Source organism: Ammodytes marinus (genome assembly GCF_949987685.1).
Source record: "Ammodytes marinus genome assembly, chromosome: 20".
Classification (NCBI taxonomy): Eukaryota; Metazoa; Chordata; class Actinopteri; order Uranoscopiformes; family Ammodytidae; genus Ammodytes; species Ammodytes marinus.
The window spans coordinates 5,859,036-5,915,122 of NC_137224.1; the positions used below are offsets into that span (position 1 = coordinate 5,859,036).

General features: G+C 41.2%; 6 protein-coding genes across 6 annotated transcripts; 4 read left to right on the forward strand and 2 right to left on the reverse strand.

The window, feature by feature from the left end:
• Positions 1–2,264: 2,264 nt before the first annotated feature.
• LOC307266844 (regulator of G-protein signaling 9-like) lies at positions 2,265–13,845 on the reverse strand (the record flags this gene model as incomplete). The annotated part of the gene is made up of 19 exons (XM_080048956.1): positions 13,733–13,845; positions 11,576–11,672; positions 10,751–10,801; positions 10,390–10,496; positions 9,975–10,026; positions 9,825–9,883; positions 9,672–9,748; positions 9,474–9,555; positions 8,465–8,527; positions 7,684–7,713; positions 7,436–7,497; positions 6,786–6,899; positions 6,534–6,649; positions 6,284–6,371; positions 5,616–5,754; positions 5,423–5,505; positions 4,597–4,720; positions 2,838–3,250; positions 2,265–2,427 (listed from the first exon to the last, which is right to left on the reverse strand). The coding sequence occupies exons 1-19, from the start codon at positions 13,799–13,801 to the stop codon at positions 2,265–2,267; spliced, it is 1,989 nt and encodes a 662-aa protein (XP_079905082.1). The 5' UTR covers positions 13,802–13,845.
• A 919-nt stretch (positions 13,846–14,764) lies between these two features.
• On the forward strand, positions 14,765–26,091 carry LOC307266899 (guanine nucleotide-binding protein subunit alpha-13-like). The gene is made up of 5 exons (XM_080049017.1): positions 14,765–15,109; positions 16,512–16,738; positions 20,482–20,532; positions 21,528–21,728; positions 23,538–26,091. Exons 1-5 carry the CDS (start codon positions 14,827–14,829, stop codon positions 23,907–23,909), a joined length of 1,134 nt encoding a protein of 377 aa, XP_079905143.1. The 5' UTR covers positions 14,765–14,826; the 3' UTR covers positions 23,910–26,091.
• A 754-nt stretch (positions 26,092–26,845) lies between these two features.
• LOC307266712 (uncharacterized protein) lies at positions 26,846–30,231 on the forward strand. Its single transcript, XM_080048804.1, has 5 exons — positions 26,846–27,023; positions 27,758–29,011; positions 29,288–29,398; positions 29,891–30,007; positions 30,097–30,231. Exons 1-5 carry the CDS (start codon positions 27,014–27,016, stop codon positions 30,123–30,125), a joined length of 1,521 nt encoding a protein of 506 aa, XP_079904930.1. The 5' UTR covers positions 26,846–27,013; the 3' UTR covers positions 30,126–30,231.
• Positions 30,232–33,494: 3,263 nt separating this feature from the next.
• Positions 33,495–40,565, reverse strand: bicral (BICRA like chromatin remodeling complex associated protein). Its single transcript, XM_080048803.1, has 13 exons — positions 40,524–40,565; positions 38,210–38,284; positions 37,924–37,969; positions 37,591–37,639; positions 37,391–37,456; positions 35,821–37,080; positions 35,656–35,713; positions 35,524–35,564; positions 35,352–35,401; positions 35,058–35,203; positions 34,301–34,395; positions 34,100–34,202; positions 33,495–33,996 (listed from the first exon to the last, which is right to left on the reverse strand). The coding sequence occupies exons 3-13, from the start codon at positions 37,962–37,964 to the stop codon at positions 33,503–33,505; spliced, it is 2,403 nt and encodes an 800-aa protein (XP_079904929.1). The 5' UTR covers positions 37,965–37,969; positions 38,210–38,284; positions 40,524–40,565; the 3' UTR covers positions 33,495–33,502.
• Positions 40,566–41,869: 1,304 nt separating this feature from the next.
• tbcc (tubulin folding cofactor C) lies at positions 41,870–44,179 on the forward strand. The gene has a single exon (XM_080049396.1). It carries the CDS (start codon positions 41,893–41,895, stop codon positions 42,937–42,939), a length of 1,047 nt encoding a protein of 348 aa, XP_079905522.1. The 5' UTR covers positions 41,870–41,892; the 3' UTR covers positions 42,940–44,179.
• Positions 44,180–46,103: 1,924 nt separating this feature from the next.
• On the forward strand, positions 46,104–50,362 carry prph2a (peripherin 2a (retinal degeneration, slow); the record flags this gene model as incomplete). The annotated part of the gene is made up of 3 exons (XM_080048808.1): positions 46,104–46,684; positions 48,038–48,284; positions 50,159–50,362. 3 exons carry the CDS (start codon positions 46,104–46,106, stop codon positions 50,360–50,362), a joined length of 1,032 nt encoding a protein of 343 aa, XP_079904934.1.
• Between the last annotated feature and the right edge of the window lie 5,725 nt (positions 50,363–56,087).

The window sequence follows — 56,087 nt, forward strand, 5'->3', positions numbered from 1 at the left end:
TATGAGTAGAATAACAGATCATTTAATAGACCAATCCACCCACATTGCACAATTAGTATTTAGTGACCAATGCAATATGAAAAAACAAATATAAAACGATTTTGGTACAGAACTAGTACAGCCTATGCACTGTAGCGAGAGTAGACCGACATTAAAGGGTTTGTTCGCCCCAAATTAAACAAAAACTGAATTCCTGTGTAGCCGTTTGGATAGTTTGGGGATTTTGAGATGTCAGAGATGTGAGCCTCCACCCAAAGGAGGGGAAAGGAATGCATTTTTTGTGGTCCCCAAAGCATTGAAAAATTACAGTAGAAAAATTCCACAGCAATGTCGAACCATTTTCGTTGGAACTACTTCCTATCAAATAAATAGTCCCTATGGATAAACTGCTGTGGGTTACTCAGAGTGACCAGGACAGTGTTTCTGCACCACAACCTAAATAATGCTCCATTGTTTTAAGTGGAGGCAGGAATCTCAAAGACACGCAAATCAAGTAAGTGAGTATTTTTTTTCATAATGTGAAGAGAGCATTTATGTTAACACATATCCGACAGCATCTAATTAAGAAGTTGAACCTTTTTGTTAAGACATTCATTTATTGAGGCACTTGACACAAGCCATGGAATGGGTATTTTTATAAGGATTTTTTTCACATTCTTGCATTTGTAAACATGGTAAAGGTAATAATACATTCTGACAGTTAATTCACATTGTTCTGACCCCTCCCCCCCTTGCATCCTCAAGCTGGAGGGACACGTGAGAAATATACAAACACCTCGCTTAGGGTAGTACGAGCGCTACACACACTACAAGTGTACAAAAACAGCAGTGGCGCAAAATACAAAACTATTACCTGACCCTCAATACAGCTACGGTCCATTCATCTGTCATGCACCGATCAGCGACATGTCGACAAGTGCGAACTGCATCTTTTAAGTCACTTCACATAAAATGTATAAGAGGTAAGTAAACTTGGGACAAGGCATCTAAGTCTATTTAGCAGCACAATAACACTTCTGTACTTCAAAAAACAGGTCATAATTCAATAAATATATAAATACATGATCTATATTGTATATGTTAACAGGCATGTGCACCAGGCAGAGTCCAAATATGTCTGTCTGCTTTGGTTCACCACTCTGTAGGATGTAAACATTAATCTAGTTTTTTTTTTAATTTATCTCCTCGGCAATCACAAAAATAATTAAATATGTGTATTTATTTTAATGTGTTATTTTGTTTAGTGGCCCTGGTTGCTTTTTCAGAAACTTCTTTGGACCTCCAAAAAAAAATGTCAAGAGTGTGAAGGTGCATAAGGCTGCCACTAGGCTACTGGTCATTAAAAGATACAGATTGAGGTTTGAATGTGAACGCTACAGCTCAAGTGTTTGGTAAGCTTTTGGATGTTTTCGAACATCCCGTTGTTCTCCAGTGGAGCTCGGCCTGACAAAACTACACACCCAACAGAAAACAGCTGCTTCAGCTGGTGCTCTCATCAGTAAGGGGTTGTGTCAATAAGGAATACTCCACCAAAAACATGTCTCTTTGAGTATCAAACACTTTTGTAGGCCAAAATATGGTTAAATACAGCAAACACAGCTGCTTCTGTCTGCAGTCATTTTCCTGATGAATAAGATTACATGCGAAGAAGAAGAAGAAGACATTCAAAAACAAACAAATTAAATCTTCGAACAGTTAAACAAATAAATAACGACAGCCTTTTTGGTGGCTACTCAAACATTTCTATGAGGGGAGTGGTTGCACTAGAAGAATTCATGACTCATGACCTGGTAAACGCCCAGTGTAGTAACACAACTATGAAAAACACTGTGTTTGGACCAGACTTTAGAGAAACCGATAAGATGATGCTGCAGCACACATAAAAACTGGGTCCTTTCAGCACGTTTGGCATGTGACACTTAAAGCACAAGTTTCCTTTAAGGAGTTAAAACTTGGACACAGTAAGTTGACACGCACACAACCAGTCATCTCTTAACCCAGACTCCTGACTGTTTAGTGACAGTCCTCATGCTGTTTGGTATTTGTGTTGTAGTTTGCAGCCTGGTGGTGAAAATATGGCCACATTTGCACAATAGAAACACTGATTTTTACCTCCTCTTCACACGCTCTGTGTGAGATATCTCACCTCTGTCAGAACATGGGAGAAATCTGCCCATCTGTGCAACGCAGATTTTGAAAAAAACCCATCTCTCAACTGTATACCTGTGTGTGACTGCAGTGTGTTAGCCATAGAGTCCATGGTGTTATCCCGTGCCGTTGTGTGGACTGAGGCTCTCCCAGGGGCAGATGATCTCTTTGGCTCCCACTCCTCCCCGGGACGCGGGCCTGTGCTCCTCCTCCTCGTCCTCTGACTCTATGGGGTAGATACGGCACTCTGGAGGAATGTCCACTTTGATCTGGAAAAAACTGGGAGGGTTGCAGAGAGAGACTTGGTGAGACATGTGTACGATATATCTATACTTAATTATAGTGCAGTCAAGAAAGCATTAGGGCAGTGACACATTTATGTAGTTTTATCAATGTTGGATTTGAAATTTAAAAAGCAGTATGAGGTTAAAACCCTGTTGGTCTGTCTTCGGGTGCTGAGCAGGTAGTGTCAGTTTTGCAAAACACAGCTGGTTGATGAGAAAATGATTGGTAAGAGTGGTGGACTTAAAATTCAAACTTTAAGTAGTGTGCTGTAAAACCAAAACAATGTGCTTAAAGGCGCTAAAACGCTAGAACTGAGTGGACTAGCAGAGTCAGGTGATTGAGTTGAGGATCATGTTTATTTTTGTGTTCAGTTTTCGTGCAAAGGGTTCTTGTCTCACACTCACTTGCCAATCCGTCTGTGTGGAGCCTGATGATGAGTGGGTTGATCTGGGCTGATGGGCTGAATGCGGCCGCTTGCCCCGGCAGCCGAGTGGCACTTGGGCGACCAGCTGGCGAACATGTTGGAGGGGGTGCAGCCGCGCTTCAGCAGACGACGCAGGGACAGGGCCATGCGAGACCGAGACACGTGTCCACCCGCGGCGCCGCTAGCACCGGGCGTCCCCTCACCGTCAGCATCACAGGGCTCCGCGCGGCGCTCAGAGACGGAGGTGCTGTCCAGGGCCACGCTGATGGGAGACGGACAGGCCGGGCTGTGGGCCAGGAAGGGCAGGGAGGGAGAGGCGTGGTGGGCAGGGGGAGAGTCCATGATGCCAGAGTAGATGGTGAGGTGGGGGACCGGAGTGGTGAAGCGGCACAGCTGTGAGGGCAACAGACACAAGTCAGAGAGCATCAAAGAGACAGTTTTACTTATAAATAGGCTACATGGATTTTGGAAAGGTTTTAGCATCTGTAGCCTACATAACTGATTTTTAATCAAACTTAACAAAAGACATCTTCCACATAAGACATCTCAAGAGTGTCCTTATTTGGAGTGTTTTAGTAGAGAGTGACAGATCAGAGGAAAACATTCATACTTATTAACAAATATTGAATTACTTTAGGTAGCCTACTATATCAAGAATTGCATGGCAGAAAAACAAACTAGTTATAAGCAACGATATTTGAATCATACTTACATGGTATAAGATGAGAAATGAAGATGTATGGTATGAAGGAAGAACGAGCGGGGTGACAACCAAACTCCATGAAAACAGTGAATGAATGACAACAACCCAATACAAACAGATAAACATGAGGTGGTTTGTGGATGTTTTATTGACATCGGATGACAAAGAAACAGAAACAAAATGGTACAGTATAGAGCGCTATATGACATGGACAGTAGGCTACAACACAAGTATAATGGAAAAACAACACGGACAACAGCTTCAGCTCGAAAGGAAAGAAATATAACAGATGGTCACAGGTGTTCAAATATGGCCATTTATCTGATGCCTGATAAGTGTGTGTAATGTTTTAACTGACTCTTTAAAATAGACTCATATCGGTTCACGATTTTCAGTCCTGCACATTCCCACTTCCATTCATTTCACTTTATATTTTTCTCCTGGCCTCTTGGGGGCAGAGGAAAGAAGCTGAACATGAATTGGGACATCATTACGTTAACCGTTGATATATTGTTAATGTAATGCAAATATTCACTGTCCTTCTAGCTCTGGTTTTGGTCTCCACCAACTCCTGAGAGAAATATCTAGCTCATTGGCTGCTAAGTGCTCCACTATGTTCCCCAGCGAGTGTCTTAACTTGTGTCTTTCTAACTATCGGAGCTGAGCAGGCAGTGTACGGTGGATTTTTATAGCTTTTCCACTGGAAAAAGACTGCCACCAGATGTTATAGAGCTCTGTAGAGTTGATGGGAACTGCAGTGAGATCATAATTCTTCCTGTAGACTCATCACTACGAGCAAGCCTTCTGCATTAAATAATGTCATTCGAAATTATAAAAAATATCGATTAAATCAAAATCTATTTAAATGGTTCCACTAAATAATTCGAGAAAATTAAACGAATAAATCTTAATCCTGATTTATTAGTAGTTAGTTAACCCTACGTCCCTGAACCTGACTTGTTTGTGTTTGGTTCTTAGTAGGGTGAGGAGGAGGAGGAGGAGGAGGAGCCGCGGCCTTGCTGAGTTTGCTCATGACCTGTGTGATGTCCACGGGGGCGTTGGCGGCCATCTTGGCTCTCTGCTCCAGCTCCTGCTGCCGGAGGATGATGGGGCTGACACTGGGACGCTTGTTCTTTGCATTCTGCTCCAACTGGGATTCACTGGGAGAGAGAGAGAAATAAGAGAGAGAGAGAGATGAAAAGGAGAGAAAAGAGCTCTGTTGACAAAGTTAATAGCACTAAGCAACCCTTTATTGATTATGCAAGGGAGTTATAAACCCTCTGACTCTCTGCTGCTGTAACCAGGTTGAGGTGTTGATAAATACTATACAATGCAACCCTGTGTTTGAATTAACATTTGCATATTGCATATTGTTCCATCTTCTGTGTTGTTTTTTTGTCCACGGATTATTTTACATTTTACATTTATATTTTTATATTTATTTAAAATTTTTATATCTTTTATATCTTTTATAAAGACAGGGTGAATATTAAGTGTTGAAGTTTGATGGATGTGGTAGTTTCAAGAGGCTACGGAGACTAATATCAGCCACAGAGATGAGATGACAAGCAAAAACTTTGGTTTTCCAGGACAATGTTCCTCCTGAGTCATCCTTTGCAGTGAGTCATCATCAGGGATCTCATTTTCTCATTTCATGCACTTTAAGTTCTGCATTTTTTTCCCCAATTAAAGCTGTAGAAAAAAAGCTCGGGAAGATGCTCAAAAAGTGCCACGAATTAAAAAAGGAGTCAGGGACTCTGGAGTTGTCAAAATCACTTTTTGTCAATATCACAACAAGCGTTCTCCAGAATCGCTGACTGCACCTTTAAATGCAAAAATCTGAAATAAAAGCATTCATTCACCTGAACCTGTGCTCGTCAGGACAGAGGGCCTTCTTCAACGTCTCCTTAAACACCGGAGATTTCATGTACCGACCGTATGAGTCCTGCAAAACATACACGGACTCGTCATGAATCAGTAGTGAGCGGGTAAGTATTGCATCATATCACACCATCATCATGTGTTTAAAGCAGCTTGGCAGATGTGTTCACTGACCTTCTTCATGAGCATGTAGATGTGAGTCTGGGCCGCGTCCAGCACGTATCTGTGCGGGTGCTTCAGACTCTTCACGGTGATTTCCATCGTCTTTCCGTCGATGTTGATCCACCGGGGGGCGCCGCGAGCCAGGAATGTCCTGGGGTCAGGAGGGAGGGAGAAACGCTGTCAATCAATCAATCAATCAATCAACCAATCAACCTGTATTTTTACTCTTAGGACACTGTGGTTTCACTAATGTCTATTGACGACAAGTTTAAAGGCATATACCGTAAAAGAAGCCATTACATACAATAAACTATACAGAATCAGACACACTGGATGAAATAAAATCATTTACAAACATAAACATAAACAATTACAAATCTAAGATCAGTGGTGAAATGTAACTAAGTACCTTTATACAAGTATTGTATTTCAAATCTGACATACTTGTTGTACTGGATCATGCCACACAAACACAAATATATTAGTTCACTTTTTGCATTTTTTTCACTATTTTAGCTAAAAAATTCCCTAAACCGATGAATAGAATGTTAAAATAGATGGTAATAATTCCTTATGCCGTTCGACAACTAATTCTTTCTGCCCTATCGCTGAACTTTACTGTTATTAACATTCAACAGAGAACACTGATATATTATATAAAGAATAAATGAAGACATTACTTATAGATCTGCTCTGCTTTCTCTCTCATTGTCATGGCAGCGCCCCACTTCAGGTCTTCGCAAGCTTCCCAGAATGCCAAGTTCTCTCCTAACAGTTCAGAGTAAGAAAGAACATATTTAGCAAAGGGAACACAGTTACCACATTATTAATCCTTAGTGCAGCAACTTTGCCACAATAACAATTGAAAACCACTGCTTTTCCACCTACTGTTTGTGTATGTGGTCTAACTAAATGAACTGAACATCGTACCGCTGAATTCTTTCTTTAAGAAGAGTCTGAAATCATTTCTTCCTCGAGTGTCGGAGAGCAGCTCTCCAAAGCTGAACGTCCACCTCTCCACACGCATTTTGGTCGGCACCTCCACACTGTTAAATAAAGGAATAAACACAGAGAAAATCATCCAATTTGAAAAAAAAATTATATTTCAAATAACATTATTGCGACATTCAGCTGTGGGTCAAAGAAAAAAAAACAATTATGTATTATCCTCCTCTGACGCACTTGGGCATGTTCGAGGTCCAGTAGGTGACATCATCAGTGCGCCAGGGGTTGCTGGGTAGACACTTGGAGAGGAAAGGGTCGTGGCTGTTAAAGGTGGCACAGTACTTCACCAATCTGCAAGAACATAGGGGAAAATAAACTTGAAGATTGAAGAGAAAAAAAGAGTAAAGAATTCAGCCATAGGGACATCTGTTCTCCATATTATTATTGACTGATTTCTATTATCACTATTTATTTATTTATTAATTTATCATTCACTATTTATTCCCTTTAAATGCTGCTATTTTGAGTGGCGCTGCAAACGTTTTATATGTGATGACAATAAAACGATTTATCCATCAATCTATTTATCCTTGACCTTCTAACAATCAATCTATCTATCTATCTATCTATCTATCTATCTAGCTATCTATCTATCTATCTATCTATCTATCTATCTATCTATCTATCTAAAATACAGAAACTGCCTGTCACACGCTAGCAGCCAAAACATGATAACAAGTCTCTAAGCCTACAGTTACTGTATATTTCACATTTACTCATCGATGCATGATTGTCACATGTCACCAGTAAGTGGAGATACGGTGGGTCTAACAGGAATGATTTGTCACATGTTTAATGGAACGGGGGACCGTGATGGATCAGCTTACGCGCCAATGGACACGGATGACTTCACCCTGGGCCTCATGATGGACTGCCGGGTAAAGATCATCTACAGGACGGGAGAGAGATGGAGAGAGATGGAGAGAGATGGAAAGGCTATTCATCAGAATGTCAGCATGTGTCTCTGTTGATTACTTAGCGGTTAACAACACAACTGTTTGGTTTCAAATGAAAAAAGGATTAGAGAAATGTTGTAAAAGTCAGAGAAAGGCGGGACTGTAGAAAGCTCACTCACGATTCTCTCGTAGTAGTCGGGTGTTTTAGGCTGGGGAAGAAAAAATGTAATGTCACATTAAGGATTGTATGTCATACTACCACATACAAACTAATATAAGAAAAATATACACATGCATCTACACAGACAAAGAAGGATATTTTGCTGTGAGTGTTTGTGTGTAGGTGTAGGGGATATTTCTAAGGACCATTGTGCGAGTGGGGCCTTGACAGTGAGGCCATTTAGGAGATTTTTTTCTTCTTCAAAGGGCTTGTTAGAGACCGAATTGTAACAACAACCCGAAATGTATTAAAAAAATCTTTAATAAAACTCAAAATGGAATAACTGGTCGATAATGTAACAAAATGCTGAGCCCAAAACGTAACAACTCATTACATTTTCGGTCACGTATTACATTATGGAGTGAGCAAAATATTTTGAACACCTTGAGCCTTGAGTTTAAATTAGGGGTTAAGAGTTTTGGTGGTCAATATTAGGGTTGGGATGTAGAGAAAGCATTATGTCAAACGTAAGGGTTGTGTGCGTATGTGTGTGTGGTGTAAGTAACCAGTTAATACATGAAAACAAAAAGAAAGCCATGGGAAAGGCCTGCAGAAGAGAACAGAAAAGAAGAGATTCATTTTAGTAAAAGACAAGAGAAATAATTGAAACAGCAGAAACAGAGGGAAAGATTAGTAGCGTTGACAGCACCTGTGTCCATGCATTCAAGCCTCTTATTGAATATAAGACGATTAACAGGAATTATGTTCATACGGGTCACGCAGACACACTCACCTGTTACCTCGTCTGCGTTAGGATCTATTCGTCGATCCAGACCGTAGTCCATGGCGCTCACTGTCCCCGGCTAATCACACAACAACAACAACAACACAACAAAACAATGAGTGTTGTCTTTCACATGACTCATTCATTAAACAGATGGCTGTTGATAATGCTAATCTTCGAGACACTTTTCCTGACCATCCGAGAGAGAGAGACAGAGAGAGAGGATAGATAGATAGATAGATAGATAGATAGATAGATAGATAGATAGATAGATAGATAGATAGATAGATAGATAGATAGATAGATAGATAGATAGATAGATAGATAGATAGATAGATAGATAGATAGATAGATAGATAGATAGATAGATAGATAGATAGATAGATAGATAGATAGATAGATAGATAGATAGATAGATAGATAGATAGATAGATAGATAGATAGATAGATAGATAGATAGATAGATAGATAGATAGATAGATAGATAGATAGATAGATAGATAGATAGATAGATAGATAGATAGATAGATAGATAGATAGATAGATAGATAGATAGATAGATAGATAGATAGATAGATAGATACTTTAACACAATACGACCTGAGTTAATACATATGTGCGCCTCTAGGTTATGTAATAAAGCAGGACCTTATCATGTCATTGGCTTTAGTGGAGTGTTTTCCCAAACACAGCTGCACTTGAGAAACCAAATGAGACACGATGGTGACCCTGGGCCGTTCAGGGGCCCTTCTGGAAGTCTGGGGAGCAGCTGCCCAATTCTAACCCAGGAATTAGTTATCAAACCTCATAAAATAAAAAGGGTGAGACAGCAAACGCAAGACGCAGACCACTGTACCACATCCTCCAATGCAGAGTGAAATATTAATCAGCCGTGCCCTTTCCTTCTGACTGGACTTGTAATGGTAATGAGGCATCATGGGTAGAGTTAATGAGATACCCTGTGAGCTTGGGGGAGAGTGTGTGTATGTATGTGTAAGTTGGTGTGTGTGTGTGTGCGTTCTCACCGGTGGTCTGTGAACCACCCAGTAGGCTCTCTCCTGGCACTCAAACACCACACGGTCCGGTTTCTTCCTTTCCTTCGCGGCCCTAAAATCACACACACACACACACACACACACACACACACACACACACAATTGTATGTAACACCGTCTACGTCTTAGAATTGAGTGATGTCTTTGAGAGAGTCGTTTCACACCCACCTGTACTGTTCTTTAGCTTGCATCACTATGAAATCCCACTTATGATTCATCCACTTGTAAAGACGGTTATACTGCTCCTGAGGACATAAATGAACACCTACAGTAAACGCAGACAAAATGAGACGCCCGAGGGTCCCTCAGTCCTGCGCTCACCTGCTCGTGCACCTCCAGGATTCCTTTCTTGCGGATGTTTCTCTTCGCCAGGTAGATTGCTGCAAGAACAAAATGGAAAGGAGCGTTAACTGAGTGTCGGTGACTTAAACGTGAGAGAGAAAAAATGTATGCAACTCCAATCAAGCTCACCATAATCTGTGTCCTCAACTGGCCACTGCTGTGCGGGCCAGAAATACGGTGTCTGGGAAAAGGACAAAAGACACAATTAAGATATAATTGCTCACGCAACGGAAAACCAAAACCATGGATGGGGATGTTCTGCTCTTCTTCAATCAGCTTACATTGACTTGAAAAATGCACATTGCATTGAAACTACAGTTATTGTAAATGCTTCACTGCCATGGTTGGCGATTCACACAACAACATGGACCTTCTCAGAAAAACAATGCTCCATAGCGATGCTAGTTGTTAAAACTCCACAGTGCAGTTTTAGAGTCAGAAAAAAAAAGATTCTATGCGTGCTGTCCAAAAATGACATCATTTTGGCTGTGGTTTGAAAATGTGATATGTGTGTAGGTGTATGCTTGCGTGCGTGCGCGTTCACCTGGAAGCGATAGAGAGATGCATCTGGTTTGATCACTAAGCGCTTGTGGTCCTGTAGAGGGTAGATGTATCCTAACGACACCAGCATGGATCCAAAACTCCTTGCCTCTGATAACAACACACAGAGAAACAAGCAGGAATTTCACAGTCACTGTGACATTTCTACCAATTATTTAACTTAACATTTCATTCATTTTATTTAGCTGCCACTTTTATCCAAGGCAACTTACAATATGGGCATATGACAAGGTTGAAACAAGCCAAGAAAATTATTTGCGAGAATCATGCAAAAGACACTTTCGACTGACGTAATCTGTATGTCATTTGCATGTGCTGAAGGCATCAGCTGCCTCTTCTCTCACCATGTGCGTTTATTTGGAATCTGTCCACTAACCACACGATGATGTCTTCACCTGAGGACAGAGGAGGGAAGTCAGAGGAGACAAAACATGCATCAACAGTTCTGACAATGAAAACATCCATATATAAAGGTGTTTATTTGTGTGTTTGTGTCGAGAGGTATGTGGGTGTGTGCCTGTAAATGCCAGCAGACCCCTCACTGATACACCATTATTAGTGACTGTGTCGAATCCCTGTGAGCCAGCTACTGTGGGCAGACATATGGAAGGAAAGAGGAACAGAGGGGGCTGAGGAAGAAGCAAAACAAGAAACATAAGAGGAAAGGAGAAGGGAAGTAGAGGCAAGAAGAGGAAATGAGAGGAGAAGTAGTTTGAATGCAACAGTTGTCATTCAGCCGTTTTAACCTGGATTCAAAGCTCTCCAGTGACGTAGAATTGTTATTTCTCCGTTTATGGTCTTTATTATTTCCTCCCGCCAGCTCCATTCTTTTTCTCCTCTTCTTCCTCCTCCTCCTTTTTTCCCCTGACTCCGACACCACGGGGGTTGTCATGGAGATTAAATCAGTAGCTCTCGAGTTTGAGCCCAGAGCCATGGTATCCTCCAGTGAGACTCAACCAGCTGCTCAGTACTGTATAGACCTGCATTTGTGCTTGTGTGTGTGTGTGTGTGTGTGTGTGTGTGTGTGTGTGTGTGTGTGTGTGTGTGTGTGTGTGTGTGTGTGTGTGTGTGTGTGTGTGTGTGTGTGTGTGTGTGTGTGTGTGTGTGTGTGTGTGTGTGCGTATGTGTGTGTGTGTGCGTATGTGTGTGTGTGTGTGTGTGTGTGTTACCCGTGATAGCGTGTGGTATTGCTGTGATGACCAGTCTCTGAGGCAGTGACTTAAGGCCTGTTTTGGGGTCTTGCATCTCCAGCACCACCTTCTCCGCCTGCAGAGGGAAGATTGCAACGGGTGTGAGGAGAGGTTACCACGACAACTGTTAATTAGTGGGTAGGTGGGTGGGTCGGTGGTTGAGGTCACCATGCCAACAGATTGCTACGACAACTGGTTGTTTGGGGGCTGGAGGGGCCGTTATAAAAAGGAAAATTGGGGCAGCATGTACTGTCATTTAATAATAAAAAGTAATCAGTTAATTGTGGATTGAAAATACAAAAGACTTTCTAGGATGTGATGGTGATTACGACAAGTAAGTACCCTCATCCTCAACATCAGTGTTAACTTATTTTCTGTTTAATTGGAAGATTAAGGAGAGAATGGTGTCTAGTTCCCTCAAAACTTGAAGGGAAATTGTCCCCGAGGGGAAATGACGGCTCCTTATCAACGCTTGTAATTAATACTTCCTGTCAGAGAAATGCTAAGTAATTTAGGGACTGATTAGCCAACTCTCAAAATGCTACTGTTCTGCTTTTTCAGTCTGAAAATTGCATGAGTAGTAAGTCTGAATCCTCAACGGCACATTTCAAGGAGACGGTTGGTTTCATGCCCTGATCTCTTGGCTTTTGTTTGTCTTGTGTAGGAGGGTGTGAGGTGAGTCTGAGTCATTGCCCGCTTAACTGTCATTTTATTTATTTGAATGAATACATCATCTGGTCTCACAGCTCATGTGTGTACTGGAAAGCAATAAACCATGCAGGACATGAACTATTTTGTCTCAAAGTTAGTTGATTATTTCCAACATATCATTCATTTGTATAGTCATTTTTACATTTTGATTATGACTATTGTTATTGCATTTTTATATGTTATTATATGATGCTTTGGCAATGTTATTGTATTACACTTGGGCCAATAGTTGTTCAATTGAAATTGAAAAAGAGCGACAGAGAGAAAGTGAATGAGTAGTGCAGCCGCTGACTCCCTGTGCCTGTTTGAAGTGGCTTTATGCTTTGAAGTTGTCCTGGAGAGGCTATAAACTCCAGGCCCAAGCCCGGTCAAAAGTGAGCTTTCATGGACCTGACACAAGAAGATTTCCTAGAAAATGGCTTCTCTAAAAGCTTTCCCCTGTGGATGCTGCATCCGAGATCAATAGATTCTTAATAGTGTATTTAAAGGTGGAGTCTGAAATTCTGGAGAACGTTTTTTTTCCAAATCACCTTTTGTCAAAATCAGTAAATATTTCCTCAAGATCCGCTACCTGTCCGTACTGTGTGTGCACAGAAAACAAATCCAGTGATCATACATAGCCCAGGCTCTGTAAACACGCATGTTGTTAGCTACAGTGCGGAGATGGTCACTGATTTTGACAACAAGCAATGTCCAGAATCGCTGACTCCACCTTTAGGTGAATCTGAAATGAGAGACAATGGATAAAGCCCCACTCGGGCACTCTGTTGTTCTCCAATACTAAGAGCCTGGATTAACTTCTTTCCAGCGGCGGCTTGGTGTAGATGGACACACTGATAGGCTACTGATCCAGGCTTAATGCTTATTAAACGCAATGACCTTATCAATGTGAAAAGGCTGCAACACACATTTAGTTTGACAGAAAGACAGTGTGCATTGACATGGCATTTGAATTGGCAGAGTTTTTGCTTTCTTGTCACTGAGTTACATGTTTTTCTGCATTCTTGTCTCTTCTGAAATGTTTTCCACAAATCCAAATGTGTTACCAAAATTCAGATATGCATAATTAGATTAAAACATGGCTAATTTTTTTTTATGTTTTGTTGCATTTCCTCAGGATTTTCCGTAGTTCAAATTGTTTATGTCAGCTTTTGTGTTTCACAAAAACAAAAACATATAGCCTACACCAAAAGCCAAGGAAAGCAGGAGTCCCCTAAAGACCTGTAGAATATAGAGATAGTTTTAGACGCAAACGCAGTCAGCATCACAAATACCAATACGCCAATGTTTCTGAGGCTATACAGCAGACCACTACAGATCCAGTATTGCGTTTATTTTAGTGACCCATCTATAGGTGCGTTTGCAGGTATAGTCAACAAGCCTGAGCATTGCTGGGGTTATTAATATTTGAATGGTAGCCTTTACCTTCTTGAGACAAGCCATCCGTGGTCGGTACCTCTGTCCATGATCCCGGAGAGTATTTCTGATGGTCATAGTGTCCGATGCTTTTCACTCTCTCTCACAAAACACAAACACACACAATGTTTCTGTCGCCTGAGAGCCCCTGTGTCGTGTGGGGATGCTACAGGGGAAGTGCATTGATAGATACGATATATACTGATGATGCCCTCAAGGGTTCACCAAACATTCTTACTGGGAATGTCGGAAATTGCGAACATGCTGTGATAAAATATATCTATTTGTATAGTTATTGTAATTTTTCGCACTCAAGTGGGCATTATAAATAAATAACCGTTATAACACTTCGGGAAGTTGGTTAAAAAAAATAACCATGCAAATGTAAATGTGAATTGGTGACTTAAAATTGTAAAGAAAAGTCCAGAAAATAATAAAAAAACACCGTACTCACCGTATTAACTCATTTATAGTTATTTTGACCTTATAACTCTCTGTAAAACACGTAAAAAGGTCTGCACGTGCACATTTGGGGCTTTCCTGTCTCCATTTCCCGTTTTATTGATCTTTCGAAGTGCGTTTAAGTGGAAATTTTCATATTTACGACAGCCTCTGAATACAGCTACGCGTCATACGCAATGACCAAACTGGACCAGCAGGGGGCGACATGGTATCACCATTACGGTCTATTCTTTGATAAATTTAGAAATAAAAGCTTGTTTTGTGGGATTATACTATCTATGATTATAACAGTTAGGTGGCTCAATTCAGTCGCATTGTACTTGTTAAATGTAGAATTGCTTTACTGTCGTCTTTGGGTAAAACTGATATTTACCTATATCCATACTTCAAATGACGTAATTCTATGTGGACGCGGTGTAGTAATGCGTGTGTGTTAAGGCATGTGTAGCTAATGTCAAAGTTGAACATCTGTGTGAGTCAAAAAATACCTAAATAGCCAAGTATAAAGTCACTTGAGGTTGGTTGAGGGCTGACGTGAAACAGTCGGCAGCGCTACTTCCTGAGTTTAGGGAAGGGGCTTGGTCTCGTGCCTGCGCCCCGAGAACGCGCATCAAATTAGCATCGATGAAGTTTGTGCGAACATGGCGGATTTCCTGCCGTCCAGGTCCGTGTTAAAAGTTTGTTTGCCCGTCTGCCTGTTGAACGGCGGCGAGGTCGAACAACTCCGAAGGTCCAAGGCGATAGACAAAGCTCTCGCCCGGGACAAAACGCTGGTGAAACGGCTGGTGAAGATCCTGCTGCTCGGCGCGGGCGAGAGCGGCAAGTCGACTTTCCTCAAACAAATGCGGATCATCCACGGCCAGGACTTCGACCAGACAGCCCGGGAGGACTTCAGAGCCACGATCTACAGCAATGTTATCAAAGGTAAACCCCGGGGTTACACTGCAGGTCACCAAGGGAGACCCAACGAGGCGGTTTGCTTCGAGATAATGGCGTTTTAAAATGGATGGGAAAGTTTCCACATCTGTTTAGAGCACACACATAAACAGTCTACATCTGCTGTCGGCACACCCATAGCACCCAGGCACACTAGTCCCAGGCACCGGGTTTCTGCCTTTCTGCTCAAATCTCCCTTTTTTAATCTGGCACAGCCGTGTAGTAAGAATTTGAATAGAGTTTTTAAACGTGTTTCAAAGCTATCGACTACAAACCAGCAGCTTCAAATAGCCACAGGCGATTTTTTTGTTGCTCAATAACTAAAACACAGGGATGCCGCTAATGGAGGGTGAACCCACCAGTACAATGTGATGTTCCTGTTTGTCCACTCTGTGTGTGTGAGTACAGGGAGATCACTAAATAATAACTGTGTACTAATGGGCCTACAGTTGAGAGTAAACTAGGGCTTACACTAAACAAATATAAAATGCATTGTATTTCAGGCTAACCAATGTATTTATTTGCAATGTGTTGCTGTAACACGTTTATAAAGCAAGTTTTTATTACAGAAGTAGTTTCAGATTCATGTAAATCACAAGATAAAGTGTGGACACAGGCGGGGTTTTATCCTCTTATTTAATATATGTGATTTGACTGTTAATCTTAACTTTAAAATCGTATAATGTATTAGAAGGTTAACACATGTATTTATTTGCCATGTGTTGCTGAAACACGTTTATAAAGTTATTACAGAAGTAGTTGCCTGTTCTGTTCATGTAACCTAAATCCCAAGATAATGTGGACACTTATCCTCTTATATAATATAAGCACTAGGCCTAATATGGGTTTGTTTAGCTTGTGATGATAGACCTACCTATTTTAAATATGTGTCTTGTTAGATAAAAAAAAATTCTGTATAGTTTCAGATTCATGTAAATCCCAAGATCATTTTATTTTGACACATATCCTCTTATATATGTGACCAATGACCACATGGGTATGATATGATATTTGTGCAATGTGAGCATGTTTGTCTTGTTATACCCTTTTAAATATATATTTCTCTGTCATTCTTGTTGGACAAAGCAGTCCAATTCATGTAAATCACAGGATCATTTGGACACATCTTCTCATGTAACTTTCCAAATTAGAGTACGTAGAATACAGAGTATACGTTAATCTTGTGATACCATGTTAAAATCATCTCTTTCTTTACGTCACTCTAGCAGACAAAACAGGATTTTTTTTGTGGTCTCTCTCTCTTGCTCCCTCTTCCACTTTGCGTTTCGTTTACAGATTGGTAGATAGAGCTAGACATAGATAGTCTCTCTCTCTCTCTCTCTCTCTCTCTCTCTCTCTGATCTCATCTCTTGTCTCACTTCCTCTCCAGGTATCCGTGTGTTGGTGGACGCGCGGGAGAAGCTTCACATCCCGTGGGGTGACCCCGGCAACCAGAAGCACGGCGACGAGCTCATGGCCTTCGACACGCGCTCGGCCAAGATGGCCAGCGGGCTCCTGGAGACGCCCGTCTTCCGGCGCTACCTGTCCGCCATCAGGGCTCTGTGGGCGGACTCGGGAGTGCAGCACGCCTACGACCGCCGCAGGGAGTTCCAACTGGTGGGTGGACTGAACATACATACACATACACACACAAACACGTACAGACACACACACACACATATACACACACACATATACATACACACTTATATACACTCATACACACACAAGCAGATAATGGTGGCCCAGTGCAGGGAGTTCCAACTGGTGGGTGGATGTACATACCCACACTAAGGTTGTCAAAAAATAAATCGTTACTAAAATACTAATCAATACTAAACATTGGTATTGGATTAGATCCTCATCTTCACAGAACACAGCAACTAGACAGAAACCGCTCCCAACCCCACAGTATCAAAAATGGTTTTGAGTATTTTTCTGAGTATCAGCATCAATTATTTGAAATTCTAGTAGTCTATCGTGCCAACCCTAACACACACACACACACACAAGCAGATAATGGTGGCCCAGTGTTTGTACGGTCACACAACTGAACTGATTAGATCTTTCTTTCCACGAAATCCCACAAAAACTTTCTGAAGATTTTAAGCTTTTTTCTGAAAGTTAGAGAGTGGAATGGCGAGGGGAAATGGCGCTGAAAATGGAAAGTGAAACAGTTTTTTTTTATTCATCCTCCTGTTCCCCTATCCCTGTATCTCTTGCTCTAGTTCTCTCTCTCTCTCTCCACCTCTCTCTCTCCATGGAGCGGTCAGACATGTGATTGAGCCAGCTTCCTGTTTACACCTCTCCCCTCTCCTTAAGTCTTGGCTGTCAGCACGCACGTTTCAGCACGCTGACGTTTACCCCAGAATAACAGCTGTGGTCGGCTCTCTCTCTCTCTCTGCGCTCACGTGTCCCTTTACTGGGGCTTTTCTGTGCCCTTATTCTGCCTGGTCTTACTTTCACAACCTGCTGCGGCTTTTAGAGAAATCACTAATCACGACAGAGTTGGTGTATATATGCGTTTGATTTTGTGTGAGCCCTCAGGGTCATGTGATGGGGGACACACTTCTCTAAGTTGCTTTCAGTAATGAGACAGAAAGAGATTTTTTTTTTTTGATTTTCTATGAGTTGCATAATGTCAAATTCAATGGCGTTTTGTAAGCCTTTTTTGAACCGACACACAAACACACGTACGCAGCTGGTTAGTCTGAGCATGTTGTGTGAAAATGGGAATAAGAGCGATCAGAGCAGGAATGTTGATCTGTAGTTAAACAGCTTTATGCTTAAAAAGCCAGGCCTGGCTCTCCCAACCAACACACAAGGACACAAGTTACACAAGGACACACACACACACATATACTTTTTTTGTTTTGTTTTACATATTATTGATATTGATCGAAAATTGCACCATACATTTAATTTATTTTCACTTTCCTTTATTTAACCTCGAAAGATCAATTGAGGGGTGACCCTCTTTTACAATGACGTCGAGTTTGTACAGATACACAATATACAATGAGAATACATAACACGTTTACACACACACACACACACACACACACACACACACACAGACAACAACAATTTAAAACATTCAGATCAATTGAATGAAAGAGACAATAGCCTAATTAAAACAGTTACAAGTGTAGAGGGGCTGATTCAAAATAATAATTTTAAATTGGTTAACAGTTATGAGTGTATTTATTTTAATTGTATGTTGTAGGCTGTTCCAGGAGTCAGGGGCACTATGGCTAAAAGCGGTTTTACCAAGCTCAGACCGGGCATAGGGAACATATAACATGAGCATGTCAGTTGAGCGGGTTTGATAAAGCCCATCTGAAATACAAGTTGACATCTTCAAATTGCTTGTTTTGTTTTTCCAACAACACATAACCGAAATATATTCAAATCATGACTATTTAAAACAGAAAAGGCGGCAAAGCTTCACATTTATAGAGGCTTGAAGGAATAGATATTTGTTATTTTCACTTTAAAGTAACATACTATTCATTGATTATCAAATGTGTTGCTGAACAATGTTGATTAAGTTATAATAAAGCAGTAATCTATCAATGCACAAACACCAAACAACTGCTGGTTCTTAAGAATCTTGGTAGTTTGTTAAGAGTTGAGGACATTACCTTGGGCTCTGAAAATCGTCCAGGATGTCACTTTGTTGTGATGGACATTTCCAACTCTTTTGACGTTTGACAGACCAAACTATTAACCACGCAAATAGCCTGCTGATTAATGGATATTAAAAGTAATCATGCAGCCTTCTGTATAGAATCTTGATATTAAATCTTAAACCTGACGTCATCATCTCACAATACCAGGAGCTTTTCCATTCAGACATAAAATACAAAAGCAGCAACTGAAAACTTTTGTGGAGCTGTATCAAAATGTCCCTGCTATTGTTAGCGACTGTTCCTCCACCAGTAGATAGAACCCCATTGTGTTTTGACCATGCCCGGCCTTTTTATGAATTTGCATCACAAATCACACGTGCCCTCAGGCTTGCTTGTGATTGTCATCTTAAACACATTTGTAAACGCACACATGGATTCTCTGGCGTTGTGTAGTACAAAGTTCAGGCTGGTGGTTTTAAATCAACCATACATAAACACTTTCTCTACATTTTCACCTAGTAACAAGTCCCAGCACCAACCGTCATGTGGCTACAATTCAAATGACATACTGACATTATGCAATGTTCTCTTTCAGTTTTGCTTTAACAGCAATCTCAGATTAAGGCCTTGTCATACTTTAGTTACAGCCAAGAGTTATAGCTCCTCTAGATTCTCTTCTCCTTTTTTTTTTTCCATCAGCTTTTTTTGACAATGTCCAGACCCCCACTCCCTACAGATTTGAGCCTCTTTACTCATGCGAGGCCTGAATTGTGTCTTTAAGACTTCAAATCAGCCTCACAGAATGGCAGCTCTTGTCTTTCTTTCTTTTGGACTTAGTGTTAGCGCCACGCCACTCTACCCCTCCCTTGTGTAATCTTAGCCTTGCACACACTTCCCACATGCGCACACACACACACTCACACGTTTTTCAGGTCAGGTTGGTTTTTTAAAAGATCAAAAGGTGACTACAGAAGCATACAGTAGTTGTGGGGGAATGAGTGTTAAATAGTGCAAACACTCTTAAATACAATCCAAACTGCCACTACTGGTAATTACATTTTAATTTTATAACCGCTGTGTTAGTTTACTGTGTCCTTAATGCAAAATACATGCAAAACAATGTCCTGAGGATGTGTGGCCTGCTACACTGGGTCACAGGAAAGATGATATGGTAGATATGTCTCTCTTTCTGCAGTCGCTTTTTTTTGACGAGTGCAGGACATACACACACACACACACACACACACACACACACACACACACACTGATAAAGGAATGCTTCTCGGTCTTGGCAGCCTCATGTCTGGGCTTGCACTAATTGCGCATGAACAGCGCCAGAAACGGTCTAGAAGGCACCCCTACACACACACACACACACCGATCTAGCCACACTTCTGTATACATCAAAGAGACACTCTTACAAACACGTGTCTTCTGCAATACCAAATACCTTGCATCCTGCTTCAGCTACTCAGAGCAGCTCCGGGGCGGACATGCAGTTTTTTTTTAAGAGAAAACAAACAGATTACGTGTGTGTGTGTGTGTCAGATTTTGTCCTGTGGCGCCTTCATTGCCTTAACAACAGGAACAGAAGTCTTCTATTGAACACAGTAGTAGCAGATAGTAAATGTGTCCTGAATGCAAACTGTACTACAAATATGATTTCAAATGAACCAATGCAATACATGATGCAGAATTAACAGAAATTCCTCCTCTGTCCTGTCGCAGGGTGAGTCAGTGAAGTATTTCTTGGATAATCTGGATAAGCTTGGCGAGCCGGTAAGTTGTTTCTGCCTGCACTGATTGTTAGAATCAGACGTGTACATGTGTTAATTAATATTGCAACATGTCCAGACAATTTGTTAGCTGACAGGCAACTGAGATTGTGATAAATCAAATGTAATACTGATACATTGACTAATAAAGTCGTATTAGCTAATATCATTTTGCAAGAAGAAAACTACTGGGAGCACCTGTGCCTTAGTTAGATAGGTAAATATGGCAGGAATAGTAATTTAGTAGATCATTTACCAGTGTATCTACTTGGGGTTGAAAAGTCTTAAGGGTTTGAATTTATTTTCCACCACACAAAACACCTTAGAAGGTATTAAACGGTCTTCGATTTATTTTGAAGACAAGTGTTCTACATATTTGTTCTTGCCTGACCAAGGCAGTCATTTTAGTTATAAAAGTTTCTGTATGTGTTTGCAGGCTTTAGGGAAACGTTATATACTTATCATTATCAGAATTCATTTAACAGAAGAATGGAATTTACTTTGATTTGCTCAAAATGACCACCTAATATAAAATAACATTGCTCCTAAGTTTTGAGATCGTATGAATAACCCCATTTCCGAATGTTTGTATTTGACATTGAGACTTAAATATTAAGAAATATTGTATAAATATTGTGTTATATTTATTTAGAGTTCGTCCAGTTCTACTAAAGCAGCCATAACTTCATACAAATAGTTTGTGTCTGAGCCTCAACACAAAAGCTTCCCTCCAATCTTCAGCAGAAATGTCCGTCTAAACCTTCCAGTTTAGTCCTTGACTTTTCAGTGGAAGAAGTTATAAAACAGATATAAAATAATAATGTGTAACCTCTTTGTAGCATACCTCTTCCAAAGATGAAAGCCAAATGTGCCTGGCTCGAATGAAATATGTCCCCAATTAATTATCTCCCACCTTTTTAGTCTAAATTTAGTCTCTCTACTTTCAGCTGTCAACTGTTGTTTGTATGTTAATTGTGTATTTCCGTCGCCCTCCTCCAGAGTTACCTTCCCACTCAACAGGACATCCTCCTGGCCCGTAAACCCACCAAGGGCATCCACGAGTACGACTTTGAGATCAAGAACGTTCCCTTCAAGATGGTGGACGTGGGAGGGCAGCGGTCGGAGCGGAGACGCTGGTTCGAGTGTTTCGACTCGGTCACTTCCATCCTCTTCCTCGTCTCCTCGTCTGAATACGACCAGGTGAAGAAAAATAAAAAAATAAAAAAATGCGAAACAAGCGCTCCTCACACACACACACAATGATTCTTGATAGCCTGATAAATGGCTCGTTAATCAGTTTGCTCTGTCAGATTAAGTTTGGTGACTTTTTGATAAGTTAACTTCATTGCCGAGTCTATTTACACACGCTTGTTCTGGCCGTTTGTTGTGGTTTTATCTCAAAGTCAACACAAATAAAACAGTCTCTTTTTATTTTACACATGTGAAATGATCTTGGGCTATGTAGATAAAACTGATTTGGTTTTGAAATGGACTATTTGAAAAAAGGTTTTTGGAAAAAGACTGATGCCATCACAGAAATCTTGAACATTTCAATTTTAGATTTGTACTGTTTTAAACCGTTTTCAGGTTTTAATTGGGTCATGTTTCGACTTTGTTATGGAGAAAATCACACAGGATAACAGACGATTCATCATTTATTTTGAAAAATGTATGTACGTTAAAAATTTGCAAATTTATACAGGGATTGACCAATACTACATTTTTGAATACAATGCAAAACAATATTTGAGCGTTTCATTTTTAACTTGACATTTACCAACTTAATTATGGTGGGGTTCCTTGAATTATTTCAATACACAATTCTGCTCGATCTATGTACTGAGAAGGAGATATTGCAGATAAAACAACCCGGTGCTCTGTGGTTGGTAAACTATGTAACATACCTCAAACAGCATGTCTTGGGCATTTCTATACTGCTGTGTCTCTTGATTTACCGGCCAACATATACACCCATGCTGATACTTCTGTGATGATATCAACCAGGCAGTTGTATCAGTTGGTGCGCCAGCAGGAACAATATAGCACCTTGAGCGTGCCCATATAGTAGAGTAAACACTGTAGCCATAAAGACTTCTATTGTATTGTTTCCTGAATCCCCAGTCAGAGGCTGCTGGTAAAAAAAAAAAAAGCGTTGCCTCCAAGTCTGTTTGCTTTGTTCCGGTAATAGATACACTCGGGTGATAACATCACAAATAAAATTGTGTTTTTGATGTGTTTCCAGCAACTTTCTTAACTTCAGCTGAATTTTGTTTGCACTTAGTTTCCCCCCAGCCCACCACGATTTGTCCCCTGTTGCGTAATTTAACTGGAAAACAATAATACATGCTAACGGTAAATGTAATTGACACGAGAGGCCCTTTCAGCTTTGCGTTCCTTTTTTGTGTTCTCCAAACTGACCACACTCGCTCCACAGGCTATGCGTCAACAGGCTAACCCAACTAGCATGGTTCAGCTTACAGACAACAGTTGACCTACTGAAAAGCGGTTGAGTCTTTGCATGTGTTAAAACATTTACCAAATTAGACTTGGTTTACAGGAAGATTTAAAAACAACTCGATATCCTGTACCAAATGGTTTGGAACAAATAAACTCACCGTAACACCCTAGTTTATACAAAGGCCAACACCATAGAACCGTATGTATCATGCAGAATTAAAAGGCTTTCAAAGTATAGGTGACACTATTTGCTAAGGTACCATTAAAGGTGGAGTCAGTAATTCTGGGGAACACTTGTTGTCAAAATCACTTTATGTAAAAATCTGTAAATATCTCCTCACAATCCGCTAACTGTCTGTACTGTGTGCACGCTGAAAGAAAATCCCAGCCTAGGCTCTGTAAACTGGTATGTACACAAATGGTATGTCAACAAAGGTGGCCCACTGTAGCTAGCAACTCTAGCTAGAAAAATAACCACAAAAACATTCAAACAGTACTTGTCCTGGCCGTAGAAGATGCACTAACTCCCTGCGTTGTGTTTTTTTCAAACAGGTGCTGATGGAGGACCGACAGACCAACCGGCTGCGTGAGTCGCTCAACATCTTCGAGACCATCGTCAACAACCGCGTCTTCGTCAACGTGTCCATCATCCTCTTCCTCAACAAGATGGACCTGCTGGAGGAGAAGGTGCGCAGCGTGCCCCTCAAGGACTACTTTCCCGAGTACAGCGGGGAGGAGCACAGCCTGCCCGACGTGCAGGCCTTCATGGTGGAGTGCTTCAGGGCCAAGAGGCGCGACGCTACCCAGAAGCCCCTGTACCACCACTTCACCACCGCCATCAACACCGAGAACATCAGGCTGGTGTTCAGAGACGTCAAGGACACCATCCTGCACGACAACCTCAAACAGCTCATGCTCCAATGACGCCTGTCCCAACCTGTGAAAAGTATATATATATATATATATATATATATATATATATATAGAGGGCCTGAATGAAGCGGGGACAAAACCACACCCCCCCTCGCTCCTGACCCCAGGGACTTGGGACAAGAGAAGAGACACACACACCAGCCTCCTGAAGAATTCCGATAGACGTCGTCCGCGTTCTTCTCCAGACGTTTTTATGTTAGTTTTTTAAGCCTCCACTTTGAAGAGTCGGCCATCTTGTTTAGTTCAGGGGTTTGGTAGGGGGACGGAGTCAGTTAGGACAGACTGTCTGGGGGTTAGAAAGGAAAGACAAGCAGACAGGCGATTTGGATGTTAGATTAACGTCTGATCTCTGCTGCTTTCGCCTCGAGACTCTCTCCCCTGGCCTGAGACTTTCAACAAGGTGCCGGTGCCTGGCAATGGAAACTTTTTAACACACCAGTCATATGGTTTCTAAACCAGATATACACCTTTTATCTAGCAACAAATACAAGAGTTGTTAAATAAGTATGTTTAAACGACATGTATAAATCAATAACAGAGTTAGATGGTCAACAGGATCGAGTTGATTTGCCAGTCTGTCTAAGCACTGAATACATTTAGGCCAAAATCACTCCATTATTTCCCTTGCACTCTCCAGTGCTGCTTTGTGAGCGTTGTGTGGAAGCCCTCTGTAGTCTAGAGATGGGTTTGTCAACTTGCTTATGAAATGGAGACTGCAAAATTAGTCTTTTCTTGTCTCTCTCTCATAATGCAGCACCGTTCATCCCTCTTCCCGTCCCACGCAACACTTTTTTCTTGCAGGTTGAATGTCCCGGCACGGAGCCAATTTTGCCGGTGGAAGGACCAGTTTGTTGATGGTAAAACTACTCAGAACGGTTTAAAGAATTGATATAGAAACAAATGCCCTAGCACTGGCACCTTGTCTGCGGGAAAAGAGAAAAAAAAATGCTAGAAAAGGGGCCACAACCACAAGACTGAACCCACTATGCCTTTTCATATAATGTCTTAAGGAGATCTAATCACTGTTTTAATCCTGCGTTTGTGCCTGTGTCTCTATATAGAATTTAGCTCAGTCCTAACTGCCTTAAACTAATCATTTAAGATGCAAGTTTTTTTCCATGCATGTTGTCCTGTATGTTTTGGTTGTTTAGCGAGCAGAATTATAATTATTACGTTATTGGCACATGTAGGGCAGGTGTGCCAGCAAGTGAACATGCAGTCCACTGTTTTCTCAGGGTTGAACGAAAACCGGCGCAAAATGCTGAGGTCGTAGTTGGCGAACTAACTGAATAATCTAATGTTTCTCTGGGTGGCAGAGCACTGAGACTCAGCAGCAGACAGGCCTCAGTACAGTTAGCTGGGTGGTGTTTGGTACTGTATTCTCTTGGCCTTGACCCAGAATGCCCCCTCTCTCTCTCTCTCTCTCTCTCTCGCTCTCTGTATTCTACATCTCTGATTAGATGCCTTATAAAGGGACAGACCTCCCCTGTTTTCCTGAATGATGAATGTCTGTTAATAGATGTACAGAGATTTGCTCTAGATTGTCTGAATATATACTGTAACCAACATAGTTTATGGTAGGATGTAACCCGTCATCTATGTTGGCACTGAGTTGTGATTCAAGGCGTTTTTTTTCTTTGGTTCAAATGCAATAGTATACTGTTAAGGAGTTTCCCCAAAAAATAAATTTTGAATTTGTAAGAAATGTAGACAACAACAAAAAAGCCACTGGAGTTGAAAAGATTTGTCAGCAACTGTATTCTGTAGAGGGCCAATCTTTTGTTAGAGGACGACTTCCAGGCACTGTTCAAATCTGTGTTTCTCTGCCAAATCACGCCATGCTTTTCTTTTCTTAGGACTGGTCACAGCCACAGTCTAGCCGTTTTTTTCTCTCCACAAATATAGCCTGTTTGCTTTCAGTCCTGGCTTTGTACATATATATGCAATCTGTTGCCATGTAAATAATATTCAGGTTTATCTCCATATATGTAAATGGTTGTAGAAATGGCATATTTCTCCTCCCCATATGTTCCATTCTGAATGTTTCAAATCAGTGCTTTCTCTCCAATGAAGATGACCTTTTGATGTAGATGTATTTTTGTGTAATTCTTTCCATCACCTTTTTTTGAAATTCATTCCTGTGCCAAGTGACATGCCACTCTAACCCTATCAATAAAATACACTTTTCTAATGAAAGTTGGGTATTTCTTTCTTTCTTTTAATACATGTTAAGTTTAAATATCTCTAACCCATAAGAGAAATGAATATTGTTTGTGTAAGAGCAGATAAGAGAGATGTTACAAAGAGTCTTGGTATTTCTATACTTTTTTATATACATTTTCTGATTCAAGTTAAATATACAGGGTCCAAAATATGTTTCATGTTGTTTGTTTTAATACAAATGCATAAGAGGTCACTGTTGTACTATGTTTAACCGTATCTGTGTATGATAATTCTAAGAAAGTATATTCATTTGTATTTATTACAAAATAAATTCCGTGTTTGAGCCAAATAATATCGAGAATACTACTGGGGACAAATCAAGTGGCAGACTGACAGTACCATCAAAGGATTTAGTGGGAATTGTTTGTGACTAATATCGACGAAAACTTTAGCGGTAAGTTCGGGGATTTTTAGCGAAGACGGAAGTAGGCAGGAGTGAATCATCTCAAATTTACGACGAAGTTCACGTGCCACACCCACCGAGAGGATTATGATCATACAGGTCTTTGAATAACTCTTTGTGTGTATCAGAGGGCCTGATTTTAACCCATTCCCTGTTAGGGAATATACCTTAAAAAATATCCTCTGAATTAAACAGCAATAATTACAAACAATAACATTACACATTTTTAAACAGTAATTTATACTCAGGCTCCTCACGCGCCACCCCCCAAAGGGTCTTTCCTTAGTCTGTGACTGTTGTTGTGACCCTGAATGTACAAACTTGTTTTACTTAAAGTGTTTATAAGTGACACCGCTTTGTATTCATGTGCTTATTACTGTCACATTATTGTTAGCTCTACTTTAACTTCCTTGTTGTAACTTTCGGAACATGTTTCGCTCTGATTGGCTGCTCTACAGACGCGTGCAAAATGAGCTCCGGTAAGTATCAGAATATTGAAATATCATTCACGAACGAGATACCGCGTGACTTTTTCACAGACAATATGACATATGTTTGTATTGTGAAATGTATTTAGACTAGGTGCACTGCTAAATTATGCAAAACAATAGAATCTGCAGTAGAAAAGATACTGAAAGAAAGAACATGATGTTCAACATGCAATAAATAATACAAACTGTGTATTTCCCCTTTATTAAATATGGCCAGGACTTTGTTGTATTTTACACTATCATTAACCTGATCATTGGTCATAAATGAAAAATATGAATGAAATATGAATTGATATGGCCAATTGTAAGATGCATCCCTAGATCAAGAGCATGATTCTTTGTCATGTACACAAAAGTCGGAGCAGTCCTTGGCAATGACATTCTTGAGTCTCAGGCTCCTTTCAACAATGCAACTTAAAGAATAGAAAAAAATTTAGAAAGTAAGATACACAAGTGAAGAGATAAGACATAGATAATACGACAACAGTGCATTTGCAAATAACATTTAATATTTAGAGATGGAAGAATGACATATTGGGCCTGTAAAATATAATTAAATCTATTATGTACAAGTGTAAAGGATAAGTTATAAGTGGGATATAAATATTTACCAACTGTAAACCATTGTAAAGTGACCTATATATCTGTCACTATAGACATTGACCAAATCCCAACATGCACTGTTATTGTTTTAACCACATGTGCACTGCTTTGCTCCACAGAAGTTTGCCCATTCTGCGGGAAAACGTTCAAACGGTTGAAGAGTCACCTGCCACACTGCAAGGCGGCAGCAAGCTCCAAAACCCCTCAGACCAAACATGATGTCACCGCGAATCAGACGACCTCATCGGCAAAGGCATTGTCAACGGCTGCAAGTCCACAATCAAAGAAGAGTAAGAAGCCATCACCAGCATCGCCGCCGGCAACACCTTTGAATATTGCAAATACACCACCTCCGTCACAGTCATTGTCCTTGAATTCTGCATCACTTCCACCATCCACTAAGAAGAAGAAACAGAAGCTGTCCGAGCAAATCAGGACAGCCATCATGACTCCCAGTGTTTTGAAAGGAGATGCAAATTCCATAGAGGTTTCTTTAGGATCACTGGAAGGAACCAGATCTACCTCAGAGGAACATCCAATGGCAGATACTCTAAGCTCCATGCCCACTGCAGCGAACAAGACCAAAACCATTCCCGACAAAGACTTGGCAAAAAACAAAGCAGATCCTCTCTTTCTGTCCATGGACACCACACCCAAAGTTGCCTCTAAAGCTAAGGCTTCAAATAATAAGAAGAAGAAGGCGGCGGCGCAATCCCTTTCCACAACCAAAGATACCTCTAAAGCTAAAGCAAAGGAAAGCAAGAGAGACCAGTTCTGGATGGACAGCGAGGAGGAAGTTGAGGATATTTCTGTGAATAAGACATTCTTGAAATCAGGAAGTGGAAGTGATCAACACCAGGGCAGGATCACCCTCCAGGGCGTTAAAGCCACGTTGGGCCGAGTCAACGGCAACCGTCAGACCAACAGGCTGAGCATCATGAGCCACATAGAAACGACTGATGAATTAAGCAGCAAAATAAAAACCGGTACCGATTTCAGTCTGGTTTCACTCCCAACAGGAAATCAAGACACTGTTGATAAAAGTTTGGTAACAACAAGTAAAGCTCTGTCAGACCATCTGCCAAAGTCCATACAAGCATCTTTAATCCCCAAGCGACACAATGTTACTTCTCAGGTCAGCGTAGCCACGTCCACACCACGTACCATCGGTGTGAATGAGGGGCTGAAGGTGGGCAATAACATGACAGGAATCCCCAAGATATCACCGATACTCACCAAACTTCCGAATCCCAGCTCTCATCTTTTTCCTCCGTCGGCGAAGGTGGGCACAACAAGAGCCAAGGGAGGGCTGACGATGGAGAAGTCGCTGTACGAGGCCAGGAAACAAACCACTGCTGATACTGGAATCAAGGGTCAGTATTTTACAGTCAATGGACTGAGTATTAGATTTCTTTATTTAGGCAAAGTTGTATCATTATTATTATTATTATTTTATATATTAAAAAAGGATAATAAAAAAAAATGTATTCGGCCCTAAAAATGTTTGGGTATCAGTACCGATATTCAGGCATCAAATCTAGTATAGTTAATAGTATAGAGAACATACAATATCCAGCTCTAATGAAATCAAAGATGTGTATTTCTTCTGTGTTGATGCATTGATTCTTTATGGCTGTCATGACCTGTAGGTGCTCTGATACAGCGGCCTCTTGGAACAGTGAGACTGAGGGAGTTGCCTGAGTGGCTGGCCTGCAAAACTCCCAACCATCCACGAGAGGTGGCAGGAATGGTGCAAAGAGGTGAATGTTACTCACACATCTCACACTAATACAGATATACAGTAAAACATCCAGTAGGTCTACAGTTTGCCTTTAAAGAAATTGTTCAACATTTTGGGAAATCAGACTTAGATGAGGAAGTTCAATAGCACACTTTTGCCTTTTAGTTAAATATTAAGCTTACACCCAACAACCGACTGGTGTAGCTTAGCATAATGGCATAAAGAATCAGGGGGAACAGCTAGCCTGTCTCTGTCTGAAGGGAACAAAATGAACATGCCAGCACCTCTAAACTTCACATACTTTATATACATGTTATCCTTCAAATATATTCAAAATTACAATATGCAAACTGACAGTTAACCATCAAGGATACATAACACTGTAAAACCACAACCAGAAGCTTTCACACTTGGGTTTTTTACTATTGACCCTAGTCTCAAACTGTTGAATTATTCCTTTACATCTTCTGTAATGTAAAGTATGACGTTTTTAATATATGTTTTTCCTCAGGCTGGCAGTGGTATTACAGGCGGTATATTGATGTGAAGAAAGGTGGTGTAGGCGGAGTGGGCATGTTGTTAGCAGGATACTGTGTGCTCAGCTACATCTGGAGCTACCCTCATATAAGTAAGTGTGTGGATTACTATCAGTGTTGCTTTATGTGAAGGGCTATGTGGATTTGGAGATAACTGGGCTTTTTTCCCATTCTTTTTCAGAGCGTGATCGGTGGAGAAAGTACCATTAATAAAAAGAAAAAAAGTGTTGATATTTTCTATTAACTGAAGCCTTGTGATTCTGATACCAGCAGTTTCATTCTCAACTGATTTACATCAACATATGGCATTTGACAGCCGCTGGGCTATGCACTTGGTCTTGCATAAATTACTTTGTTTCACTTAAATGTATTTATTTACTCATCTATATTTATTCTAATTTAGTTTGCTTTGTGTGTTGTTTTAGTTTGGGAAGGGAAAACGTTCACAAAATCGGACTTTTTATGGACAGGTTACAGTCCCACTGTTAGTACCTGAGGCTCCACTAGGTGTCATTGTTGGGTTGTGTTACCTCAACCAGAGGGGCAGGGCAGTCGAATGTTTGCTATGCAGAGTTTTCTTTGCGCCTTTGTGCAGAGGCATTGGGTGCTGGGGCCCATGAAAAGGATTAAAGGGAGGCAACACATTTTTTAACTTGATAAAATCTTAACGTTCACAGCCCAGATCCGAGAGAAACATGAAATTCAAAATGTCCTGCAATCATTATCTGTGATAAGATCGAATTTGAGCAGCAGAGGGTAACAAATCTGTTTTTCTTTGGCAAATGCTCCTTCCCCCCGTCACATGATGTTATTGTGAATGCTTAGCCTGTCAGTGCCAGTGTGTGAACACTCACAGAATAGTAATGGAGGGACGATAGAAGGAGGTTTCTCAGCTGGACTGGACCAGTTCTGTTATTGAAAATGAATTTATTGTTGACTCTCCTCGCTGTTGTCGTGAACACAAATTAGCTACAAATGAAGAAAATGACTGTATTTTTGTAACGTTTTTTTTCCTGACACCCGTTCTTAGCCAACACAATAAAAAATCATTTCCATTTTCTCATGTTTTTTTTGACATTCTTTTTTTCCATACAAAAATTATAAATATTGTGTTTCACTTTTCATTTTTATACAAAAAACAACAAACTATTCAAATCAAGTGAGACAAAACAACAGTGAAAAATGGAGGCATAAAAAAACCCATCTCTGCACTGAAAACAGGGGAGAAAAAGCACAGTATGTTCCTACCAGGCCCTCAGACGCTGATATGCATCAAGATTATACAACACTGCTGGACACACAGGTCCCCTACTTTGTGCATGTCTACAACCATTTCTATAAGGGCAATAGAGGCACAACGTCTTGCAGCAACCGCTTGAAGGAGCAAATAACAAATCTCCTTGAATCTTGTTATGCATCATTAGGGATTTCAAAGCAGGTAGCCATGTTTTCTCATCGTGCACTGGTACATATGGAAGGTCTATGGGCAGAGACACAGGCGGGCTGCGATGGCCACTGGCACTCAAACACCAAATCTATCACCACATATAAAAGGCCTTCGTTCTGCCCCTGTAGTCTAATGGCAAGCATATATCACAGACATGTTTGTAGGAGAGAGTTGGTGCTATCCAGAATCAACCCCATTTAACACATTTAACCTAAGCTTTGGTCCAGTGGTGGGTTTAGCAGTAATCACCCATTCTTGATTAAACTATAGTGCAGTTTTCTGTAGATTTGTCAATAACAGAAATACATGTCCAATATTCAGGATGAGTTCTTTATATTAATTATTATACTGTATATCACAGTAAGTCATGTTTTGGCTCTAAAAACTAAGTAAACACCTGATAAAACCAGAACAGATTGGGAGCATTTTAGGGGTGCAAATAAAAAACAGAAACAGACTTGAAATACTGAGGTGATTCTGGACAAGACCACGCCCGTGACAATTATGAATTTTGGTTGCACTGCTGATAGTGAAATGGGAGAAGATCATGTGAGAAATGTTTGACAAGAAACACTGAAAAAGTGAGTTAAAATATCCAGGGGGGACAGAGTGAACACTTGTGAATAAAGTCAAGAGTATGGCAAATCAAACAACCAAACTACATAAAAACAGTCATAGACCAGTGTGTTAGTACGCTGAGTAACAAACATACACACTGATAGACATGTCAAAGTAGTGAAGCATATATAGATATGATCAATATATCATTATACGCCAAAGGCAAACAAACATACGTACAATCAATGACCCTCCGGGGTCATTTCTACTGATGACCATATTGTCATGTTCACAAAGCCGGGGAACACATTATAACAGAGATAAAAATTATTTTTTTAAATTTAATTTCTAAAAAAGATTATGAAATAAAAAAATCTAAATATAAAAGATAAAACATATCGTAACATATCTTCCTCAATCTGAGGACTGAGCTCCCCTGACACAGACGCACTGTGAAATGATGAACAGTGGACGAGATGGAGACTGTCCTATGTCTGTGCCGGGGCTTGCATACCTTTAAGGTACAAAAGAAAAAATGCCAAAGAAAATGTGACAAGCACAAGAAAACAAGCATTGCAGAGTACTGTAACACAACTATATATGTCTGTGGGACTAGTTTGACTGGTTTTCTAGTTTCATTTAGAGGTTTTTCTTTGTTGCAGGCAGCTGAAAGCAGGCGAATGGATTTTGGTTCAGTTCCAAATGTTCACATTCTGTTTAGCTTAGTGCACGCTGTGTATTGACGAGACCTCCTGAAATAAGCGACAGTACGTTTAGTGCAATTTGTCTATGCGGATGTGTCTCTATTGACCCCAAGGGAAATGTACAGCTGTGAGAACTATGAATCTACAGAACACATTGTACTAAAACATATGTGTGTGTGCACTGTGCATGTTTGTAATGGGAACCGAGTGAATGGATGATTTAGAAAATAACTCCTTCATGTAAACACTTCAAAATAAAAAACCTACATTTAGGCACAGAGTTGTCATTTGTCCCCCGTCATCATCCTTTTTTGTCAGCATAGTTAATGGGGGGGGGGTAATCTACTGGCAGAAAATATGAATGACCCGTGTGTGTGTGTGTGTGTGTGTGTGTGTGTGTGTGTGTGTGTGTGTGTGTGTGTGTGTGTGTGTGTGTGTGTGTGTGTGTGTGTGTGTGTGTGTGTGTGTGTGTGTGAGAGGGACACTCACTTATTCAAGCTACTGCAGTCCCAGACTTTGCCCATTTAAAATGAATGGTAAAATAAACAAAATAAGAACTTTTCCCATCCGTTAGTCCATTGCATTGCACACATTCCCGCATCGTTATTGGTCATTTTAAGTGCCTGGGTTTATCTGGCACTTCGACGGCGTCTTTTACTGCAACGTCATGCCTCAAAACCCCCCAAATTTAAAACAACTAAATACATGCTACATTGCCGGAGATGGTGTCACAAAAAATAATAGGCCTTAAAGAGGAGTTAACCTCTCTTCACACAGGGTTGTGGGGGAATACAACAAATAAAACAACGGGAGAGTTAGACAAAAAAACACAAAAGAAGATCGAACCGTACATTAGGGATGATATGGGGCATCAGTCTTTAACATTCCAAGATGCTGTTGACGGCCGCCTCTAGAGCAGAGTCTGTGTCGGAGTGAGCGGGTGCGCTGAGCGTAGGGGGCGGATACTGGGGCTGGGAGGACGGGTGGGGAGACACCTGAAAGTGCGTCTGTCCTCCTGGCGTAGCTGCAAAAGGGGATTGGGGGTTACCTTGGGGATAACTGTTGCTAGCGGGGAGGCTGTTGCCGCTGTTGCTGTTGTTGCTGCTGGGCCCGTAGTGTTGCTGCGATCTCTTCAGCTCCAGGACACTCTTGTTTTCTAAGTGCGGTGGTGGCGGGTGGAGTCTGTCGGCTTGTTTCAAAGCGCCGCCACCTCCCGGGTCTCCGTACCCGGGCTGAGAGTCTGTCTTGTGCGGCGGCTCTGTAGAGCGACTGTCCGACTGGTTCCAACTAGAGCTGGACAACGACTTAGAAGGGATGGGATCTTGGAAATGTTTGGACTTCATACCGCAACAGAATTCTTCCAAGAAGGTGTCTATGAAACGGACAGGGAAGAGAGAAAAAGTTAAACTAAAACAAAACTTTCTATAGAAAAGAGTTCCAAATAGCTTTTACCCTTCCGTTTTTATTTTGTATACCTGGATCCACTAGTACCATGCGTTTGTCTTGTGTCAAGTTGCCTCGCTCCTCTTGGTTGAAGGTCCTGTCAATCATCACCATTTCTGATGAGGGACTGGAACGCTGCGGGGAAGGGAGAGGCAACCTGTTAGCCCTGTGCATGTCATAACAGGAGAAGCATGTATGTTTGCAACCATTCCCACATGTGTGTGTGTGCTTACCTCAGCCTCCACCATTAGTAGCCGTCTGTATTTGTTTACCATGGCGTGGGTCCTTTTCAGCACCTGAGTTGCAACTACCTCAAATTCTTCTTCCACTGTAAGCAAAACGACACAAATTTGAAAAGGAGGTACTTTAACTCTGCAAACGCAACAATTATAAGCACAAAGGATCTGTATAAAGAATACGAGCCTATACACAGCCTATATATGCAGGCAGATAGGAATAAAGCCAAGAAAATAATTTCCGACTTCCAACAGTCTCTTTTCCCTCAATATGAAACCATGCCATCAGGGAGAAGACTTTGTGTGAGAAAATGCAAATCAATTTGCTTAAAACTATAATTTGTCGCAGCCTCTAATAAGCTGATGAGCAGCGTGCAATAGAATAATGTGCAAAAAATAGGTTAGCACTTTGCACTTTCTTCACAAGTTCTAGTGCAATAGGGCAATGTGCAATAAACATTAACACCTGCACTTTATCCATACACCTTACATTTCTATGCAATAGAGCACTTGCACTTAACTTACAGACTACTGAACACTGAGTTGTCGACGTTCAAATGTCATCTGTTTGTTTGGTTTTGTCTTTGGTTTTACTCTTGTGAATTATGTTTTATGAATCTATCAGGCACTGTGCCCAAGCCAAATTTCCCCACCGGGACAATAAAGTTTAACCTAACCTAACCATAATACAGCCATAAATGTGGGCAAGTTTCCCTGCAGAATTAGGGTTAAGCTGATAAATTCAACGCTGTACCCTGTGAGAACTCGTCCCGGCTGGGTGGAGTCCCCTGGAACACGTGGTAAGGGAGGAGTCTCTGGAGTGCATCGTCGATTGAAGTGAATCGACGCACATCTGGGGTGTGAACTCCAACGTGATCCTTCCTCAACTGTTGTAAAACCCTGTGCAGAATTACAGGAAAGAGACACATGCTCCTTCAAAAGCTGGATAGCGCAATACAGCGATGGACAATAAAAAAAAAATTATTAAATTAATAAACAGTACATAATCACTCAGTACATAGTCATCCATAGTCCAAAAAAAACTTACATTCCTCCTCTTGTAAGTGGCGGAAGGGCAGGTCTCTTCTGAGCACTGACCTATAACAAATAGTACATACAAATAATATAAGTTGTCATAATACTTTCAATCTCGTCAGCATGATCCACTTTCAATATAAGCCAACATGAGTACAAAAATAAGTGCTGAATGAGTTATATACCTGAGAGTTTAGCGTTGTATCTTGTGTCATGGTTGACATAACTAGAGGGATCAAGAAAAAACAACAGGTCACAGTGTGGCAGGGTACATTTATGAACATCATGGACGAAAAACCTTGTTCAGGCTTTGTTACCTTGGACGGTGCTGAGCTGCACCTGTCTCTCCTGTTTGAGGGCAGGTGATGAAGTATTCTGAAAAATGTTAATGAAAATGTTGTCAGTAGAATACAAATTTTCCGGAAGGAGACACAAATGCAGAGTGAAATGATTGAAATAGCACCAGTAACTTGTGATTGTACCTGTCTGTAGTCTTGCTGTTCCACAGTACCAGGTACAGGGGACAGAGAAGTGCAATTGTGATTCTGAGTCACTAGTAGGCGCTGGACGTGGCCGGCCGACACTTGGCCTTGACCACCCATCCCTGTCGCCGTGCCGACCAGAGTGAGACGCCCAGGAACGCATGACGTCTGCACGGTAGTGGAGTTCGCACAAGAAACTCCTGTCCATGTCTGCGTTACAGCCCCTCCAACCTGACCGCCACTCACTACTCCCTGATTCAAAATTAGCTGGCCTCCGTGTGGCCCGGTGAAGTTCTGCCCAGCAACAATCTGCACGGCGTTCTGATTGGTCATTAGTGCATTTGAGTTGGGGTCAGTGGGGCCGTTGTGGAGGTTGTTGCTCTGAGTGAGCGACAAAGAGTTGGGCAGTAAGAACTGTCCAGGTGTTAGATTAGTCTGGGCCTGCGCTTGTTGCTGCTCCATAGGCGACTGCACAACTATGGAGCCATTGGGTGTGAACTGTCCGCCAGTGTTAGCGTTAACTACATTAGCCATGGTGGTGGCACAATGCTGAAGACCCAGGCTGTACACAGTCTGAGCCCCAGCTTGAAGGGGTTTAGGCTGGATGGGTCTGACAAGAGTCTGGGTCCCTCCCGGGCCTCTCTGGATGATGATGTTCTGTAGGGGGATGTTTTTGAAAGGTAAGCCGACTTGGCCTACCTGCCCTTGGGTAGGGGCAAACACCTGCCCCCCTGTTGCGTTCCCTGGTGCACCTACAGGCGCCCCCGGCCTCAGAACAATCTGCTGAGGAGTCCTGTCCAAGCTGCTCAGAGTCATCACACCACCACCCGACCCAAAGGAGCCCAACACCTGGATGTGCTGGGCCGAGCCGTTTGGCAGCGGGGACATCCCTTGAAGGAACTGGCCTGCGGGGAACGAAGCTGTCGCCGTGGTTACCACTCCCCCTCCGTAACCCCCAGAGACCAGCTGGGAGGGGAAGGGAGCGGGAGCCTGGACCAGAGTGGGAGCAGGCTGGGATTCTAGTAAGGCCTCCTGAGCCAACGTCTGCTCTGTGATGTCGGCCTCCATGAGAGACTTCTGGAGGATGTCAAAGGGCTGGTCCTCTCCCCCGAGGTCCACCACTCCGGGGGACGGCTCCGGCCCCAATTCATCCTCGATGAACGAAAGGCTGCTTGAGAGCTGGAGGCCTGAACCTGCTGAATCCTCGCCAAATTCACCCATTGAAGAGGAGCCATCTTTGAGGCCGCTGTTGGAGCCAGCCTAAATGAAGCATTCAAGCAGAAAAACAGAGAAAATGAGCAGAAAGTGGAAATCTGTTTGCATGTGTACTGCACATGAGAAAGTAATTCCTATAGGTCTGTCGCATGCATTCGTAATGTTTTTCACCCCGTCCAAAAAAAATTTGTTTAAACTATTCATGATAAAATTTGAATCATGTAATTTACCAATGTTCGTATATACCCAAATTAGCACCAACTTGAATGGATCACCTTCATACAAAGCCAATCCTAGGAATGCCTACTTCATGCTAAATTACTAAAAGCTCAATAAAGAAGCCTGAGAAACTCACCGTGTCATTGGCAAAGAATGACCCATCCGACCCGTAAGCTGCATTGGTTACATCATCCTCCTCAATCTGCGGAAACAAAATAGACAAAGACTTCAACAGAGAAGAATTGGACTGAATTTCTTTACGCATTCATGTGAAGTAACTTTACAGACAAACTTTGAGCGGAAAGAGTGTGAATACAGTCTAAAGGAATCACTCACAGACTTGCTGTTGCTGCCATGGAGATAGTCATTCAGTGCATCCACATCTCTGAAAAGGGAATACAAAAGAGATGTTCAGGTTCCTAGAACAAACCTTTAACAAAATAAGTGTCTTAACACGTCCAGAGTAGAGGAACACCAAATGCTTTGTAATAAATCTCCCCTAAATGGGCCATTCTATTATTATAAACTTAATGTTGCCAAACTATTCAAGCAAAACTTAAGGACAAATGTAGCCAGTGGCCACACTGTGAATTGCCTGGGGGACTAATGTCAGTGCATCCATTCATAAAGTGATAACCAAAATGTAAGTGTTATACAGGGGGTTTTTACCCTAAGAAATCCAGAAGACGGCGGTCATCCTCATCATCCATGACATCTGAAAGAGTGTGGGGGGATAAAGGGATATAGTGAGGTAACGGCTGAAGTCTGATTTGAACTAAAGATTGGATCATTTATGTTAAAATGTAAAAGAACCAAGGGCTACTAAATAGCTTTATTAATCATCATAATGAGCCTAAATTGATCACTTGCTTTAATTTTTATTCTAAGGGTATAGGAGTGTATTTGCTGTAAAGGCTTACCACTTGTATTATAATAGTAAGGGCATCTCACTCACAGACTTGCAGCAGGAAGCATGGGTTCAGTCATTTAACACCCTTTGTTTGCCGGGCTGGAGGGTGAGAAACTGCATCTAGTAAGATTACAGAATCATAAGTGTGAGATACAGGGCGTGGGAGTGTTTGGAGAGAGAGGTGTGTGAGATAGAAAGAAACAGATGGGTGTGTGTGAAATGAGGGGAGGAGAGGAAGTGTTGGTTGTTGTTTTGTGCTATGGGAGACCTGTATGCAATAGGCCTATAAGGGCAGGATGGCCTTCATACCCTCCTACAGATGTTTGTCTCTGACACACTAACTCCCACCCATAACCCTCCTCTGCTGTCCCACATTGGTTGTTCTGAGTCTCCACTGAATAAAAATGGTCATTTGAGTGTAAATAACTCCACCCGGCTCCATTTATACCTTGAATGGTTGTTTGAGTTTCTACATTGAGAGGTGTTGGCTTTATGTTGTGTCAGCCAGCAAAAAGCTTGCAGCTATCTTGGTGCTACATAACACAAGGGGGGCAGAAACTTATTTGATGCAGCCGAGTAGTGAGTTATGGGTGTTTGGTAATCTATCAAGGTAATCTATTGTAATGTAATGGTTGTGTTTAAGCAATGTAGATATGGCCTACATGTCTTGGAAGATTTAAATTCCTTAGCATTTGAAAACACTGGTCTTCACATTATGTTGTTTTGTACCATGTTGTGTTAAAAGTCGTGCAGAGGTGTATGCTGTGCGTTGCTGAGTCTGTGCAAAATGTTACAACTGCAATGCTACAAAATGGCTGTTACCATGACATAGGCTGTCTTTACAGCTGAGCCACGTTCAGCCTCCATCTTTGATTCGGGGGGAACAAAGAACGACAGGGCTCCTGTACAGAAAAGGCTATTTAAACTTTTTGCATTATGACTTTTGCATAGTCCTACCAAGAAACCAGCTAAAGTCAATTGAATATTGTTTTTTGTTAACTTCCCATACTAATAAAAATGTCGATTTATCTCGTCAGAGGGGGGAGACTAGGCTACAACTGGCAGTGAAGGTCCTTTGCCCTTTAAAAGTGAACACCATATTACAAAAATGAGAGGAAGCAATGTTGACATTTTTAAACAAAAGGACGGGAACCAAACGATAAGCAGGTTGACATTTTATTTCACAGATATTTTCAAATGTATTGAAACGTATTTCTCCAACTTTTATATGCAAAATATTTGACATTAACAGTTTATTTTTGTTATCCGATACAATCGTAATCTTAAAACCACTAAAAACCGTTCATCCCTAACGTGAAAAAATTAACGTCAAAGGTCGAGCATTTCCTATACGGATAAAATCCACCAAGGTTGCTACATGTTTCAAATAAAAGGACAAGGCGAAAACGTGATTATTTTGGAGCTAAAACGCTGATTTTGTAGACGAGTCGCACATTTTTATCCGGGTTGTCGAAATAATGACACATTTTAAACACGTTGTGCAATTTAGAGCTTAAATTCAGTCTCCCAAATCCGCCCTAGCATGCCTGGGTCGACACAAATCAAGCTAGTCCCCGCTGCTGTAGTCCTGCTACGGTTGGTGTGTGCGGTGACGCCCGCTGGTTTTAGTAAGCCAGCTAATGTACAGCTTGCAAGTTTTATTTCCAAAAATAGACTGAATCGACAGAATGATAATCGCATTCAAGCAGCACAAAACGCCCGTCGTCCAGCCACAGCCACTGACGCGATCTTTCTTTCTCTGTTGGGGGAGGCTTTCATTTGTCCTCTATGTGGCTCAACTGCCAGCACGAAAAACGTCACATTTGTCTCGATATGTCGTACCGACGCGTTTCGATCAGAGAGAGGAGCGATTTTGTCCAAGGCAAGCCCGTCCAGTCTGCGTTCTGTTCGGGAAGCTCCGAAACATTTTCACGGTAAACACCGGCCTTGTTCTGGTTAGCTAGCCGCGGTGTCGACGACGCCTCTTTTTGAAAACGTCGGTTGGAATTCGTCGAAAATGCTACGGGACAACGCCGCGTGGAGCCGTACATATTTATCCCGATTAGCAAAACATAAAGACGACTCAAAAGAGGCAAACCCTTTACTCCTGTCTCACTCCTCTTGAAACCCAATATCTCCATTTGGCAACTTTTTAATTTGCTCCCCCCTCCTTCTCCTCCTCCTCCTTCTCCCTCTCCCACTCATATATTTTTCTCACTGTCCCTGTTCTGTCTCAGATAGATTTTTCTCTACGCTCAAACTCTCTTCCCTCCCTGAAGGAAGGGAGGAAGGAGGTTGTGTGTGTTTTTTCCTTGAAATTTTTATCACAAAATTATAATACACTCAAAGGGAAACTCACCGTCATGAAAAAGCAGTGCCTTGTCAACGGGGTTTCCTCGCCATCACCGCACGGGTTGTTGGGGTAGTGCACGGAACAAGGCAACCCAAATCACCAGTTCACAACGGCAGCATGCGACGGGCAACATTTGAATAGGGAATACACAAAAAATAAAAAATAATTCATAAACGCACAATTTAATATTTATATGAATTATTAAAATATGATTGATTGCCCTCATGAATAACAGATACATGTTATTATAGGCTACATACCTAATCATTACTAACGGTAGAGGGCGGGCCTCTGTGTGCCACACCTTGAAGCTGCTCTCAGGTATGACATAGGCTACATAAGTTACTGTAGGCCTGCATAATAATAACCTACATTTCAAACTTTATATATGATTTATGTAATTTCCCCCAGGGGGTTAATAAAGGAGCCTTTTTCACCTTATATTGTTATTATTTAATTTAATGCAGTGCTCAATTTGTTGGTATGATTGGAATATTTGCATTAGCCTATATTCAAGTTGCATATTATGTTTTCATAATGTAGGCTACTATTTGTTATGTAGCCTATAAACGTTTATAAATTATATTATAGAACATATCTTTGTGTCTTTATTCCTTTAATTTACCACTAACGATTTTATATCAATATAGGCCTACTAATATAGGCTAGATAGATAGATAGATAGATAGATAGATAGATAGATAGATAGATAGATAGATAGATAGATAGATAGATAGATAGATAGTAGGCAATGCAATAATATTGTGTAATTCTGTTATTTTGCAATGATGACCAATTAAAACATTAAAACACAAGCAGTAGAGTTTAAAAGGTTATTGAGTAGGCCTACATGTCAAGGCTATATATAACTCCTATGGATAAAGGGTTAGATAGCCTACTTATTTGTATACAATATGATTACCATAAACAACACATAGGCCTAATACACTTGTCTGAAAAGGGGTTATAGCACGTAACACAAAATAGGCCTAGGTGTTGTTGATAATAAAGATTTTAAATCTACATGCCCTTATCTGAAACATTTAACAATTTTAATATTTTCAATAGGATAGGCCTTGTGCTATTCTTCAATCAGTTTTTTTTTTTTATTAAAACCTGTCACCAGATACATTAAGTTGAAGTAGGTTTATTTTGGTGGGTCAAAGGTAGATTACTAAATATAGATTTAAGTTTTTCCTTTATTTTTTATTTTTATTTAGCCTATCATATTTGTCCAGATAGTTGACTTCAATGACGCCCTCCGACACAGCAGATGGCGCTGTGAAAATTTAACTGAGGCTCTCAATAAGCCCAAAGAAGAAAAAGTTCCGCTATAACTTCCGCATCAACTGGCAAAGCAACAACATTAAACAATATGGATGCAACGTTTGACGTTAGCCTGGAAACCGGGTCTCCCGGCGAAAGCGCAGCAGCCAAGATCCCAGAGGGCCTTCAGAAACGGCACCAGACAAGGATCGAGGACGTAGAGCGGAGGAGGGAGGCCAAAGAGAGCCAGTCTGTCGCTGAGGAAAAAGGCGAGTATTTCAACACCGCCTTTAACACGGAGCGGGCGGCTATCGAGGAACTGCTGTCTAGCTGCTCCGGAGCTGACCGGGCCGTGCTCACTCAAAGGCTGGAGGAGGCCATGAACAAAACGGTACAGCTGCAAAAGTTTCTCAACGACAGTGTGTTGTTTTTAACGCAGTACGAGCTCAGACAAGCCCAGGCTGCTCTCCAGAAACTCCAAACCTCCCTCGCTGAGACCAGAGAGGAGGGTCTGCCCAAGAAGAAGTTTGCCTTTCGAGCTCGCACTAAAGCATCTGATCAAGTCTCTGCACCAGTGGCAGACATGCCCTACACTAATGCCACTGCAACACCTGCAGATCCAGGTAGCACCAAGGTGGATGGAGCCCCAGCCTCTGAGCAGTGCGGCTTCTCCAACATGGAAAATGTGCGTCTGACGAAGATGGCAGAGGAGATGAAACATGGAGACGTGCTGTTGACACACCTGACTAACTGCAAGGTCCGTCTGTTCGGTTCCCCCAGCACGCTGCACTTAAAACACATAGATAACTGTGAGATCCTGTGCGGGCCCGTGTCTAGTTCAGTATTCGTCGACCATTGTACAAACAGTACACTGGCCTTCCCTTGTCAGCAGCTGCGGACCCACCACACCACGGACACACAGGTGTATCTTCACGTCACCAGTCGGGCTATCGTAGAGGACTGTCATGGAGTGAGCTTCGCCCCGTTCTCCTGGTCTTATCCCACCCTGGAAGATGACTTTGCTGTGTCTGGTTTAGACAAGGATCGAAACAATTGGAGCCAGGTGGATGACTTCAACTGGCTCGCTTTAGGAACGCAATCCCCTAACTGGACTGTCCTTCCAGAAGCAGACAGGAAAACCACCTGGGACCCCTAGAATAAGACTTTAAAAAACCCCTTTTAGCAAATCAGTTAAACCATGAAATGATGTGTTTTCAACACACATACAGTCGTGTACATGTTATTTCACAGAGATCACTTGGTTTCAGAGACTTGTCATTTTAATGTGTTTATGCTGCTGTTGTTGGCAGGATGCACTGATTGTGTTCCACTGTGCAAAAGGTTGCTTTGTTTGGCAAGATATTTAAATAAAGATCAACCCCAAATCACAACAGGACTGTGGTTCAGAAAAACATCCACACTTTTGCCAAAATTAAACTCTTATTTTGTAGTTTTTGGCCTATATTGTTTTTTCGATCATACTAAATGAAAAATGTAGGGGGCGCCCTTAGCTCAGTTGGTAGGGCGTCCCCCCATGGGCCTCGGCCAGCAGCAGACCCGGGTTCGATTCTAGCCCGCGGTCCTTCTCTGCATGTCATTCCCCTCTAGCCCCATTTCAACTCTGTCTCAACACTATCAATAAAGCATAAAAAAAATAATTTAAATTAAAAATGAAAACTTACAAGACACATGCTAAACTAATGTCTTGTACAGCAGACGGTCACTTATCTCAAAATATAGAAATTGTGAGTTATAGGTAATTTTTCTTGCCACATAAATTTGTATGCAATCTTGCCTTAAATGCATGTAGTTGCCATACTCAATCTACTTGCATGTAAAACCGAATGATCTGTCAATGACAGCCAGGTGCTCTGAACCATGTGAAGATGGGCATGTGAGTCATTAGGTGTTCAAATTAAATACCTTTCACTGGTAATTAAATGATTCCTGTTATTTATTTCAAAGTCCTGTAAGGTATTTGGTAATACATCTGCAGTATCATTAAAGTGATTAAAAACCACTTCAACAGATTTGAATCCCTCTACAGTGGTACAAAATAAGCCTTAATTAAATAGGATTTGAATGAAGGACAGCTGAAGAAGTGTGCTAACATGTCAATGCGCCTTAAGGCTGCCTAACCACCGACCCTGGATGTCACTTAAAGCCTTCAATGGTGCCCTGATACTAGTACCGAATGCAATAAAATCTAGTCTAATTTTTATTAAGGACACTTTAATTTAACTGCCACAACTCAGTTGTCCTGCTCAACAACATGGAGCCTTTGTTTCTGGGGAATTCTATTGAAGATGTATTAAATATTTTTGACACTGATGTATTCGAATATACCCATCCCATCCAACCTACAAAACAAAGCAAATGAATATAAAGAAGATCCCGAATGCACCTCATACATTTTTATTGAATTCAAAAGTAAAGAACACCATTTAACATAACTTATTTGATCAGATGTTCATGTCTACAATAAATGTTACCCACACAAGTCACAAGTGTGTAAACACATTCAGTTTTTCTTTACCAAGCTGCTGCTGTGTTACCCTCACTCTTTTACCTTATATACATGGTTTTTAACACACACTTAACAGATTTAAATCTTAGTTAATGCATTTGTTACCAACTGCAACTCTCTTGGGCATTCACTAGGATTTTATATAAACAGATAAAGAATGACAAGATAGTAAAACAAATTTTTAATAATGTAAAATATGCCTTCATAGCAGATGGTAGAATAGTTAAACACTGAAAATTAAATAATACTTTGAAATGATATCTTCATTTGACTATTCTATATCGACCATTATTTAAACTTTATACTGCTAGCAATTGCAAAACAAATTAAAAAGGGCGGGGGGATGTTGAAGTGTACCTATGAACTGAAAGACATCTGGATATTTTAAGGTTTTGCTAAGCTATTTAATGCTAAAATTAACTTGTCAATCAATTAAAAGGGGACAAAAACAGTAACAAAGCAAGACTTACATGACATTAAGTAGACATAAGATTACAGTAGTACAGTGTGGTTGTAAACAGAAGCGGAGAGACAGTAAGCTGGATTTGGCACATTTATGCAGTGTTAAAAAGGGAGGCTTTCCAGGAATAGTTTGATTGAAAACAAGACAAGTAGGCTAAGGGAGGATAGTCAAACATCACAACATGATTTTTAAATAGACCAAAGATATCTTGAGTCATAAGAGGGCTATGCCTTCAATATCATTAATTAGCATTTTGCTGAAACAACCACTGTGCATCTGAGATGTTGCAGTAAGCAACATTGCAGCGAAGTAAAGTTCAAAGGAGTCAGAATAATAGTCACTCAGCCTAAGTATCTGGCCAAAGGTTGTGCCAAGCTTGGTGTTGATTATAACAGGCAACACAACAAGTGTCAATAAGAAAAGCTGAGTGCACTTAAACATATTTCACTTGCAAAAGGAGATTTTCTATAACCATCCTATATCCATATTTACTGATGTGGGAACATATTGTATCCATCCAATGTCTCATTGTTTTCCCTGTATTCAGTAGTTGTGATAGTTGAGGGCCTGATATGTGAGCTTGAGAGCTCTTTTGTTTCTGCGAATAGGTTACTGGGGCTTGAGTACATGCCCCACTGTGAAGACATCATGTTTGTGTTGAACTCATGGACCCCAACTTGTGAACTGTTATTCTGCATTATAAGCTCCACTTTCATGTCCATGGTCTTTGTCAGCCTTAACCTGAAGCCATTTCCTAGTGTGTTTGATCAAGGCGACCATGACCACGTGCACGCTCAAACCAATTATGGCCCCTGGCAGAGGCTTACGATCAGGCTCATCTTGTGTAGAGGGATTTCTTCAAATTGGATCAGGCTGCTTACGAGGGCTTAGCATGACGTACTGAAACTTTGAGTGTAATCATTAGGATCCTCCGCAATCCTGTTCCTCTCCAGGAGAACGGAACATCACAATTAGCCTCACGTGTGTATAAGGAAAACTGGTAAAAGTTGGGGAAATCAGGCCTTGTGAAATTTTTAATTTCTGTCACGATGGGATCGGAGATAGCTTTGGAGAAATAATACTCCTTTGCTACTCCCGGGTCCTCCTGGGCTCTTCATCTCCGCTCTTTGGCTGTGGGATGGATTACAGGCTGAGCTGATTCTCCAGTCCTGTTGGACCAGCCAGTGGAGTACCTGCTAAAACAGGAAACGGGAACTGCAGGTGGGTGCATTCAAAAGCTTTTATCTGAATTATCTGGAAATCTTGGAGCTCCTGGTGTTTGTCATTTGACTCTCTTCTTCATAGCCAAGGACACATCAAAAGTTGAACCATGGCTTTGATGTTGATCAAGTTTGACCTGAAAAAGCGGGTAAAGCTCGCCCAGTCTGTATGGTTCATGTACTGGTTCGCCGTAATGGCCAGCGTGCTGGTCTTCAGCATGGGTCTGTTCTTTAAGATCGAGCTGCGAAAGCGCTCGGAACTTATGGACAACAACGAGAGCCACTTCTTACCCAACTTGTTGATTATTATGGGTCTAATAGCCTGTGGCATTAACGCCTTTGGAGGCAAAGTCTGCTACGACTCGCTGGACCCTACCAAGTTTGTAAAGTGGAAGCCCATTTTGAAGACCTTCTTGATGGGCTGTGTGGTGTTCAACTGTCTGCTGCTGTTGACTGCCCTGCTGTGCTTCATCATGAGGATCCCTCTGCAGTTCACCCTGACCGAGGGGCTGAAGAACGGCATGAGATACTACAAGGACACGGACACACCCGGACGCTGCTACATGAAGAGGACCCTGGACCTGATGCAGATGGAGTTCCGTTGCTGCGGAAATGACAACTACAGAGATTGGTTTGAGATTCAGTGGGTTAGCAACCGCTACCTGGACTTCAGCGCCAAGGAAGTCAAAGAGTAAGTGACAAGTTGTTTAACTGCATGATAACCTTTAAAAGTTTGAGATCATTCATGTGTGATGTGGAGGGCACTCAAAGGGATCGACATTGAACCTTAGTGTATCAAGCTGGAAGACTTGATTTAGTGTCGTCGAAGTGATGTTGGAGTTCAGTTAAGTGGATTTGCAGCGAAGGTAGGTTACAGCAGGGGCATTTGACACTTTCATCCACTCAGGATTACCATCCAAGAAAGTATGAGAGTAATGGGTCACAATGGGAGGGGGTATTGCAGGTTTGAAGGGTAGAAGAGGTAACTAGGCAGTTTTATGGGTAAAGCTTGGAGGAGGGACATTGGTGATTAGGTACAGAAAAAGACACATGAGGTCAAATTGGCACAACCAAGATTAAATGTAAATTGTTCAGGTGAAGTGATGTGAGACTATCTGTTAATATCTACACTTTGGGCACCGATTACCAGTTAACTTTTGTGAGAACAATTCCGAAGAAGCTTCAGTGTGGCACATGATGATTGTTTAATCTCAAGGATTACAGTGTCCTTCAAGAATCTTCAAGAGTTTCCTGTCCAATCAGCAGAGGACCAGGCATTACTCCAGGGACAGCATTGCCAAAAAAACAATTTGTACATGCTATTTTGCAAGCAGAGTAAACACTGGCTGCCCAATAACCGTAATAATGATTGTGATAAAAGAGGGGACCCTTGAAAACTCTTGTGATGCCATTACAGGCCTAGGAAGTTAATCATAGGAAAGGCCTCTGTTAATGACTCGTTAAGTTTCAAATATCTACATGCCCCTCGAGGCCTTTCTTTCAAGTTTTTCAAATCCTCACCTAAACATCCTTATTTCCTGCCTGTTCTGTAGTATTGACCAAAGTATTATCTGGGAGATTTTTGGGGACTTGATTAGGAGTTTGTTGTGATGTTTCTAGATATCTGACCACCTTACATTTTAGTAATCTAAACATGCATGTGTTTCCATCAACCTACTTCACTGAAACAAATATGCTCAGTTAATTAATTTCACTGTTTTTTCAGTTATGCAATGTTTAGGCCTGTGTAAAATATTATCAATGGTTCATAATATTTTAAAGTAAAATTCCACAACCTGTGGCTTGAAAAATGTCTTCAATTTGATTGTATTCAGTAGCTGAAAAGATAAATGCATTATTTTTGCTACAATGAACAACACACCTTATAGTTATTATGGTAAAAGAGAAGTCACACGTTGCTAAATTTAGCCCACACATAGGTTACTACAAATGTAGTAGGCCCAATTCCTGACCATTAATCTCATCCCACTTTCACCTCCTTCCCATCATAACATGCCACTAACGTGACATTTCATCCTCTTAGCCGCATTGGGAGCAACGTGGATGGCCAGTACCTGATGGATGGAGTCCCATTCAGCTGCTGTAACCCCGGCTCCCCTAGACCCTGTATCCAGGGTCAGATGACCAACAACACCGCCCACTACAGCTACGACCACTACACAGAGGAGCTCAACGTGTGGAAGCGTGGCTGCCGCGATGCCCTGCTGGCCTACTATGGAGGCCTGATGAACACCATCGGAGCCCTGTTGGTGCTGGTCACTCTTCTGGAGGTCAGGGCCACTGATGCATCAACACAAATAAGCAAATGTTCATCTAAATGTGATTCCCACCTCACTTTGAAACAGTTGGTGAAAAATGGCATTTGCTCCACCATTTTCAGTTTAAGAAGAGTACCTTAACCATCACTTAGTCTCATCCATTGCATGGTAGACAGTTCTGATGCACTTTAATGGAGGTGGAGAAGTTTACCAGAGGTAGGCTTACATTGACCAAACCAATTTGTAAGTGTTCAACCTTTGAGTCTGTTCCTGTTTAGAATATGAAAAATACAGCTTGAACAGTTCAGATGAAGCATAACTCTTAGCCTTAAGGTGCACATTACTTTGTCCTGAGGACAGGCATTGTGTTTGTAAACAGTATTTTTCAGTTTCAACAGAGAAATAGCTTTAAGGATGAGAATTAACTGTTTGGTTTGGATGATGTACATCAGCCACACCTGTGTGTACAGTATATTAAACATAGAAATATTTTTTTCTGATTTGTCAGTACCTTGATAACAAATCTTAAATTTACTAGAATCTGTAAATGTTTTTTCCAAAGTTTACCTACTGAACACACATAGTCACAAAAGTGTGTCATGTTATGGCCTTTGATGGCCTGCTTGGAGAAGTGAGGTGAAGAGCCTTTGATAAACAAGCAAATCCTTGTGCCTGTTGGCACTCCCTTACACACTCCTCCCCGACAACCATCTTGTAGACTTACTGCATCTCTTTCCAAAACAACTCTATCCTCTTTACCAAAATATCCTTCCCCCCGCCCATACTGTCGGGTTGCCCGGCACCACCTTTGGCGTGTGCATACGTGCAGTTTACCTATCTCACCTGCTACTCTCTACCCGACTGATAATCCTAGAGCAGCCAAATTGAATCTCACCTCCCGCCAACTCTCATTCTTTCTCTCTCTCTGACAACATCTGTCGTTGTTTTGTTGTTGTTAAGGTTAAAAAATCTGCACAGAACACAGAACTGCCTCAGACGTGTACAGATGAATCCTTGAAGTCAGTGTAAAGGAGACGGCGCATAGCTCCTTTAAATAACACCTCGGTCCCAGCAATCGAGTTGTTAAAACCTGTAATTGAGACAATAACCAGGGAGCTAATCAGACACATAGTTGTTGAGGAATCCCAGATTTGAGAGTAGTTATACAAGCCTCTCTATGCTGACACATATAGTGGGCTCAGAGATGCAGTAAGGGGGTTAATCCATGGGAGGTGACCAGGGCAGAACCACTTCCTGGAGCTTGAGCTCTCGATCTGATCCGAAGTCAACGGTCACACACAATCCTACAGCAACCGAACAACTCAACTCCACTCATTTGCCCTCCTGTTGATGTCTGCACATTTAGTTTCTGTCTGTCTTTTGTTACTTTGCACAAAATCAAAAGAGGAAACTTTTTACTTTAAAGAATATTAAAAATGTGGATAAAGCATATTAACATTTAAGATTAATCAATTCGTTATAGATTAATTGATCTATAAACCGGAGAAAATAGTGAAAAATAACCATCCTCATTTCCTAATTATCTTATTAGGAAATTATTTAAAATTATTTGCAAATTCTCACAATTATGAAATAGTTGCCTATTCATTTTACTAATCGTTGCAGCTCTCATAATGAGTCTTATCTACATTGCATATGGATGATAGGATGTTGCTTCAGTCATACAAATGTATCTTGTGCAATTCGGGACACAGCTAGGTCATTTTGTCCAATGAAATCATGAACAGTTCATAATTTGGTGGGCCCTGGAGTTTCATTCTTCTATTTTCAGTCAGTATGGCTACACACAAGACTCTAATAAACCTTTTATAGGAAAAATGACACTGTAAGCTTTTTATCTGACGTGCATCACTGTCCCATTGCAGTCTGCTGTGACCATCGGCCTGCAGTACGTTGACACCTCCCTGTCCACCCTGGTTAACCCAGAGGACCCGGAGAGCGAGAGCGAGGGCTGGATACTGGAGAAGACCGTGGCCGAGACGTTCACTGACATCATGGACAAAATGAAGGCCATCAAAGGAGGCAAGGTGGAGGAGGGGGGCGAGGTAGCGGTCGCCACGGTGAGCTGAGCGGACCCCCCACCGCCACCCCTCCTGCAAAAAAACTGACACCACTCCCATCTGAGGAGGAGAGGAAAGGGACGTGTGAGAGTGTTTTTCTACCAACATTTATCATGTTCACACCTCCCACACACACACACATACACACACAAACAAACAAACAAACAAACAAACAAACACATATTTGGCTATGAACTCATTTTAAATGGACTCCTTACAAATGGACTCCTGTTTCTATACTGTATATTCAATACATAGAGAGAGATGATGAGTAGGGTGAGTTATGTTATGGTTCCCCCCCCCCCCCCCCCATACTCTTTAAGAGATTCATTCTGTGTGGTTGGATCTTTCTTATCTCCAGAAAAAGTCAAGTACTGTAAATGTACAGGTTCCCCCCCTTCTCATGGAAGCCACAGGTGCAGATGGAGCGTATGTACAACCAAAGAAACGCAGTGTATTTATTTTTCTTAACTTGTCAATAGTCATGCTGTATATAGACAAAAAATACAAATTAAGCTCCCCACAACGTTTTTGTAACACACCTTTGTCCACAATGGAGACCGTTTAAGCTCCAGAGATGGAGTAGAAATTGAAGGAATCAGAATGAATTATGCATGAATGTGGCAGCACATGGCCAAAAGAGCGAGGTATGGGAACTGGGACGTGAGCCCTGCAGAGAGAGGCAGGGCCAACTCTGAAAACCAGTGGAGGACGACTGAAATCGGCAGCTAAACATCATCTCCTGACACCCGTACTGTTATCTCAGATTTGCTGTTTTCGCTCAGTCCATCCAGTATCTGTATATTGACACAAATGTATGTATATCTCCCAACAACAGGGTCGCTGTCTTTGTACATAGTGTAGAAAATGCTGAAAAAAAATTAACTTTTTTAACAAATTATATTTAATTAATCCAAATATTTTATTTTAAATCCATGTAAAGTTTGTTTTTCCAAATGATCTTTTTTCCTTTTTTTTCTCGGGCTTTCGTTTGTCTGTGTAGAAAGAGAGATTATGCTGATTGTGTACAAGAATAAAGGATTTTAGAGATGTGATTTGAAAGTGAAATGAGGGCGTTGCGTTGTCTCGACCTTGAGTCACACAAACCTGAGATCAAGAGGCGCGGCACGCTGTGAGTGCCACAGAGTTCCTGATTAAGTCAACAGGATAAGGGCAATTATGGCATTACTGCTTTCACATGGACATGGGATGACTCTTCACATGTCCCACATGTATGTGTGTGTGTGTGTGTGTGTGTGTGTGTGTGTGTGTGTGTGTGTGTGTGTGTGCCAGATGCATACTTAAAACCTAATACTCAGTTGCTCATTTTCTATCCATTTATGTGCCTTCAATCAGCTCTAGAATGAGCTCTGACTTCAAAAGATGATAGTAACAAATCATTTGATATATATTCAGCCCACATATTGATCGAAATAAGCTACCTACTGGTTGCTTATTTTATTTAGGTGCAGTTTATCCATTCTCTTGAAACATAATCTAATATCAAACATCAGAAGTGATAGCCACATATTCTGCTAACTGCAAACCACCAGTGAGCAGCACACATATCAAAGCCAGCGTGGCTTAGTTAGAGCAGATGGAGTTGGAGGGGCTGTGAAGAGTCAGCAGGAATGGTAAAGAGGCCAACTCTGCGCGGTATTTTTGTTGGACCAAAGCACATAAGTGCCCGCGCTGAGCAGATAAGAGGCCTAATCGGCTTTAGATTAGCATGATTCCCTCAGGTGAGCAGGTGATGTTCTACTGCGGGACTCACGTCACCGAGGGACAGAGAGACGGACATAGAGACACACAAAAGATAGTATATATCTATTATGTTGTTGAACAAAACACAGGCTGGTTTTCGAGTTAAATAAGGAAACAGAGATTTGACCCAAAACATATAGTGTTATACAATATGTAGAACACTGGTGGATGAAGTAATCAGAGATGTAAAAGTACCAATTCCACAATATAATATCTCTCATGTAAAAGTAAGTATTTTCAGCTAAATGTACTAAGTGTAAGTGTCCAAAGTGAAAGTACTCATTATGCAGCAGAATCACCCTTTAGCATTATTATTACTATACATAATATTAAGTACTTTTTTTCATCTTCAGCCGGCATTCCAATGTTGTAACTAGAAGGCCTCTATTTTTATATATAGAAAGAGAAGAAGCAACAAGTTGCAGGAAGTTAAGGTCAAGTAGCATAAAATGATAGTTGAGTAATATATTGGAGTAAATGTTATTTGTGACTTTCCACCAATGGACACAGAATAACACCTTACATTGATGGCTGCTTCCAAACAGTTGTTAGCCACTAGCCACACACTGGAGCTTCTTCCACAAAGTCAAGCCATCCTATGAGAATCACAAACAGCTTCCCGTGTGCCATCTGTATTCTGCTGCTCTCTGTTGGTGATAGCTGGGAAAAAGATCTAACTTGACAGAGTGTGAGTCTAATCTATTACAGTAAAGATTTCAAACAATATGTAGTTACTGTATATTTGCAGTTGATTCCCTTCATATTTCATTCCCACTGTTGTTCCTCTTCGCATGCAGACAATATGTATATTCTACCTCTTCACATTTATTTTGACTCCAAAAAGTCTCCCAAACTTGCTCTGTGCCCTTGACACATTTGCTCCCATGAATCAACACTAATGGCCTCTCACTCTAAAAAAAGATTCAGTTTCACAAACAGTCCACAAGAGGGCGTCTTTCCATTAATGAACATCTTACAGGGGTGGCCTCCCCATTGCAAAGAAGACTTAAAAGTGAAGAAAGTGAATTATTGCAAGTGAAATAATGCAATAAAGTCCCTTTAAATTTATGAGAAGATGTTAACTCCCTAATTAGGGCCCATGTTTCTGATGGGAGTAGACCTTATATAAAACCTGACTTTCAACAGAACAATCATCCCAGAGAAAACATTTTGGGGAACACAAAAGGATTAAGGCTGAAAGGATAATTGTTTTTACCATTGATGTAACTGTAGATTATTTTCCCGATTAATCAGTTAATTGTTTAGCGTATAAAATGTCAGAAATTCACCGCCCCTTGTTAACAAAATTCAAAGTGACGTCTTTATTCTGGTTTGTTCTGTGTGACCGACCCACCAAAGCAAAATATATTCAGTTTCTGATGATGCAACACATGCGTAATCCACTAAAGATGACACGGTATTTATCATTATTTGTCTCTCAGTTTGAAATTCTCCAGTTGAATAAATTCTTACACAAGATAATGTATAAATCTCACTGAAGAATGTCACAGCATTCAAGGTCTTGACTGCTGGATTTTTAGTTTTGCTAAATCATCATATGAACTATACAATTAAGACTACGTCCAACAATCTTTTTTTTTTTTCAGTTGATCGATCTTTTGATAATTGTTTATTCTGTAAAATGTCAAAAAGTTGTGAAAAGGATTACCGTTGCAACAAACAACTATTTTTACATAGTTCATCCCACACTTGCTTCCTCAATTGATTATTTCCTATTACTGTTTGAACAATAAAATGTGAGAAATGTCCCTTACAGTTTCACAGAATCAAAGGTAATAACTTTAAATGTCTTCATTTTTCTGACCAACAGCCATAAAATATTCAGTTTACAATAATATAAGACAGAAAAAAAGCACATTGTTTGAAATTTTTATTTATTAAATAACTTTGCTGAGTAATGAATTGAATGTAAAAACTATATGCTTCAATTAAACAACTGATTGTTTCAAAGTGATGTAAGACAAATCCAAAAGTGGAGTACAAAGATCATAGAGAAAATGTGACTGATTGATTATTGTGAGATAGGGAGTTGCAACAGTTCTTTATATTTTAAAGTAATGATGAAGATGTAAAGTGTGGTTGACCTTGACTTTTCGGCCAAAGGTCATGGACATTACTACGTACCACGACTCTCCCTCTACACTTCACTATGGGCCTGAACAAATATGGCAGACAGAAAGAAAAGCAGAGACAGAGGCACAGAGAGAGAGAGAGAGAGAGAGAGAGAGAGAGAGAGAGAGAGAGAGAGAGAGAGAGAGAGGCCCGTGACTGGTAGATGTGTGGCCTGCTCAGAGGGGCATTGTTGGAGCTATGAGAGGACAATGCACTGCCCCCGCCCTGAATACTCGCCATACCAGCTGACCAGCAATTACTGACACTGCTGCTGCCCCGTTACAATTCCTACTGCTCTGATGTACACGCACACACACACACACACACACACACACACACACACACACACACACACACACACACATACACACACACACACACACACACACACACACATTGCATCCCACACAGCCTGGATCATAAGTTTAGTCTTGCAAGGCGAAAACACACTCTGCATATAACAGTGGACAGAGGAGAGAAACCAGGTGGGAGGCCGACAGCGCCTGACAGAAGGCTTAAGTCAAGGCATGCATGGGCACACATATTGTATCGCCTCTGTGTGTGTGTGTGTGTGTGTGTGTGTGTGTGTTTGTGTGTGTGTGTGTGTGTGTGTGTGTGTGTGTGTGTGTGTGTGTGCGCGTGCGTGTGTGTGTGTGTGTGCCCGCGTGTATGTGTGCACATGTGTGTGATTTACAACAAGTTAAGTTTAGCGCCTAGCACCTATCTGTTCCTTTGGCAATAACATTTTGGCAGCGGTAGCCACCCAGAAAGAAGCGACGCACACCTCACACCTTCGTATTATTTCAGGATCCTTCACAAAAGCCCTGAATGAGGAGGGTGTGAACAGGAGAGTGGCAGTGTGTGTGAGAGAGAGGCAGTAGAGTGTTAAAAAATACTCCACCACAAGTAAAAGTCCTACATTTAAAATCTAAATAAATGTTGTGGAAAGTAGTATCAGCAAAATGTACTTAAAGTGTCTAAAAGTAATAGCTCTCATTTCGCAGAGTGGCAGCTGCTGCCAGAGTTACTGTATGTCATTATCATCATTATTGTTGAATCATTCACATGTACTTCACACAATTGTGTTCGAGAATGAGCTCATTTACTGCTCCATATGCTGTTGGATAGTTTCATCTACTTAAACAACACACTAGGTAAATCATTAACTACTTTTACCAATAATGTATTTGTTTTTTATTTACTACACTTCATGACAATTGTGTACAATATAAAGAGTCAAAGATGTCAACTTTTGGTGTTTGCGATCTCAATTTTAGTTGTTTGCAGTTTCACTAAATTGGCATTGCAACCTCTCAACTTCTCAGATTTTTAGTACCAAAAATGTAATGTTTTGCAATATTTCAGAATAAGAGCACGCATTTGAGTCTTTTAAAAATGAATAGAGGAGTTTGTGTAACAAAACTTTTTTCGTGACCCTTCAATTTTATCTGATGACCCTTGGGAGGGGCTCCTGACCTCTGACTTCTAGGTAGGAACCCCAACTAACTGTATCTAAAGTAATTGAAACTTTAAAACTATAGCTCCTCCTGTCGAACAGTGACAGGTGCCATTTTACAGCACAACTCTTACTTCTGATATTTTGCTAACAATAAAAAAAAAAATTGGGGGGGGGGGGGGGGTTTGAATGCAGGACAGTAAATTGGCATTCCGTATTTCTTGTACTGGTAGGAGGCTGTTGAGTAGAGGAAATTCATTCTTGGTCCATCACTGAAAATAGAAAAGTAAAAATTTTATAAAAAATGTAGCGTGGGCTAAAAGGAAAATATTTCCTTCTGGAATTTAAAAGAGGCTGAAGTAGCATTTACATTTAAAAAAA

Excerpts from the sequence above, each read along its gene's own strand:
- LOC307266899 (XM_080049017.1), top strand. The coding sequence starts at position 14,827 with ATGGCGGATTTCCTGCCGTCCAGGTCCGTGTTAAAAGTTTGTTTGCCC. Across the intron at positions 16,739-20,481 it reads GCCGCAGGGAGTTCCAACTG|GGTGAGTCAGTGAAGTATTT; the intron begins GTGGGTGGACTG and ends GTCCTGTCGCAG. Across the intron at positions 20,533-21,527 it reads TGGATAAGCTTGGCGAGCCG|AGTTACCTTCCCACTCAACA; the intron begins GTAAGTTGTTTC and ends GCCCTCCTCCAG.
- LOC307266712 (XM_080048804.1), top strand. Across the intron at positions 29,399-29,890 it reads GGCAGGAATGGTGCAAAGAG|GCTGGCAGTGGTATTACAGG; the intron begins GTGAATGTTACT and ends GTTTTTCCTCAG. Across the intron at positions 30,008-30,096 it reads CTGGAGCTACCCTCATATAA|AGCGTGATCGGTGGAGAAAG; the intron begins GTAAGTGTGTGG and ends ATTCTTTTTCAG.
- bicral (XM_080048803.1), bottom strand. The coding sequence starts at position 37,964 with ATGGATGATGAGGATGACCGCCGTCTTCTGGATTTCTTAGG. Across the intron at positions 35,402-35,523 it reads ATACAACGCTAAACTCTCAG|GTCAGTGCTCAGAAGAGACC; the intron begins GTATATAACTCA and ends TATTTGTTATAG. Across the intron at positions 33,997-34,099 it reads CATGGTACTAGTGGATCCAG|ACACCTTCTTGGAAGAATTC; the intron begins GTATACAAAATA and ends TCCGTTTCATAG.
- tbcc (XM_080049396.1), top strand. The coding sequence starts at position 41,893 with ATGGATGCAACGTTTGACGTTAGCCTGGAAACCGGGTCTCCCGGCGAA.